Genomic DNA, 72,089 nt, shown 5'->3' with positions numbered 1-72,089 from the left:
AGTTTATGAAATTTTGATAAGTTTGATTTTTGGATACACAAAGCAAAGCTTTGCCATAATTCTAAAAAGAATTATAATTGATAAAAATCAATAATCAATAATCTTCATTGTATATTCAATAATGAATGTATATGTTGTATTTATAATACAACTACAAAATAATAAAAGATAACACAAAATAAAACTAAAGATATCATAAGATATCATCTAAAAGTTTCCTAATAAACTTATAATAATAAAAATAAAAAAAATACTCAAAATAATAAAAAATACTCAAAAATCCGAAAACACACAGTACACATCGTAATGTGTGAAAATCCCAAAATGGCGCTGGAGTGCTCAAGATGCAGTGCTGGGGTGCCTGGAGGCTTTTATTTCGTGCAGTTTTCTTGCAAAATTCATATCTCGAGTTCTAGCCGTCGGATCGGGCTGAAATTTGGGCTGTAGCTTTATAAATCTTAATCTACATTCTAAACGGTGGATATTGGATTTTGATCTTTTTAGAGTCCCCAATAAATTTCAGTCCTCCACCTCGAACTCCATGCATTCCAACTTGGCTCCCTTGCTCCCCAACTTGATTGTCATGGATCCCAATTCCTTTTAATCTCGATGGAAAATTATGAAAAAAATATTGAAATAATATGAATCTTCGATAGTCTTATAGATTCATATCAGTAAGCAAAGAACAGATTCAAATGGAATTCATTAACACAGGTGATCAAGTTGCAGATTTTCTAACTAAAGCGGTTGCCGTGGAGAAGTTCGAGAATTTCAAGAAGCAATTAAAAATTACAAATTAAGGGGAGTGTTGAAATAACTTGTATTTCTAAATCTAAAAGTCATGATAAATCAATAGTCATGTTCTAGATGATCAAAAATGAAATTAATTAAGATTAGTATTTCGAGTATGAACTTAATATGCATTGAGAATTGATATTATCTTTGTATAAATATAATCTGTAATAATTCAAATATAATAGAAATCTTAGAGCAATAGCTTTTTTTTTTTTAATATATCTTCCGTTGTGCCCTTCATGTTTTGAGGCACCAACTCCAAGCACTTGGTCACCATCTTTGCATACTCTTTCGATAATCCAGGCCGCTTCTCCGACCCACCAGCACACACATTCAGACAACATTGCACAGCGGAAGAATAATGTTTCTTCATTTTATCGACACTTTTTATTTCCTGAATCATCCCTTCAAGATATTCTCGTTTATGCACGGGAACCGCGCCATAAGCCAGCTCTAATGTTGTGATATCGACCAACCATATGTCGACTTTTAGCGTATAATTGTTGTTTCCCGAGATATAAACCTCCGGTGCCGCAGCCCACTCACAGATATGAGTCTTCTGTAGGTTTGACAAACTAGTGGAAGCAGCTTTGGTGTTATCCCCATGCTGCTTGAACACAGTGACTGCGAACGAAATCTTAATCGGCTCAAAACCTTTTTCGTTCACAAAAATCTGTGAGACGATTATGTGTTGGTGTACTAGCCCATTGTTGTGGATTGTCCGAAGACCCTCAAGGGTCTCTTTCAATGCCACAACTTCACAATATTTCTTCCGGCTATCCATGTCCATTGATAATCGATCGGATGGGACCCCATTCATGGAACGAGAAGGCGACATGGTACTTGTTTCCAGCAATGAATGGCTTCTTTAGAATTCTCGCAATGTTCTTGTGATCAGGGATTTTACCGTTTTTCTCAACTTGTTCAATGAGACTCGAGTATTTTTCTGGCTGTTGAGCCACATCGACAAATTTGATAAGAACATGTACTAAAGTTATGTTCTATATTTCCACGTCTCTCGGGAAAAAGAATCCTCGGTGTACCTCCTCGGGTCAGTCTCCTATTTGAGTTTTTATGGAAAATATATCACCAGTTGCTTCATCACGGACGACCATACATGAACGCTCCATTTCTCCATTTTTTACCTTTAGCTTTTCCATTTTGATTCTTCGAAAATCCCCTCCCAATCTGTTGGGTATTCGAAAATCCCCTCCCAATTTGTTGGATATTCTTCGAGATATCTGGATTTCATTGTTTTAACAAATGGTGCAGTCTGCGGGAACGAGTCATGGTCTGATCGAGCCAATGTGGGTGAAATCCTAGGAGACTTGAATGAAGGAGGGTGAGGGCTCCTGGTAAGATCAGTGATAAGCTCTCGAGGGTGATGCTCCTGGTATTTCATGTCAGGCGTGTGGTCCAACGCGTTGAAGAGGAGTGGCCTCGATTGGAGGACGGATAGATGGGAGGCCCAGACCATGTGAATGATCTTGTAACTTTGTTTGAGGGGAGAATTGTTGAGTATTCAACCAAAGTCCCACATTGAAAGATCAAGGAAAGATCATGTGTTAATATATGAAATGATATCTCCATTGGTATGAGGCCTTTTGGGTGGTTCCAAAAGCAAAACCATGAGGGCTTGTGCCCAAAGTGGACAATATTATACCAATGTGAGATATCCGGATTCCGTTTTCCTAACACAATCTTTTGAGAAATTACTCTGGCGCCGTTAATTCTCTAGATTCCAATCGATCTTCTGATATTTTTGCAACGAATGATGGTCCTTCAAATGATCTTTCCATCCCTTCAAAAGTATTCTGGTGTAAGAATTCAAGCTCCATATGGATCCGATCTTCTTCTTCTTCTTCTTCTTCTTCTTCTTCAATAATAATGTCCAAATTTGTATTTGCAATCGGTACTTCTTCATATACATTAATATTGTCCAAGTCTTGTGATTCCGCAGAGAATGATGGTTCTTCACATGATCTTGCCTTCCCTTCAGAAGTGTTCTCGAGAATTTGGTTCACCTCCATCCGCAAGCCTCCTTCAAAATTGAAATCGATCCATGAATCTTCTTCTTCAATCATGTCCGAATTTGTATCCATTGGTTCTCCAGATGCAATGTCGTTATTCAGATCCTCCAACTATTCTTCACAATCGGCCTCCATCGAAGACCTCCCTAGGTTCAGTTCTTCTTCTTCTTCTTCAGGTATACTCACCAGTAGTCTCGCCATCCCAATGAAGCTTTTGAATTAGGTTTTGTTTGCTTTGAGAGAGGAAATAGGGGGGTTTTGGGAGAGATCAAAAGAATTGCAAAATGTGTTTAGAATGTTTTTGGGAGAGAAATAAATAGGAAGAACAACAGCTAGGGATGACAATTTTTCCCGTGGGTTCGGGTTCCCGTGAGAAAAACCCGAAACGGGTCGGGTTCGGGGGAGAGTTTCGGGATCGGGTTCGGGTTCGAGGATTTTTTTAAAATTCCCGCAGTGGAGTGGGGCGGGTATGGTGATGTCATCCCCATCCCCGAACCCGCCCCGATGGCCCCGAAAATATAAAATAAATAAATAATAATAATAATAATAATAATTAAATTTATACATTAGGTTTACATCGTGAAAACCTATCCAATCCCACTCTCTGTCTTTCCCAAATCTCGATTCGCTTCATCCCTTTACTTCCACTCTCCCACCGCGCCACCCCCAAGTCCCCATTACAATTAGTCTGTTTTTGAGTTCCGATCGGTCCCGGCTTCTTATTTCTCGAAGGTACTGAGGCTGAGAGAAATCCATCCCGGCTTCCGATTTCTAGTTTATCCAAGATAGTACTCGATTACTGAAACCTAGTACTTTCGTTTGTTTATTTATGTGGTGGACTAATAGTTTTGATTTTTCACTTCTGTATGTCCATTTTTTCTGATTTCTTTTCAGTGTTGGGCATCCCTTTCGAGCCAGTGACAAGAACCCATTTTTGTGAGAGGTAAATCTTTTTATTTTGATTCTCGTTTTTTCTATTATGTTTACTTGAAAAAATGGATTCATAAACTGCTCCATTTACTGGAGTTTTTTTTCAGTTTTGAGTTTCGATTAATTCTAGGTTTTATTTATTATATGTATATGTACTAAATTTGGAGTAGAACTAGTAGAGGAATCACCAGATTTCATGTTCTGATGTTGAAGGAATTTTTAGTTTGTTTATTTTATTTTTATTGTGTTGGTATCATTGCCCGATTAGTATTTCAAATTCAAATTATAATATTGTTTGCTCGGATTATATATTTAGATGTGTGTGACTTGTTAATAGCTGGTATATTTAATTTTGGAAGATTACTCTAATATTTTTTTTAATATTAATGTATCATTTAGATGGAAATTAACGATAAAGGGTTTAAAATATTATGCAAAATGTTCCAACTGTGGGAAGTCAAGCACTTCCATCGACAACATCGCATTCGCAAAATGAGAGTGTTTCAATCGATGCCAACGAAACACCTCAAAATGAGACCTTAGATGCTGAATTTACAGGAGCAGATGGTGGCAATAAAAGAAAATATAGATCTCCAGCATGGGATCATTTCAGAGAAAGCTAATTGGAGGAAAATGGAAAGAAATTTGCAATGATTGTAAGAAGTCCTTAGGTGGTGAAACTAATTAAGAATGATACCAAGCATTTACTTGACGCATTAAAACATGTTTGCATAAAAAACAGAAGATCATAAAGCAATCAATATTGCAGCCAACAAAATCCAATGAGGGGACATCGATGCTTGGGACATATCATTTCAAACAATATCATGGGAGGGCAGTGATTGCGAATATGAATACACTGCATGAGTATCCTCTATAGATAGTTGATCATGTGGGGTTAGAGGTACTCTTATGCCTTACAACCATTATTTAAAGTTGTTTCCCGAAACACAATCAAGAACGAAATTATGAAGATATTTGAGTATCAAAGAGATCAAACAATGAAATTATTGGAGTTAAATGCTAGTCGTATTGCATTGACAACTGATATGTGGACTTCAAGTAATCAAAAAAGAGGATTCATGGCCATAACTTCACATTTCATCGATGTTTCGTGGAAATTGCAAAGTCTACTTGTGAGGTATTTTTTTAACTCTTTAATTTTGTACTTGTAATTACCATTATTATTATTATTATTATTATTATTATTATTGCCATGTCCACATACTGCCGAGGTCCTCGCAAATGCCCTTGTTGATTGCCTCCTGGATTGAAACTTAGATCGTAAGTTATCTTATTTGACTGTTGATAATTGCACAACTGATGATGCTATGATTGGGCTTATTTTGGACAAGCTTCCTCCAAGTTCACTTATTTTAGAAGAAAAATTATTTCATATGTAGTGTTGTGCCCATATTTTGAATTTGGTTGTGAGAGATGAACTGGAATTAATCAGTGATAGTATTGAAACAATTCGTTATGGTGTTGGATTTTGGACAGCAACTCCAAAAAGAAATGAAAAATTTGTTGAGACAACACGACAATCGAAGGTTCCAAACACACAAAAAATTGGAACTTGATTGCAAAACACGATGGAACTCTACTTATTTAATGCTTAAAATTGCATTGGAATATAAAGATATGTTTGCTCGTTTGAAGCAACGTGAAACTTTATATAAAAGAGTTCCCACAGAAGAATATTGGTCAAAAGTGAGAAATATTTCTTTTAAATTGGTGATGTTTTGTGATGCTACAGAGTTGTTTTCGAGGATCAAATATCCCACTATCAATATTTTCTTCTCAACTATTTGTGATATTAAATTGTCAATTAGTGACTGGCTTCTTTCAGATGATAATGTGGTGAAAACAATGGCAACAAACATGATATCAAAGTTTGATAAGTATTGGGATGTGATGAATTGTTTATTGGCAATTGGAAGCATTTTAGATCTGAGGTGTAAGATGAAGACAATTCAGTTCTATTATCCTCTTGTTTATGGCGATATATCTTCATTTGAGATTGAAAAACTAAAGAAAAGTTGTTCGAAATGGTTGAAGAGTATGAGAAGAAATCTAAAAAATCTCAGGCAGCAAAAGATTCGCAATATTCATCTTCAAGGCCTCCACTTCCTAAAAGTTGTAGCTATGCTGATAAATTCGAGATTTTCATGGATTCTAATACTAGTACCGAAAATGAGAATCAGACTTGGATTATTATTGAGAAGAGCCACTTTTGCCAAGAAATACAAGCGAATTTTATATCTTATGTTGGTGGAAGAGCAATGGGATCAAATATCCCATTTTGCATGATATTGACAAGGATGTGTTGGCATTCCTATGACGACCGTTGCTTCTGAATCAACATTCAGTAATAGTGGTAGAGTTTTAAGTGCTCACCACAGTAGGCTTCATCCTAAAACTGTAGAGGCTTTGATTTGTGCTCGAGATTGGTTATGGAGTGAAATTCAAGGTATTAAATAGTTTCTAAATGAAATTGTTTCTAATATATATTTTTTTCATTTGTAATATTTGTTATTTATTTTTTCTTAGATTCTCCAGCTTCAAATGATCAAAGAATCAAAGGTTCGACAATGATTCTGATATAGAGGTAAGTAATAAGTTGTTTTGTTATTGCATTTAGGTGTTTTAAATTTAAATATATTTTTTTCTCTATGTCTTTTTATTTTGTAGGAGCCATAGTCACGCACTAACAATAATACTGATTATAGCATGGAGTGATGTGATGCGAAATAATGGAGAAGAAAGTAATATGATGATGATGATAGTGATGACTGATGAGTTTGATCTTTTTTGTTTATTGAACCACATATGGATATTATGATGTGTATTGCTTAGGTGATATTGGTTTTTATGTTATATGTATGCCACTGGATTTTTACATTATATAAATTTATCATATATTTATGTATCATATATATACATTTAGTGTACATATATGTATATAATATATATATATACACTACAAAAAAACAAGCTATTTAGCCACGGCCAAAATCGTAGCTAAAACCGTGATTAAATTAATTTAGCCACGGTTTTAGCCACGGTTTTTGAAACCATGGTTAAATCCACCGTTGTTAAATTTAGCCACGGTTATCATGACAACGGATTTATGCAAAATTGTGATTATTTTAGCCACGGATTTTTAAAAAATCGTGGCTACTTTAGCCACTGTTTTGCATAAAACCGTGGTTATTTTAGCCACGATTATGAAAAAATTGTTGCTAAAATTGCCACGGTTTTATGCAAATCGGTAGATCCATATGTCCATCAACTACTATAAGAAAAACTCTTAAAGACAACATTTTTTTCAGTTATAGTAGGGGGCTTAAAACTGTTGTAGAAGACCATGTTGTTAAAAGTCAAGCTCAAAGACAACAGTGAAAAATTGTTGTCTTTGAGAGAAGACAACAGTTTTTGACTGTTGTATTTGAGCTTGAATTTTAACAACACGACTTTCGACAACAGTTTTAAACACCGTACTACAACTGAAAAAAAATACTGTCTTTTTCAAATAAAAAACAAAATAAAATAAAAATTCTAATATTATGAATCAATGAAAATATAAAATTTGAAAATAAAATTAATATACAATTTTCCAAAATTTCAAAATAATATTTACGACATTCTAGAAAATTTCATAAACGACCAACTAAATGACAAACATAAAAATCTGAAGTATACATGATAAATTAAATACAACAAATAATGGATAAACATAAAAATATGAAATTAACTAAAAGATTAATCTTCACCAATAAACTACATCAATTTCTATTTTGATGCCAACTTTTATGTCGTAGCATTGAGACCTTTATCAACAAGCAACACTGAAGTGTATGTACAGAAGCAGCAAGCCAGAAACACATATTTTTCGACAATGGAGGATGAGCATTATATATATGTATACAAATAAAAAAAAATTTATATTATTGTGTCATATTTAAGTTGCATGAGCAGAGGAGCATTTTATCAAAAGTAATTAACGTACTTCACTCGAACATTTTTTAATTTCTTTGTCCCTTGACTAAATTAGTGATGCACACACCAGGATAATTAAGGAATAGAATCCAAATGCTCATCAACTCTTAACTCTTGCCATCAAATACATAATAAGTTCCCCAAGTATTACCTTTTTAGGTAGGAGATTCTCGACCTCAAAATCCAGTGTCGGTATTTCCTTGAAACATGCTTTTAAAACAATTATTATTGCCTATAAGTTTAGCTTAGCAAATTTACACTACTAGAAAATCGCATTTTACTTCGGCAATTACTAAGTACGAAGTAATATGTAATAAACAACTTCGGTAATAACACAAATGCAGTAAAAACACACATTTTACTTTGGTATTTAAAAAAACACGGGCTTCACTTATTTTTTGAAAACATATTACTTCGGCATATATTATTTTGCCGAAGTAAAAAAGTGAAAAACTAAAATTAATTTTTAATGTAAGTGGTGAATTAATTCCTTCAGCTTTCTATCTTTATTCAATTATTGGAGTTAGACACAAATCATAAAAAACCCAAAGTACTCCACCGATCCCCTTCTTCCAAACTCCATCGATCACCTTCTTCATCCCTAGCGTCCCGCCGATTCACAACTTCAGCCTTCCACCACCACCACGAGCTGGTCGTCGTCTTCCGATCCAAAATCCATATCAATCCCTTTCTTCCAAGCTCCATCGATCCCCTTCTTCAGATGTTTGTTCGAGGGCAATTCCACTACTGAACCATATCTTGTGGGGCATAATATCTTGCTGGATCATTCTGCTGTTGTGAAACTCTACAAGGAAAAATATAAGGTAAAATTTTTGAATTTGTTATGTTTATTTTTTATCGATGAAACTATTTGGTTTGTTTTATTCACGAGTCCTCAAATGTTCCTGTTTATCAAATGACATGCTAGTGGAAATGTGTGTCTGTGGTTGCTTCTAAAAGATTCGGTAATTTATGAAGAAATGTTGCGTAAGATAAGCTTAAGTTTGTTTGAGTTTGTGAGATCTTGTTGTCTCAAGGCGGACATTTTCCAATGCAGGACACACAGAAAGTTATATTGGATTTAACATCTATAACCTGTGGATGGTTCCTTACACCGATTCAAAAGAGGATGTAATAGCAACTCAAAGATCTAATGATTTTTATATGGGTTGGTAAGATATAGGGATGGCCTGTCCTTGGACTTGACAAAATTAATTTTTTTTCATTCTATGCACCTCACATAGGATGTTGACATTTGAGTTGGAAGCGACGGAAGCTCTAGCGGGGCTGGCTCGCTCCGCCTCCTTTCCTGGCGAGTTTGAATGACGGGGCTGTCAGCAACAGATCGATACCGAAATAGTGCTCGTTTCCTCCGAAGCCTCTCAGGTTAAATATTCCATCTGAAAAGGAAAAATATATATTATTATTTCGTTTTTTTGTGTTTTGAGATTGAGATGTAGTCATCTTCATGAAAGTCGGAACAACTTTGAAGTACTTGAGTAATTTCGTACTTTATGGTCATCTTCTAGTCAGAACATTTTAGCTAAATTAATAATCTGTAGTTTTGTGTTCAGTAACATCAATATTCTTGAAGCAGTAGTCTTGCCAACAAATATAAAGATTGTTGGGGTTTGAATTTATCAATTACTAGCTAGTTCATTAATTTGAGCCATGTATTTATTTTTATTTATCAGCATCAGGCGTTCGGTGGCCAAAAGTTTCCAGGAAAAACTCCTACCATGGTTGTTACAGGCCTTACAAACACTTTGAATGAGGTAAGTGGACTTATGTATATATATTAAAAAATATGTATGTGTTAAAATTCTTCAAAAACTCTCCATGAAATTGAGCCACTCAGTGCTGCCAAACACGTACTAAATTAGTCTTATTTTGGGAAGCAACAAGACCATATTCTTAGGGGTTATATAACTCAAATTCATACTTGACTTCGAGTTATAAGTGACCAAAGTTATGTCCAAGTTTTGACCAAGTTTGGTTCATACATTTGAATGAGTTAAGTGGACTTATGTGTATATATTAAAAAAATATGTATGTGTTAAAATTCGATCGATTCATTACATGTTTTGTTATGCATAGTTTGTTTCCTTGTGCTTGTACTTTCTTTGTTCCAATTTGTTATGCTTATTTCCTCATGCTCCGAATTTGAAAAGGTACATGCTGTTAGAATTCAAGACGTTAGAAGTGAGAAAAATTCCTAAAATCTTATAACTTTTGTTCCGGCCCTTAGAAAGGGTATAAAACCATAATATGACATCACCCTTTAGATGATTATAGCATATTGGAGAATGATATGTTATTAAGGTCTTAAATTCAAGACCATTAGAGTTATTAAGGTCTCATCTTTACCATTAGGACAAAATATCTTAACAGTTTGGAGGAGAGTTTGTCTTAATTTATTAGGGATTACAATAGAATATTTTAGATTTCGTGTTAATTTCGTACAACAAGAAATGAAAGGTTACTTTAGTGCCATTCAAGCCTATATCAAATACGTGAAAACATTTATATATGTATTATTTATCAAAGACAATAATGAATCTAATTTTTTTGTGCAGTGGATAACACATTTGGTTGATTATTCATCTTATTGTCTAATGTAAATTATTCTAAAGATTAGTAGCGTGCACTATTTTTTTATGTAAATATATTACTTTATCATCATTAATTATATTATTCATTCATGCTCATCTCGTTTATGAACCAAATGGTACCTTAACATATATATCGTCAAAGAACACTATGTAAATATATTAATTTATCATCATTAATTATATTATTCATTCATGACTTTTTTAAATAAGACCTAGCAGCGAAGAAATACAACTACTTGAAAGATAAAAATGAGTTTTTGAAAGCACATGTAATTCGGGGATGTAAGATGAATAGCTATCTTTTCATTGGAATTTCAGTCCCGCCCCACAATTCTTTTGCATTTGCACATGGCTAAAAGAAAGCCTTCCGAAGCAGGGCATGTACACGACAAGCCAGAGTCTAAGCGTACTGAAATATCTTTTTTTGTTTTCTTGTTCTTGTTATTCGTTTTTTCTTCTTGCAAGAAAATACATCTATAAAGATATATTATGAAAATTCTTATTTGATTATGCAACTCTGGTTTTTTTTTTACTTTGACCATTTTTGTTTTGTCTTTAGGTTCTTGCTTATGTTTCACAAGTGCACAACCTTGTACTTCCTGAAGTTTTGGTTGATCATGATACCTTGACACTTGATCAGGTATATATATATATATATATATATATATATATATATATATATATATATATATATATATATATATGTTTACACACGCGTGCGCTTGTGTGTGTGCGCGTATTTACGCACACACATGCATGCATATATGGGAGGTGTATGAATGCGCTGGTGGAGATACTAGGAATCCTTTTTTTTCTTCATCTTGCTGATGAATACTTTTTTATCTCATATTTTTGTCAACTTGGTTTTTTTTAAGCTCAAGGAACAGTGATGATTTTGTTCTCCAAGAAATATGAATGTATTTTAATAATATGACTAATTTATAGGATAATGAACATCAAGTGGAGTTTTACGCTTACAGAGGTTTGCTCATCCTATTTTTTGTTTCAGGTAGATGTTTCTGCTGATGTGTTTGAAGCTAAAGTTCAGGGTTTGAGCTTGGATTGTGATTGATTGTATTTATTGTTTCATTCATTTTATTCGGGTAGAGATTAAGAAGAAATGATTGGATTTTGTTGACCCAATTTGATATTTTCTGTTTGATTAAAGAAGAAACAGATTTTGGGATCTGGAAACGAAAGCAGTACAAAAACAGGATCGATGCAACCGTGGATTCGACGAGGATATTTGCGAGTTTGTGTGTTTGATCGAGAACAGTGGGAGGCTTATATACACAGCTTCTGTAAAGTCTGCTTCACCGTTGAAGGGAGATGAGGGTGCTTATAAGGAGTATATTGATGGAACTTGTTGGACCCCTGCTCATTTCATTGTCCCTTACACAAGTGAATATGTTGAGGTAATTGACTCATTTATTTACTGGTAATAATCAATGTAATATCTCGATTAAAAATAATATTTTGTATAAGGAGTATATGGATTTGAGAATGTCGCTACTTAGTTTTTGCTTTGTTGAGTGTGCTATGCCTTTCTCAAATCTCATGCCTGATCGTTCATTTTTGCTTTGTTTTTTAATATGTGGCATGCCTTTGTTTGTGTATGGTTTTTTAGTCTCAACATGCCTAGTTCTACCTCGGCGGATATTGTTTGTATATAATGTTTCTAAATATACTTATGTAAGCAGTTGATTCTCTAAATACTTTTCTTCATTTGGTATGAATTCGGTGGATTGTTTTCTTGAATGGAAAAAGTTTGTACTTTTGTGTTTTTGTAATTGGGATTTTAGTATTTGAAGATTTTTTGAGTCTTTTCTGTTTGAAACTCTGTCTTGTTTTGTTTCTTTGTTTATTGCAAGATAGGGTGAGATCGTCTCTTTATTGCAAGTGTGATTCTTCTCCTATTGCATGAGGATAAGCTAAATGATTCTAATTGTTTATGTTTTGAACTTCTTAAAGTAAAAAGAACTTTATGAACCTTGGGACCTGGTATTATTTTTATTTATTTGCCTTTTTCTGTTTATATGTACTGAATTGAATCAATCATCTACGTGTGTTTTTTTTGTTATTTTTTGAAAGAGCCCTTTCGAGCATCAAACCTACTATATAGTTCACCCTTTTGTGTTTATTTCTTGATTTTCGGTTTATGCAAGCATGTAGATGAGGGCTTTTGCTGGTGGAATTGGATCGTCCTTTTTCTCTCTTTTTTCTTGATCTCCAATATTCTACAAGCATGTGGACTAGTTTCAATTCAAGGGCTTTGTTTTACTCCTTTTTTTTCTTGCTTACTAAAACTATTTAAATGGTGTCTATATGCTTGATTCTTTTTTACTTTTCGTAAGTGTGTGTATGAAATAGGTTTTTGAATCTTCTCTTAGCAATTGATATGTGTCAGCATGCATACCAAATAGGTTGCTGAATATTCTTTGTTTTGGATTTCATTTTGCAACTAGCTGCCTTGTGGTTTACCGTGCAACTAGCTGCCTTGTTGGTTTACCGTGACATTCCTCTCTTTGTTGGAATTTCAGTTTGCAGGATGCGTCAAGAATAAGTGTTACAGTCAAGAACAATTTGATGAAGTTAGAAGTGAATGGAGTGAATTTGTCTACTCGCATGTAGGTGCTTAAATATGTCATTCACGTTTGGATAATACTTTATTTTGAGGAAATACGTGTGGATGTGTACGCGTTTAGTTTTGAGGAGATATGTGTGGATATGGGCATATAATTCGCGTTATTTTGGTGGATAAACTTGTTGATTTATGTATTTTTGTCGTTTTGGGATGAATTTATTAATATTATTAGTGTATTTGTAAGTTTCAAAAATATATTTATGGCATTATTATAAAAACTGTGTTTTATTGAGTGCAGCAATTTTAGTATCAACGAAGTAAATCGAAGAATTTACTTCATCATTTTACTACGTTTATTAACGCAATTAACGAGGTAAAAAAATTCTATTACTTTGGCAATTTCACTAATAGACGAAGTAGAAAAATGCAAATTACTACGCTAATATAGGAAATTAACGAAGTAAAAGATATTATTTTGCTTTGTCTATTAATGAAAATACCGAAGTAACAACTATTCTATGACTTCAGTAATTTCATTAATAGACGAAGTAGAAAACTATATTTCACTTCGTCTACGAACCGAAGTCAAAGCATAGTTGTTACTTTATCAACTTCATTAATTGACGAAGTAATAGAATATGTTTTACTACGCAACTTATGAAATTAGTGAAGTAAAATGTATTTTTTTACTTTGGCATCGGTCCGATTATGAACCGGTTCTGCCTCAATGCATCGACCAAAGACTTCGGTAATTTAAGGGATACGACTTCGGTGATTACGCGAAGTAAAATAGTACCTATTATTTCACGTGACACTACTTCGGTATTTATAATCCTACGACTTCGGTTATTAACCGAAGTCTTAAGCGATTTTTCTACTAGTAATTACCTCAAATTGTGTTTGAAGAGATTGAACAAAGTTGATTATTACGTCGAGAAATCCACCATGTCTGAACTCCGCAATAAGGTCATCTGTAACATAAAAAAATATGTATATCTCATCAGTGTCATGTCCAAGAATGAGGAATTAAAATGATGAAAGACTGGAATTGACATAAACAAAACAACAAAAACTTGATGAGCAGAAAGTGTGCCCACGTCATGAAGCAATCAGCCAGCAGCCTACACACACATTAGATCCCCAACAATATGTAACTTACGTATACGTGTATATATATATATATATGTACATATATGGTTATATATTAATATATATGTTTACAATATTATATATGGATATATTATATACATAGTTATTTTGAAGTGTGAGCGTGGATAATATATATATATATATATACAATTTTGCTATCCTGCCCACTCACCGTGCCCACCTAATGTGCCCACCATTAGGTGACACTCAACTATTGGATGTGATGAATTGTGCGTCCAATAGTTGAGTGCCACCTCATGGTGGGCACATTATGTGGGCACGGTGGGTGGACAAAATAGCAAAACTCTATATATATATATATATGTATATATGGTAATAATATATAATAGTTGATATATTATTATCTTAACACACAAACTTGGTCACTAAGAAAATACATAATTGTATATGTATGATTTTAAAAAAATCACTCTCAAAGATGATGTGCAAGAATTCGACTACTATCAATAATCATCGAGATTTTGATATGGTAGCGGTGTTATAACATTTATACCCAAAAAAACATTAGTTCGTAAAATGAAAATGAGAGCGACAACAATTTGATTTTTGAGGATATAATTAGCTTAAAAGTTAATCACTTTGAGTTCTTGACTTCTTGACCTTATTTTTCTTATTTTATTAATTAAAATATTCTACTTTTAATTTATAAATTATGTTTTAGCATATACCAAAATTTCCAAAATTTTATATCAATGGTGCTAAGAAAAATTTCAGTATCGTTATCATAACCTACAAAAATTTCAACTTACCTGAATATATATAATTTCATTATGTTAACAATATACTGACATTTTTTATACTTTCACCTTTGTTATGAACCAAATTTCAGTACTGAATATTATTTTTCAAAAAAAAAAGTAAATAAATATCAATTTTCAGGTATAACTAGTGATCAGACTGTTTTCTCTTTAAAAGTGCCTTTTTTTTTCTCCACTTACAAACATCCTAAAAAAAGTGTTGAGATATAAAAATTCCAACCAGAATTTTAATACTTGAAAAGTAATGATAGTAAATTTAAAATTCTGTAAACAAAAAATCAACTATATATGACATGTACTGTGAAGAAAGTTTCTTAGTTTATTATTTATTTGGGTTATATATCAAGAAATTCGAAATGTTAAAATATAGCTTCTCTTTCATCTATGCAACGCATCCGGCATCCCTTGATCACCTTAACAATGACGGAATAAAAAAATTATCAATCTACTCGGGATAGAATTTTAAGTCTTCCAATGCTTTAATTTTTTGAATTGAACTACTCGGACTAATATCAAATTAATCCAAAATTATTCAAAACTAATACATAAAAAATTTCAAAAAAACTTTGTGGGTGGCACATTATTTAGTTCCGCCCTTGCAACTTAATTAATTTATTTAAAAAGAAGAAAGGAACTTTGCCAAAAATATTGATCACCGATATATTGTTTTAACACAAATATAATTCTAATCATAATTATATATAATTGTAGTTTATATAAATATTGCAAAAATATTGCGATCAGTGCAGGTTCAACTAGCTAGCTAGTTTAACTTCATATTAAAAAATGTTTTAAGTTACTCCCAAATTTACACGTCATATATGTATACATGCAGAATCGAATTAATCCACAACATGTTCAAATTAAATGGTGTACATATACGGCCTGTTAGATCTGTTAAAAAGAAATGTATACAATTAAGTAATTCGATCGATCGATCCATTTACAACGTACTCCAATAATATTTTTCAATTCCTTAATTTGAATATTATATATATTAATTACACAGGACTAGCTAACTGCTGCCGAATCATGGAGATGAAAGCAGGCGGGGACCAACGAGCTGATGGCGTGAGACAATCTTGATGCGAGATGATGGTTGTGGTGGTGGTGGTGGTGGCGGCGGCTGCATCTTCCGGCAAGAGGGGCGGCTTTGATGAAGGGATGATCAAGAAGCATGTGGGCAGTACATCTTGATGTTGGATCCTTAACAAAACACTTTTTAAGAAAATCCATGGCCTCTTTGGAAATGAGCTTCCTCGGCATCTCCGGAATCTGATCGCTACAACCGATTTTCATCATCACATCAGCGGCATTCATACATGATTTATCAAACTTCCAAGGGGAATTATTCCCTGTCAACATGGACAAAACGGTGCATCCCAAAGACCAAACATCCGATTGAGGTACGTATGTTTGATTGGATATCGACTCAGGCGCTGCATAAAGAACAGTACCCCTGAAACCCCCATCATCATGATCATCTTCGTCTTCGCCGCCTCGGCCACGCATGTTAAGAGCACTTCCAAGATCTGCGAGCTTCGCAGTATTGTGGGGCTTAATGTCGCAGTGCACGTACCCCATTGCGTGCATATGAGAAAGAGCCACGAGAATTGATCTCGTGTGCTTCTTCACAAGAGGCTCCGGCAAGCCTTTGTTGATATCGGCCAAACAACCTCCAGAAGCGTACTCGAGAAAGATATTGTACAACTCCTGGCCATCTTCTTGGGACGTCTCGTCCCCGTAACATCGGATGATGAACGGACAATTGTTGAAACGATCCAACAACTTCTTTTCTTTCACTAGTGATTTGGATTCCGATGATTTTGATGATTTTACAGCAACCACCAGGCAGCTGCTATCTTCTTGTTGGATTAAGCCTTTGCTCACAAAGGCGAAACCACCTCTTCCCAATTCTTCTCCTCTAATCCAATGCATTTCTTCGTGTGTTTCTTGCGTACGTTCTTTTCAAAATTTGGTTTAAGATGAAAAGCTAGAATGGATCGGAAGGTGTTTATATAGAGGGAATTCCCGAGCGCTTACAATTTGTATTCTGTGAGGAGTGTGGTTTTCTAATTAGGATGGGATTTTCATTGATTGCCTAAAATCTATTAGGAGACCAATTTAAAATTTACAAGTTCAATGTAATTTGCTTTTAAAATCAAATTTACGAGTTTAAAATGTGATCACATTTGTAGTTTGCAAATTTAAATTAAATATTTTTAAAATTTATATATATATATATATATATATAAAATGTTGACAAAATTTTAATATTTGTAAAGGGGATAATATATGTCTTCATCCTTAAATTATATGGCCCCTTTGTTTTGTTTTTGTTTTTGTTTTTGTTTTTTTTGTCAAAGGCTTTCTTTTAGTTTTTTTTTTCCTTGCTCCTATTATTTTCCCAAACATTAATTCCAAATCCAATTTTAAATTCAAATCCAATTCTAATTCAAATTTTTAAAAGAATCAAACACACTGTTAGAAATATAACTGACATCAATATTTTTTCAGTGTATTTTGCAAATTATAGCTTCTAAACTTTTTCTACAAATATTTTTATAATATATTATCGACATAATCCTTTCTACAAGATGATAATATTTATCACTAATTCATTATTTTTAAATATTTATAACAATTACAATGAGTAAACATAAAAAAAACCATATAAATTACAAGTCCAAAATGAAAATTTACCCTAGAAGAATTTCCTTGTTTTTTCGGATGTTATCTGAAGTAGTAGTTAGACAATTTCCGATAGATGCACGTGAAGTAAAATTGTACTGTTTTACTTCGCATTAAAACCAAAGTAATAGGAAGATAATTATTGAAGTCTTTGCCCAGCCCATGAAACCCAAAGGATGTTTGGCTAAGCTTATTAAAAACAGCTTATAAGCTATATGAGCTTATAAGCTGTCAGGTCTTTTTTTTAAAATAATTTGTTAAAATGTTTGGATGAACTTATTTTAAAAAACTTAAAGATGTTGATGTGTTTGATATCATAAGATCTTTTTATTGTTGAAATTATCAAAAAGGGTAACATACTATAAAAATAATTTAAATAGTAACATACATTTAAAAATAATTTTAAATTTATTATAAATATTAAACATATATTAAAAAAATAAACTATTTTTAATTTTAACTTAGAAAAAAATTTGATTGTATAAAAATGGACAGAGGGCGTTGTGAGAATTTAATAAAATATATAAGGATAATATGGTGAAGTAAAATATCAAAATAAGATCTTTTTGAAAAAAAGTACCCTCCCTCTTACTTTTTTAAAAACAGCTTATAAGCTGTCAAACAGCTTATTTTGACAACTTTTAAACAATTTGACAAAAAAATTGCCAAACTAACTTAAAGAGCTTATAAGCTCTGAAACAGCTTATAAACCGTTTTCAAGAGCTTATAAGCTCTCCCAAACACAAATCGATTTGAAATTGTACCACTGTCGAAGTAAAAACACGTGTATTACTTCATCAATTTCATAAAATTGAAAAGTAATTGATCCTCGATTACTTCACGAATTATACAATTATCGAAGTAAATAAATACACAACTTCATAATTTTTGAATTGTGGTGAAGTAAAATGTGTCACTTTACCTCCTCAATTTTTTTAAATATTAAAGTAATTTATTATATAAGATTAAGACAAAGCTTCAATTTGACGAAATAATTGATGCAGACGACTTCACTAGTTTTGAAATATGGCGAAGTAAATGTGTTTTTCTACTTTGCCACAAGTTAAATTTTCCGAAAAGTTTTTGTATATTACTTCACAATTATATTTATAGTAGGGAATGAGAGCGACAACAATTTGATTTTTGAGGATATAATTAGCTTAAAAGTAAATCACTTTGAGTTCTTGACTTCTTGACCTTATTTTTCTTATTTTATTAATTAAAATATTATACTTTTAATTTATAAATTATGTTTTAGTATATACCAAAATTTTCAAAATTTTATATCAATGGTGCTAAGAAAAATTTCAGTATCGTTATCATAACCTACAAAAATTTCAACTTACTTGAATATATATAATTTCATTATGTTAACAGTATAATGAAAATTTTGATACTTTCACCTTTGTTATGAACAATATCCTTTTGATTTAATATATATATATATATATATATATATATATATATATATATAGTTCTTTTATGGTGCCCAACAACTATGTCCAACTTCGTGCCCACCATATACAATAGGTGAGTTGACCAGCACAATTGGTGAGTTGACTTATACATGGTGGGCACAGAGTTGGGCATAGTTGTTGGGCACCATAAAAGAACTATATATATATATATATATATATATATATATATTAGATATTTACTATTCTTATTATATTTATTGTGAAATAAAAACTATACATATGCACTACACGTACAGAAATAAAAAACTATACATATGCACTACACGTACAGAACCCTAACATTTAGATTGTGTCGATTTGATTGGATCATTTTAATTTTTATTACCAAAAATTTTACAAATTATAATGAAAGTAACTTGTGAAATGGCATCATAAATATATATTCGTACGAATTAAATCGGTCAATATTTAAAAAAAAATTAAAATCTATATATTTTTTTCGTGGATTAAAATTTGACTAAGAGTCTAAGACGATATTGTAGAAATTTGTGCTTACAATAGAATTGATTTCATTTACACCAAACGGAACCGAACTAGGGGGTTTTATTTCGGAATTTTTCCAAAGACAATCTTGACTTGAAATAAGAATTCGCAAAAAAATTAGCGACATTGACAACTTCACAATCGAAAACGATATAAGAATATTTTGTGGTAAAAAACCATTTTCGTTCTCTATCTTTACGTGAAAAGAATGGATCGGAAGGTGTTTATATAGAATTCCCGAGCGCTTACAATTTGTATTTTGTGAGGAGTGTGGTTTTCTAATTAGGATGGGATTTTCATTGATTGCCTCAAATTTATTAGGAGACCAATTTAAAATTTACAAGTTCAATGTTTGCTTTTAAAATCAAATTTACGAGTTTAAAATGTGATCACATTTGTAGCTTTTGCAAATTTAAATTAAATATTTTAAAAATTTTAATATATATATATATATATACATAAAATGTTGACAAAATTTTAATATTTGTAAAGGGGATAATATATCTCTTCATCCTTGTTTTTTTTTTTTTTGTCGAAGGCGTTCTTTTAGTTTTTTTCCTTGCTCCTATTATTTTTCCAAACATTAATTTCAAATTCAATTTTAAATTCAAATCCAATTCTAATTTCAATTTTTAAAAGAACCAAACACACTGTTAGGAATATAGCTAACATCAATATTTTTTCAGTGTATTTTGAAAATTATAACTTTTAAACTTTTTCTACTAATATTTTTATAATATATTATCGACATAATCCTTTCTACAAGATGATAATATTGATCACTAATTCATTATTTTTAAATATTTATAACAATTACAATGAGTAAAAATAGAAAAAAAAAACATATAAATTACAAGTCCAAAATGAAAATTTACCCTAGAAGAATTTCCTTGTTTTATTTCGGATGTTATCTGAAGTAGTAGTTAGATAATTTCCGATAGATGCACGTGAAGTAAAATTGTACTGTTTTACGTCGCATTAAAACCAAAGTAATAGGAAGATAATTACTGAAGTATTTGCCTAGTCCATGAAACCCAAACCGATTTGAAATTGGACCATTGTCGAAGTAAAAACACGTGTATGACTTCATCAATTTCATTAAATTGAAAAGTAATTGATCATCGATTACTTCACAAATTATACAATTATCGAAGTAAATAAATACACAACTTTATAATTTTTGAATTGTGGTGAAGTAAAATGTGTCACTTTACCTCCTCAATTTTTTTGAATATTAAAGTAATTTATTATATAAGATTACGGCGAAGTTACAATTTGACGAAATAATTGATGCAGACGACTTCACTAGTTTTGAAATATGGCGAAGTAAATATGTTTTTCTACTTCTCCACAAGTTAAATTTTCCGAAAGTTTTTGTATATTACTTCACAATTATATTTATAGTAGAAAAAATAAGTTTTTTGGTCCAATAACATGTCCATATTTTGGTTTTGGTCCATTAACTTTTTAGATATGGGTTTTGGTACACTAACTTTGCATTTTCAGTGTTTTTTGGTCCAACTGCATGCGTGTCAATTAATTCTGATAGGTCCATGGCTGATGAAGTGGACCAGTAAAAAACTGACACATATGCAATTGGACCAAAAACACTGAAAATGCAAAGTTAGTGTACCAAAACCCACATCAAAAAAGTTAATGGACCAAAATCGAAAAGAAGTAAAGTTATTGGACCAAAAAACTTATTTTCCCTTTATAGTATACAAGTAATAGTATAATGACTCGCACAGAGATCATCTACTAATCAGAAGCTTAAGCATACATTTAACTTAATTAAAAATAATCATAAAAATAACAACGAAAAATCTAAAAGATATACCATTCCAAGATAAATAAAGGGGGAATGATCAATAAATTCCCAATAGAAACACAAAATTTGCTGTCAGTCCCTGCTTCAGACTTTTTGTGTTCCAACTGCTTGAGAAAACACTGTAATTTTTTTGAACCCTCTAATTGAGGTAAATTACGAAATTACCCTCAAATATTTTAGAAATCCATTAACCAACAATATATATATTTAATAGCAATCTCTCTCCTTCAATCTCCTGTCTCCCCAACCTCCTTCTATTCCACCATTAATGGCTAAACCATCAACAATATATACATTTGCGTCGAAGTTTGGCGCAAAAAAATAAAGCAAAAGGAGTTTAAAGTGAAGAAGGGTCGGATTTAAAAAAATCTCTGTGTAGAACCGACATCGAAATAATGACTTCAAGGTAAGTTTTTTTACTGGAAAAATTAAGAAACTTTTTAGATGTAATTTGATCTTGACGATTGTTTCTTTTTTTAGACTCTCCAATTCAGTGATTCTTTGAGGTTTTTGTTTATTGTGTGGTGGTTATGTTGAAGTTTCGTACATCGTTTGAATTATACAGAGTTGATGATTAATAATTAGGTTTTACTTATCTCAGTGGGTCTGCGGTTCATCTCAATCAATTATAGATTTATTATCTGAAATTCGTTATTGTTCTTGATTATAACAATTTTATTGCTAATTTTTATAGTTTAGTAATGGATTAATATAAATATTATATGGATAGTCTTTATAGTATTCGAATTTGCTACTTAAAAGTGTGGATTTGTGATTTTTTTGTTGCAGAATGGGTTATTAATAAAGCTATGATCTTCATTTTTTTTTTATCTTATTGCATTGAATGTTATGTTTTTATTGATTATATCGAAACTAAAATCTCGAAGTGGTTTTTACAACCTTGCATTTTTTTGGTTGTTATAAATACAAGAAGCATATGTTTGTGACCTTGATCTGTAGTGGGCGTATTTTGATGGATATATTTGTGAGTATCGACAAAAAACATGCAAAAATTTCTTCAAGATTCATGATTATACACTACAGAACACCACATCATAAGATGTTCGTGCTTCTAACGATAATGTTGAAAGGAATTTAATTCCTTGATATTTCGGCCCTTAATAAATTGAATATTATAAGATTTAGCTTTCTAGACAAGATCAAATATTTGGTAAATATCTTGTGTATATCTCGAATATGTTAAGATATATATTTGCCAAGCTTAAATCGGGTCTTGATAAGGTGATTATTATATATAATATTATTCGATATTATCAAGATTTGATTTGCAAGATTTGATAGAGTTTTATTCCTACTAAAACATGTTTACTTATTTATGTAGGACTCTATCTAAGGAAACCTTCAAGACTTGGATGCTAATCTATAAAAGGGGGTTTTCACGCACAAGATTATGAGAGCTTCAGACGTACACACAGTTGCGTAACCATTGAAGAATTCTCTTGAAGAATTGAAGATTTTTGAAGCAGGGTTTTGCAACCTTTGTTGTTGCTTGTCCCCGTATTGCCGTTCATGTTGAAGACATTAGAGACAACACTGTGGGAACTGAGTTGTTGAAGATCTTTTCTATCTCTTCAATTTTAGGCTACGGGAGTTGCATCTATTATCTTTACTCTGATTTGTTTAGGATGCAAGTTTGATTTCTCAACTTGTTGAGAAATTTAGGATTTACTGACTTTTCGTAAAATCACTAGGATTATCTTTGTAAGACTGATCTTACGTTTACTAGTGATATTTAGCCCTAAGGCACCCGCACGAGTTTTTGTACTCGTGCAAGATTAATTACTTGTGTTTTATTTACGCTTTAAATTTCCGCTGCACTGTGTTATCTTTGGTGTTACAACACGAAGTACAACACTGCCTATTTTACATAACGAACCACATACACAGTTTCTTTCACGTGGCATCAGAGCCACCACTACTAAGTGAGTTCCTGATTTGTGTTACAGGTTAGTTATGGATACTCCGTACACAAGTGCAATTCGTCCACCTATTTTGGATGGGACAAATTACGACCCTTGGAAATTGAAGATGAGCATGTACATTCAACCCATTGAGTCCAGGGCTTGGCAACGTGTTCTTGATAGTTGGACACCACCGATGAGAGATGATGATATACCCGGACCAAAGCCAAGAGCACAATGGATAGCCGATAAAAATACTGCGGCTATTTATAATACAAAAGCTCTTAATGCTATGTTTACTTCTGTTGATATGAATATGTTTAATCTAATTGATACTTGTACTTGTGCAAGGGGATGCTTGGGAGAAACTTCAAACCCATTGTGAAGGCTCGGCAAGTGTCAAGAAGACAAGGATGCGTCTCCTAACTTCAAAATTTGAGAAATTGAGAATGGAGGAATCAGAGACTATCATGGAATATAATGGAAGATTGAATAGCCTTGCAAACGAAGCATCTGTTCTTGGTGATCCTATATCGAACGAGAGACTTGTGTCCAAAGTGCTTCGTTCTGTCCCTAAAAGATTTCACACCAAAGTTTGTGCTATAGATGAATCCAAAGATACATCTATAATGGGGTTGGATGAGTTTATAAGTTCTCTTCGCACATATGAGATGGAGATGGAAGCCGAAGATGACACTAAGGGTAAGTCTATTGCCTTTCAAGTTTCTAATGATGTTTACAATGATTTTTCTGAAGTTCAAAAGGAAGTAAAGGAATCCGATCTTGAAGAAAATTTGATTGCCTTGATCTCAAAGAAATTCACTGATTATCTCAAGGTAATGAAAGAAAAGAAGGATGTGAAAAGTGCACAACCTTCGAAATTTCCTAAATTGCTTATCTCAGAGAAACCTCAAAAGCCAGCTAATACTCGAGGACCTCGTCAAAGGTATATAGGTAAGAGTCAGTCCTGTAAAAATTTTGATAATGTTCAATGCAGGGAATGTAAGGGATATGGACACTATGCATATGAGTGTGCCAATCGCCTTCGTAAAGGTATGAATGTTTCTTTGAGTGATGATGATTCTGAAGAAGAACAAGAAAAGGTTGAACAGACAGATCTCATATATTTTACTGCTTTGCTGAAAAGTAAGAAAAATTTTCAGATTAATCCACTCGGTGTTGGCTCCGGTGTTGCAACACCTGGATGCAACACAGTTCAAAAATCTGTTTGCTCTGTCGCTTCTAACCTTGATAATTCCAGTGATCATGAAGAACAGGTAGCTGACGCTTACACTCTGGAAGGTATACATAAACTCTATGAGGAGTTGTATTGTGATTGGATCAAGAGAAATCAGTTGAACACAACTCTCACCAAAAAGAATACTGAATTAAAAGCTGTTGTGGCTAGGCTGGAAGTCATCATGAGCAAGAAAAATCTGGAATTAGCTTTGTTGAATTCAGAACTTGAAAAAACAAAAAACAACTCTTGCTGGATTTAATTCAAGTTCAAACAAACTTGATACTCTATTGTCTATGAGTAAGAATGATAAGTTTGGACTTGGTTTTAAAGAAAGTATTTTTGAAACTGGTGAATCTTCCAAAATACCAGTATTTGTGAAGGAAAGTAGCGATTCCTTGAACCATCCTTCAACTGTTTCTAAAGGTAAGAAACTCATTGTTGAAAAGAATGTTTCTGTCCCAAAGCCAAAACAATGGAAGCGTCCTTTTGTATGTCATTATTGTCTCAAACCTGGTCACATCAGGCTTTTCTGTCGTAAGCTTAAGAATGACTATATTTTGTGGGAATCTAATCAAGTGTTGCCCTCCGTGTTGCACAACACCAAGCGCAACACTGGCAGAAAAGGATCCACTGTGAAGAAAGTTTGGGTACAGTAGCATTTTTTTTTTCCTATCACCTACACACTCAGCATTAATACATAATCCTAAATCCCTAAAATAACACACACACACACACATACTCATGCCTAAATCATTTACACACACAGAGGCCGATTTTCATCTCCTTTCCCCTCCAACATTCAACATCGGCTCCTCCATTTCTCTTCCACCTCGGCGCCGCAGCTTCCCTCTTTTTCCCATCTCCGACGTAGCTTCATAGCGGCGAGTAGAGCAAGTTGTTTCCCCTTCGTTCGAGCTCGATTCCAGCTCGGTTCCCAGCCCTTCGATCGGCGCAGCGAGCTCTTGATTCTTCGATTTCTAGCTTAGGCAAGAATGTGGCTTCTTTCTCACTTTGTAGATCATATGTAGTGTGTTTTATTGTGTTTATGAATTTTGTTTTCTTTCTTTTCGATTTTTTTTTCAGAAATCTCGGTGCCCTGTTCTTTGTTCGAAAATTTCATTATGCTATTTTGCCCTGTTTATGTTTAAGGAACGATCATATTATGATTTTTGTTGAGGATTGGAATGAGTTTGAAATGGTACTAGGCAGTTCACGTTGGAAGAAGACATGCTTGATATGTCTGATATTAATTCTCTTACTACTTGTGAACCCTGTCTAAAAGAAAAGATGACCAAAATTCCCTTTAAGGGCCATGTGGAGCGAGCCAATGACTGTTGAATTTGATCCATACAGATGTGTTTAGTCCACATAGCTTCACCACTAAGCATGAACATAAATGTATTATAATAATTTTTAATATATATAATTTATAATGGTAAGTTATCAAATAATTATTTTTTATTTATAATATATAATCAATATTTGATTACATTATTTATAATAAATTAATATAATATATTTCCTAGTTCTATAATTGTGAGAATAAGCATGTATAAAAAAGAGTGAATAATAATATATAAGGAAACCAAAAAAAAAAAGAAAGAAGAGAAAATAAAATAAATAAACAAGAAGTAGAACAAAAGTTTTTTGTTTTCTAAAAAACCGAAAATGATGAGTAAATAAAAAAATGTAGAGTTCCAAGGAGTTGAAAAATAAAACAAGAACAATAAATAATTAGAAATAACACATGTCATTTGATAGGAGAGGATTAAACTCCCAAGAATTATGGTCTAATTAGTCATGATTTTCTAGAGATAAATATCATTAATTATCTCCAACTAATTTCTGTTGGTTAGATTATAGCCATTTGGATTTATCCTATCCCAAATACATATATTTTATTTTTTAATTTTAGTTGAATTTTTCTTGTTTTAAATATATACTTTTATTAATTAAATATTAAACATGTAAACTATTTTTTGAATAAATTAAATACGGTAAAATATGAGGTTGTTCTTGAATATTTTTTTCAATATAATTTTTTTAATCTATATGAAAATCATAAACTTATATATTTTAGACGGAAATAATAAAATAATATTAAATATGAAAATTGGATAGATTAAGGAAGTAATATTTGTCGAGTTAAATAATAATTTAAAACCACCAAAAAAAATAATTTCAGAAATAAATGGAAAATAAAACAATATCTATCGTCACCCCGAAGACTGCGGTGAAAGTATTGATGACGTAGGCTCTTGGATTGTACCAACATTTTTTTTTCAAGATTAAATAACAACCTTTAATTTATATCAAAGCAATTTACAAAAATTAACAAAATAATCGTTTACAGTATCGGGTTATCATATACATCGGTTATCCACTAATTTTGTTATTTTTAAGAGTACTGAAATATAGGGGTGGTTCGATACGGTATACCGCGATATTCAACGAATATCACATATCGTACCGAAAATTTTGATATCGATACCGTACCGAAAATTTTGGTATACCGAAATTTCGATATGACATAAATCTATATCATTCTTATCGAAAAATTTTGATATACCGAAATTCGGTACGATATCGGTATGATACCGTGTATACCGATATTTTTTTTTAAAAATAGTTTAAAAAATATTTAAAAAGTCGGTATACCGATATTGTGTATACCGACATTTTTAATATTTTTTTCGATATACCGAAGTACCAAAATTTTGCAAATCCTATATCGATACCGAAATTTTGGATATATACAGTTTTTTTCGGTACGATATATGCGGTATTACGACATTTCGATATTTTTCCCCCAACCCTACTCAAATATCCAGGGTTTAGCATGACCAAGTTTAGGAGATAACATGTTTTCGTTCTGATTCATTCAACACTAAATTTAGATTCTAGTCGTAGTCTATAAAAACTAGTGTTTAGGAGATAGTGTGTTTCTCTTCTAATTCATTCAGCACTAAATTCAGATACTAGTCGCAGTCTATAAAAACTAGTGTGAAACGATCATATCAAATCGACCGCAACTCCATGTCTTTCGAAATGAATTATATCTTTTGACATGCTAATTTGCTAGTACATTCAAATCGAAATGATCATATCAAATCGACCGCAACTTCATATCTTTCGAAATGAATTATATCTTTATAAATGGATTCAACCAGATTTATATCTTACTATTTCTCTTAGCTATAGTACATTCCTTGACCTCACGCATCTAGGGTCTTGATCCGGTGGGCATTTCTAATTATAGCTAGCTTGCCCCATGATAATATATAAACATTAAGCTATAGCATTGTGAAAACAAATTAGATAAATACGGCCACATTCAACTCACCTCCAATAATAAATATATAACTATATATATATATATATATATAATGCAGCAGATATATGAAAACAATGCAACATATTTTTTAAGCAAATATATGTAGGTGACAGAAAGATGTAAACGCACGTAAGTTACTCTCTGTGATAGATTGTTGTATTTATCAACTTTATTTCAATACTTTTCAAACTTGTCCACTGTCTTTTCCACGTGCGAGATTACTTTGATAATATATTTTATTCGTTGATAAATAATATTTAATTTATTTTATATTATTTTTTGAACACTTTTTGTCTTATGTATATGAATAAAGAGACGAAAAACTTACTATTTTAGATTTTGATAAAAAACAAATTGTTGAATATTTTCCGTGACGAAGTATAATTTTTTAGCTTCATATCATCAAATCAAAGCTTATAATATTTATGTGTTTCCACAGTAGATCTCTGGTATAGCTTTCTATATATCTTTCACTTCTTTTCCTTTCCGAAGAAAGCTATCCTTCCTTCCTTCCTTCCTTCCTTCCTTTCTTTCTTTCTTTTCTTTTCTTTTCTTCTCTTCTCTTCTCTTCTCTTATTATTGTTATTATTATTATTATTTTTTGTAATTAGTACAAAACCTTTCTCGTTATGTTAGTATACCTTTTGAGCTAACTTTTTATTTTCTAAAGTGCATATTACCTTTAAAATGAACTTGAACTTTTTTTCAATTTTTTTTTGAGTAAAGTAATTTCAAGGGATGAGATGTAGATTACGGAAGGTGAGAACCCTCCAAACTGCATTAAACATAACACTAATTACTCACCTGTCATATTGCACATTTCCCAATATGTTTGCTGATCATATAGTGCATTGTTGCACATTTCATTAATATATATGTATATATACTATTTATATATATAATACTATATAATACATAAATTTTTGGGCATCACAACATTCATTCTCAAGTCTCAACTCTAGTTTCCATGGTCGTCCTTCAAAAATCCCTCTCAATGGAGATCGTGATCAATCCACGAAACCAAGAAAATAAATTACATGGAATTATATCGTCCGGGCATGACTATTTTGAAGGCGTGGTCACGAGTTTGAGGTCAAAACTAGTCGAATTTACGAAAACGACCAAGAAAATCGGAGAAGATGATCCAAGAAGAATAGTACACTCGATGAAAGTTGGATTGGCTCTTACATTAGTATCTTTCTTATACTACTTCAGGCCTCTATATGATGGATTCGGACAGGCGGGAATGTGGGCTATTTTAACCGTTGTTGTCGTGTTCGAATTCACTGTCGGTAAGTCAAAAAAATTTCATGTAAACTTCAAATTTACTATATCAAAAAAATTTCATGTAAACTTCAAATTTACTATATAATTATAAGGAAAAATTGCATATATCACCCTTGTAAAATCTCGTGTTAGCTAATAACCCCCTGTGAAATTTTTTTAAGCTAATAACCCCTGTGATTTTAGATTTGTAGCATACACATCTTTTTCAGCTAAAAAATGACGAAAATACCCCTACATAAAATAAATGATAAATTAAATAGTTCATAAAATTCAAGAACATTTTCGTCAGCCAGAAGGGATGTGTATGCTACAAATCTAGAATCACATGGGGTTATTAGCTTAAAAAATTTTCACAAGGGGTTATTAGCTAACACGGGATTTCACAAGGGTGATATATGCAATTTACCCTAATTATAAAGTGACTTTATTTAAAAGTTTTTGAAATGAATAATTAGAATCCAAAAATCAAATTTGATTTGGAATGTAGTACATACACACACAAGTGGTTAATTTGACTTATACGCATTATTTTTGGTTTGTTTTCAAACTTACTTTCGTTAAATACATACTGCAAATTTGCATGATAGATTTGATTGTAATGATATATATTATATGATTTCAGTAATGAAAAATTAAGTTAAAGAAAATTGTGTACTAATTAATATGCATAGCTTTTTATATTCTTTGGTAATATTTATGTTAACTTTGTTCAGGTGGAACTTTATCAAAAAGCTTAAACAGAAGTTGTGCAACACTGTTAGCTGGTGCATTAGGGATTGGAGCCGAGTACTTAGCCAATCTCTGCGGAGACAGTACAGGACAACCTCTAATTCTGGCATTTTTGGTATTCGTCCTAGGTATTCTTTTTAAATAATACTTATATAACCCCTTTTTGGACAAGTAATTACTGTATATTTTTTATTTTTGTCGTATTATTGACGAAGTATATGTCATAAAATACAGCAACAACGGCTACGTTTACACGATTTCACCCGAGCGTGAAGAGGAAATGTGATTATGGAGTTCTTATATTTATCTTGACATTCACACTGGTGGCTGTGTCGGGTTTCCGGGTCAGCCAGATCCTGCAATTGGCCCATCAAAGGTTGGCAACCATTTTCATTGGCGGGGCAACCTGCATGATGATATCCATATTCGTTTGCCCGGTTTGGGCGGGTCAAGATTTGCATCACCTGATTGTTACAAATCTTGAAAAGCTTGCTTTATACTTAGAGGGTAGGTAAGCCCCATTTTTGTGTTCGATGGATCCGATTATGATAGTGTTTAAAAGAGTTTTTAGGAAGCATTTCTCAGATTTTCCTTAACAAAATTTAAGTTCTTGGGTCGGGTCTCTACAATCTTGCCATTAATGAATTCAATTTCACAGGTTTTGGGGGTGAAGTTTTTGATTCTCCCGTGGATAATAAAGACAAGTCATGTCTCCAAGGCTGTGAAAGTGTACTTGATTCGAAGACCACCGAGGAATCTTTGGTAAGCTAATATTTTTATCACTTGCGACCTTATATGTTAAATGACGGATAGCAATATCCGATGTCACATTAATATTCCACGTATAAGAAGATATCTAAATTTTTTTAGAAAATAACCAACTTATTTGACTAAATTCGAACGCTGACTATATATTGGACCAAAAACCAAAAACATATGACCAATTTTTTTATATTATACTCCATGATAAATACAAAGTTCGTCGGCAATATCAACGATTAAATATTTTACTCATCAGAATGTTCAGTCTTAATTAATTATATGGCTTTTGTGATTTAATTATAAGGCGAATTTTGCATGGTGGGAACCTGGGCATGGAGGTTTTAGATTCAATCATCCATGGAAACAATATTTGAAGATTGGAGCCTTTGCTTGTGAGTGTGCCCGCCATATCAAAGCGCTCCATGGATACGCCATTAATTCCAAACGGAAGGTATTTTACATATAGAGAGAGTTTTGATGTCGCGAACACTCATCGTGCACACCTATATCTCAATTCTAATAAATATTGAGCATTAAAAAAGGTTGATGGATTGAGTATTGATTTATTTATGCAGGCTGCATCAGAAATTTTCAAGAAACTCCAAAAGTCATGCACAACTATGAGCTCAGAATCTGCCAAAGCCCTGCAAGACTTGGCCTCCGCAATCAAAATTCTTAAATGTCCATCCTCCTCATCTATCCAAACCCATGTCAAGAATTCAAAATTCGCGGCGGATGAATTCAAATCTATCCTCAAAAACATCCCACCACCCCAACAAAATCTCCAAGAAATAATGCAGCTACTCGTCGTTGCATCCGTGCTCATCGACATCATTAAATGCGTCGAAAGAATTTCTGAATCTGTACACGAACTTTCCAAGCGAGCCGGTTTCCAGGAACAAACACCTCAGGGTAATGAGTCATGCTAAACATATACATGATCGTGTCATGGTGGTTGGTGAATAGAAAGTGAGGAATTAAAAAGGGGATTGTACATTATTTAAATTTTTGGATATATAAGAGCTAGGAAAAAACTTTGTGACAACGTTACTGAATGAGACCATCTGTATGGTTCTTTTGGGGTCATAAATTGGGTCGATGATGCGTTAGTGTTGATAAACGTAGCAGGAAAAAACCTAAATCAAGAAGAAAAAAAAAAGTACAACGATCATAATATTTTCTCTAAGATACTTTAATTGATGCACCCCCAATTTGTATACCAATGACATTTAGTCAGTCCAACATGATAACAAATAAAAGTAAAAAAACTCATCAAAACTATAACTCGGTTCACATCATCATCATCATCATAAATAATGTAAAAAGTTGCAAAATACAAGCCTGTGTAAACGAACAGGTAAGAGACATCGACTTACTGAAATTATTGCAACAATCAGATCACCTGCAGAGGAATATCTGTAATTCGTGAGCACTGGGTGAATGTACAATCAAAAATCAAAGAACTACACATTTGTCCACGAATATGCAGAATTAAAACCAGGAAATAAAGTGAAAGAACATCAAAGCAATTTTGGCGATGTACCTGGACCAGAATCTGCTGCAAAATTGTGGGTGAAACTACAGCTTTATGCAGCAGCCTGTGGTAATTAGAAAACAAGTCTGTTAACAGCATAAAATGTTTGTAAAGGATGCAAGGCATGTTACAGCTAAATATTCTATTCAACCCATCAAGTCATGTTACGGATAAATATTCTGTTGAACCCCATCAACTGACGAAATACAATGTTGTTTAACGACTTGATGCAATCACAATTAAATTCTCAAGTACGTCTGAAATCATCTTCATAAAAAGATAAAAGAAAAATCACTTTTGTATTTCGTTGTCTTGAAGATAAATACGTTTCACTTTTGTATTCAAGTGTTGGCATTTGACTTAACATTCGAAATCATATTTTCCCACCGCAAAGATGCTCAGATTACTGTTTCGTTTCCAATTTGTTAAAATCTTAATACTAAGCATTTGCCACCAGCAAAGGGAAGTATTTCTTGTTGTAACTACTTGACAGTCTTACACTGTTGATGGCAAGATGCCGAGATTTATTGGAAGATGGTATAAATATAACTAGGTAAACAAGGTGAGGATTATCATTTACATTCATTCAACTACATAGAATATCAGACATACAGCGCATTTTTATCACCATTTTAGCCTTTAGATCATAGGAACGTCATCCGACAGCCCTTTTCTTCCCAATTTAACACTTTCCTTCCCCATGAAAACTAAAGGCAGTTACAGAAAGCATGATGCTGCTTTACCTTGTCGCCCAATATGGTGAAAACTGATCTGACTGACTCGAAAACTTTTTCAATTGGCTTCGCAGCGTCAATCTTTATAAAAGAAACATAAGTTAAAACATCCAAATCTTCGTCATTGATGATAATAGAGAGCATACTCAAAGGAGAGAGCAGGGGCAGCAGTCCCTCACTGACAAAAAAAATTAATGTAGCTTTATAAAAATGCAGGTTTCACTCTTCCATCCAAACCCCCTCGGCCCCTCCCCCCAACCCTCGCCCAAATTACATTCCTTGACACTCCCCTATGCTAGAGAGCAGGGTGTAAAAGAATACTGCCTCCTTCATTTTCTCTACTGAAATGAAATACTCTATACATGGAGGCATGGAGGCTATATTCTATATGCCCCTGTGGTAGAGGGTGAGGTGGAAGAGAACATCACCTTTCTAACTTTTCCTTTTGCGTTATAGTACTCAATGACAGGGAGACTAGATTCCAAGAAAACCTTGAACCTCTTCCTTATTGTCTCAATGTTATCGTCTACTCTACCCTTCAAGCAAGAAAAGAACAAAACAGTTTTACTAGATAATCAATGAAAATTGAAGAGAAGTGTAAACAATTTTACAAGAAAATCAATGAAAGATATGCCCAACCTGGTTCCTGTTCAACAGACGCGTCTCCATTTCCCCTTCCGAGCAATCAAAGAAAAGTACAAATTCTGGCTCAATTCCTGTCTGGAAAACAAACCCGAGAGAGTCCAATGGAAGTGTGAGGAAATATAAGTTACATGATCAATGTTATGCTTCAGAGCCCTCAATGCAAATAGCCTACTCAAAATTGCCTTGAAGGATTTGAGGAGGTATAGATGAAGACTTACAACAGACTCAAATGCTGCACGATTCTCCTCATTGCGAGGGAAACCATCAATAAGAAACTTGTCATTTCCATTTTCCTGTATTGCTTTTTGGAGTAGCTTAATTGTGACCTCTGAAGGTACGATCTTTCCCTCCTTGATCATGTTATCAATCATATTCCTATATATCATGAGACAAATAATCAGAAAGCAACAGTAAAAGGCATCCGACTGCACAACATTATTTAAAGCAAAATATAGGGATCATAGCTTATCCAGACTGAGCATCTAAAAAGTTGAAGCATTAACTTGTGAAGCAACTATCACTATCTTTTAAATGAAGCAACTGTCACTATCTCCAACAAAATTATTACTCAATCAACTAGCCATGCTATTCAGCGATTCCATAAACCTTTTTACAGTGGATAAGATCAACTTAGTGGTTCACATTTCATAATATAACACAACAATATTGTGGCAAATATAAACAACTTTTGAAAGTCATATCAAACTAGGAAAAAGGGCTTTGCTCAAGTAATAAAGTTGATTCAAAACCTTATATCTTGAGACAAAAAATTCAGCGAACTTATTTATATTGAAGACATTCAGTGCTGATTCTTGGGTGTTATGGCAACAATGTAGTCGTACCCATTTTCGGAACCAGATTTTATCTCTGCTCGGAGAAGATCACCTGCACTAAGATGGGTATATCCAAAATGTTCAACAATATTTGCACATTGAGTGCCCTTCCCACTGCCAGGGCCACCTACTCAATTTATAAAACAGAAAGCAATCAATGTATCAGAATTGTATCAAGATTTGGAACTAAAAACGGTAGGTCACTAATTACACTGAAGAAGATGCAGATTATTCGAGAAATACAATCTTCACCATGCAAATTTGTTTCGTATATTCTTTTTCTTGCTTTGTTTTGAGCTTTCATTTGTCACAATTATCAAAGAGAAGCAGAACATATGATTTTCCAACTGGTTATTTTCAATAGACAAAAACAAACATGTAGGCATACATAAGTACATAATCAAAATAAAAAACTCACCCAGGACAAAAACAACTGTCACACTCTTGTTTTGTCCACTTCCATTTGCACCCTGTAGCAAATTTTATTTATACATTAGCAGTCTGTCCACAGGGCATCTCTGTTGTGTTCTCCAGAAAATTAAAGAACACAAGTGTATTACAATCAATAAAACCCAGAGTAAAATCTCTGTTACAAGCTTTTCTCCCTAGCTAAGTGCTAGTCACTCTTCACGTGTATAAACTCTAACTAACTCCTCCCCATACAATTCATTTCTGTTATATAACCCCACCCCCATCACGTGTATTTCTCTTGGATTTCCTCACGTACACGTTAACGATCTTGGGCTTCCACTCTCCATCTCTGCTTGGACTTTCTGGGCCTGAAATCTCTGGGCCTATTGTATTTGGGTTCATAACATTTCTGGCCTCCTCAAAATTTGCCTTGTCCTCAAGGCAAAAATCCGGAAATTGTGCAGCAATATCCAAGAAGCTTTCCCAAGTTGCATCGTCTTCCGATCGCCCTTTCCATTTTACCAGAAGTTGCTTAGTAGTCTCCCCATTGATCACTTTAATTCGGCTTGCGAGAACATAATCTGGTTCGAACATCATCATCATGTCAGTGTCCAGTTCCTGCGGTAATCTGACTTCTCCAAAATTCTTGCCCACAGCTCTTTTCAAACACGAAACATGGAAGACCGGGTGAACCTTAGATCCCTCCGGCAACTGTAAACGGTATGCTACCTGTCCCACCTTCTTGATAATCTTAAATGGCCCATAAAACTTGGCTGCCAACTTCTGAAAAACCCGTGTGCAAACTGATGTTTGTCGATGCGGTCGTAACTTCAAATACACCATATCTCCCACCTGAAAATGGACCTCCCTTCGATGCTGATTCGCATACTTGGACATTTGTTGTTGAGCTCGCACAAGATTAAATTTGAGTTGCGCAAGAGCTCATCTCGGTCCCATAAGGCTTGTGACACTGCAGCCACTACTGTCTCCCCTGGAAGAAATCGAATAACAGTTGGTGGTTTGCGCCCGTAGACCACTTCAAAAGGGCACACTCCGGCAGACCTCTGGTAGGAAGTATTATACCAGAATTCTGCCCAATGCACACACTGTGACCAATTTCTGGGTTGCTCTGAACAAAAACAACGTAAATATGTCTCAATGCATTTGTTCAATGCCTCACTCTGACCATCAGTTTCAGGGTGGTACGCTGTACTCATCTTCAGTTTGGTGCCCTGTAGACGAAAGAGTTCAGACCAAAAGAAGCTCATAAACACAGGATCTCTGTCACTGACTATTGTTTTGGGAAATCCATGCAGCTTCACCACATTCTTAATGAAGAGATCAGCTACTGTGCTTGCTGTATAGGGGCGTTTCAACAAGATAAAATGTCCATACTTAGACAACCTGTCAACCACGACCAAAATTACATCAAACCCCTTTGATTTGGGTAGCCCAGTGATAAAATCCATAGCCAAGTCTTCCCAAATTACTTCTGGAATGGACAGTGGTTGCAACAATCCTGCAGGGGAAGTAGCCTCATATTTATGCTTTTGACAAACTTCACATTCTGCCACAAATTTAGTAATATCTTGCTTCATACCCTTCCAAAAAAAATTATTTGCAACTCACTTATAAGTCCGGAGTGCCCCAGAATGACCCCCTACCGGAGTGGCATGGAATTCTGTCAATAGTTTAGTGACCCACAATGAGCCCCGTGGAATAACTAACCTGCCCCGATGCAACAGGCAGTCATTGACTATGGAATAATGTGCACTATTCATTTCTCCCAGTTTCACCTTATTAAAAATGGCATTTAACTCTGAATCCTCTCGAACCGCCTTCTTAACATCTTCAATTTCAATCCACTCAGCTTTTGTCAGTGCGGCTAACTCTCCAAATTCTTCTCTTCGTGACAACGCATCTGCAGCCCCATTTTCAGCCCCTGCTTTATGTTTAATTTCGAACTCATATCCGAGTAATTTGGCCAACCAATATTGCTGGTCCGGAGTGGTGATCCGTTGTTGTAGCAAACTCCGTAATGGCCTATGGTCCGTTAGTACTACAAACTTGCGGCCCAGTAAGTAATGACGCCAATGTTGAACAGCCATTACCAGTGCCATCAATTCCCTCTCATAGGTGGATTTACTTAAAGCTCGATCTGCCAAAGCTTTGCTAAAGTAAGCTAATGGCCTGCCTTCTTGAGTTAATATAGCCCCCAAACCCACCCCTGAGGCATCACATTCCACAACAAACTGTTGGCAAAAGTCCGGCATGCGCAAGACTGGAGCAGTGCTTAGAGCTTGTTTCAGTATTTCAAACGCCTCCTCTGCCTTGTCAGTCCAACAAAAATTGTTCTTTTTCAGTAGATCCGTCAGTGGCCGGGCTATCTTCCCATAATCCCGAATAAATTTGCGGTAATACCCTGTCAAGCCAAGGAACCCTCTCAAAGTCTTGATATTTAGAGGTTTTGGCCATTGACGAACACTCATAATTTTTTCCGGGTCCACATGGACCCCGTGGCCAGTGATGATGTGCCCCAAATACCCCACCTGATCGAGTCCAAAAGCACACTTTTTCTGATTCAATACTAGTGCATTTGCCTTCAAAACTCCCAATACTTTCTCCACATGGATCAGATGCTCGTTCAAGTCTTGGCTATATATCAAAATATCATCAAAAAATACAAGAACAAATTTCCGCAAATAGGGGCGAAATACCTCGTTCATCGTTGCTTGAAAAGTGGCCGGGGCATTTTTTAGCCCAAAGGGCATTACCAAGAATTCGTAGTGGCCCTCGTGCGTCCTAAACGCTGTTTTAGGCACATCCCTAGCCTGAACCCGAATCTGATGATACCCTGATTTAAGGTCTAATTTTGAAAAATACCTCGCTCCATGTAGTTCATCAAACAACTCCTCTATTACTGGAATCGGGTATTTATCTGCTACTGTGATCTCATTCAATGCTCTGTAGTCAACACAAAACCGCCAACTCCCATCCTTTTTCTTGACTAATATAACTGGGCTCGAATACGGACTGTTGCTGGGCTGTATAACTCCTGATGTCAACATTTCGCCGACCATGCGCTCAATCTGATCTTTCTGCCTGTGAGCGTATCGATAGGGTCGAACCGACACTGGTCCACAACCCTCTTTAATTACTATCGCATGATCTTGGCTGCGAGGAGGTGGTAACTCTTGAGGTGCACAGAACACGCCCGCATAAGTATCCAAAAGGCGATGTAGATCTTTATTAAGGACTGGTGCAACTGTTGGAGACTGCCCTTCCTCATCCCCCTTCCATTTTACTAAAACAGCCCCACAAAATTCTAATTCTGTTGTCTTGACAATAGATTTAAGAGATACCACCGAGCGACCAAGTGAAGGATCCCCATGCAATAGAATCGAACGCCCCTCCCAATTAAACTTCATTTGCATTTTCTCCGAATTCAACATAACATTGCCCAGGGTGCGTAACCAATCACTCCTAATATCAAGTCGATACCTCCCAAATCAAACAGATAGCCCTCAATCTGCATTGTACATTGACCCAAATCGATGTTCAAGTTCTTGCAAACTCCTTGACAGGAGATACGACCTCCATCGCCAAGGCACAGTGCAAAACGCACCATTTCATCAACCTCCAGTCCCAATTCCCCAATCAACCCTTTTGCAACAAAATTATGGCTTGCGCCACTGTCCACCATTGCAACCACCTCACGTCCTGCCAATCTCGCCTTCATTTTTAATGTCTGCGGTTGGTTTATGCCATTAACGGAATACAATGGTAAGTCTAAAGTATTGTATTCCAAGTTCGACGTACCTGGCCAAACCTCCCCTTCCCCCGGCTGCTGTACACACGCTTCCTCCCAATGTCCTGGTGCACCCCCATCATCTTCACTTTCCTCCTCGGCCAATATAGTGACTCGTAGACTTTTGTTTGCACAGCTATGCATCGGATGGTAAGGTTCGCCACACTTAAAACAAAGTCTTTTCTCTCGTCGGTGAAGAAACTCCTGGTGGGATACTATTCGGCCGTCGCGAGCTTTAAGTGGCTGAATCCTAGCCACGTTGTTGCTCCGATCAACCCCCCCACTCCCACCGTAGAGAGCCCGCGCCCCTCCATTCGCCGGTGTGTGGCCAAAAGGTTTACACGTGGCTAAATCGCCTGGATGTGGTGCTTTGGCAATCGCCGATGATAGATTATGGGGCTTACTGCGATCCTTGTCTTGGAATTGGGCCTGAGAAGCCCAACCCACTCCAGTAATAGTTTTACGCTCAGGGCCCAATCCAAACCCACTCGCATGTTTACCCCGATCTAACACCGCCCCATACAATTCCATCTCCAATCCTCTCGCCAACATCATGGCGCGATCCACCGTCCGAGGATTATGGACGATCATTCGCCGCCGTATCTCCTCCCTCAATCCGCTCATGAAGTAACCCAGACATTGTTCTTCTTGTACATCTCCCACCTGCGCCACCAGCATCTCGAATTTCTCGATGTAGGCTCCCACCGATAATTCCCCCTGTTGCAACGACGCCATCATCTCATATGGGTTCGCATCAACTCCCCCATACCGTTTGATGAGCTCCTCCGCCAACCTATCCCATGTCAGATTTGGGATTCAAGCTTTCATCCAGCGGTACCAATGCACCGTGGATCCTTGCATACCGATGTAAGCCAACTTGAGCTTACAATCCCGGGGCGTATCATGAACCTCGAAGTATTGCTCCATCTTCCCCAGCCAGCCCATGGGATCCTCTCCTTCAAACATCGGTAATTCAATCTTTTTAAGCGCAGCCTTCATCTCATCAACAATACCCTCCTTGCTACTTCCACCAACTCCGGCGGCACTCTCCCCTTTCTCCTGCATATCCTCAATTCGTATGTTGTTGAAACGTTCCCCACCCTGTGATTTGATCATCTGCTCTATCAGCGCTTTCAAGTCCCCAAAACCTTCAAGTGTTCGATCGATTTTTTCCAATCTACCCTGTACCTGCAGCATATTCTCTTGCAACCCACTCACCGACTTTTCCATAGCTTCAAATTTTGCTTCAGCTCGTGTGCTGGCCATCGTGAATCGTCGCTCCTCGGAATCCGGCAGGTCGGACCAATGTTGTGTTCTCCAGAAAATTAAAGAACACAAGTGTATTACAATCAATAAAACCCAGAGTAAAATCTCTGTTACAAGCTTTTCTCCCTAGCTAAGTGCTAGTCACTCTTCACGTGTATAAACTCTAACTAACTCCTCCCCATACAATTCATTTCTGTTATATAACCCCACCCCCATCACGTGTATTTCTCTTGGATTTCTTCACGTACACGTTAACGATCTTAGGCTTCCACTCTCCATCTCTGCTTGGACTTTCTGGGCCTGAAATCTCTGGGCCTATTGTATTTGGGTTCATAACAATCTCACTGCCCTATTTTATTCAATCTGGAGAGAAACAAGATATACAGCAAAAAAACATGGCAATGATGCTATTTACTATTTTTTGGGATCTTTTCGTGATTGCAGATCTTAGAAGAGGTCCTCAGGGAGGGGGAGGAAATGGTGAAAAATCACTCAAAGGAAGGACACTTTTCTTGAGTACATAAAAACATCTTATTTCCATTTTCTAAGAGTAAAATGAAGTTATTTAGGGCAGCTGGGTCATAACAATACAATTTATAGATTTCAGGCTCCCATAACCATTTGGCACTGGAAATGCTCATTTGCATGGAAGTTATTTCCCATTATTATAGATTTCAAGCTCCCATGACCATTTGGCACTGGAAATGGTCATTTGCATGGAAGTTACTTGCCATTATTCTGTTTGGTTCATCCATGGAAAAAAATAGAACAAAGACCTAAATCCCGTTTTTGCAGATACATGCAGACAACATAGTAGTTTTATTTATAATTCATCAATCTACATATGTAAATGAACTTTAAAGTGAAACAAAGATGAGATTATGCTATAACAATATATTTGTGCATGCATATGTATGTGCTTGAGCATGCGCACTGAGAGAAAGGATGGGAAATTTTATCTTAACTTTCACTTCAGGCAAAATGAAAAGGAGTCAGGATAGCCCTTCTCAGTAAAAACTTCACGAACTATCACTCAATCAATATACATATTAAGAGAAAAACTAAAAAGAATTGCATCTACAATTTTGTTATGATGGAAAAACAGCTACATTCCGAAAAATATTTAAAGAAAACTATTGTTGCAAAACTCTAACACGATTACCTTATTTGCAGCATCAACAACAGTCTCCATGGTTGTCTTTAAAGAAATTGCAACAAATTGTCTGCATCACCAGACATACGTCAGTGCAGTTAAAATTTTCATAACTCGTGTAAGCCATTATACTACAAGCATCCAGAAATTGATAAGAATCACATGGTAAACATACCATAAGTCCTAATATTAAGAAGATTAATAAGATCAAATTCAGACAAGTGGCATTCAATCACCAGATTCAGTGAAAATTGTAACCATGAAAAAAATCAGTTTTTGGCTAGAAATTTGGAGATAATTTTTAACAATTAATGGCATTGGTAAAAACAAATAAAGATTCATATGGATTACCGTACCACATGTTAAAATGATGCAGCATTTTGTGTGCGTACAGTAAATTCTCGTAATAAATCCATAGTACCAGCGCATTAATAAACAATGGATCAAACAATCTATTTCACTGGAAAGTCAATCAATTCCTTATATTCACATTGCATTAGATGTTTTTTTTTTACTCTTGTATATTACCAGATTGTAAAGTGCATTATTTTGATGTACGGTGATGGGGTTGGACTATCATGATGTCAGAATGCCAGCTCTAGTAACAAATAATACACAACCTATCAAGTTGTTATCATGAATCCTTCAATATTCAATTTAATTATCCATTTTAGCAACTCAAGCTTCACCAAACATAACTAATTTTTGTCTTCTCATAAAAATATATAAATTGGTGTTATTCTCTATGAAAAACCAATGTACATTATAACCTTTGAGGCATTTTTTTACTCATTTGTCCATATTATCATTTTATCGAGCACTTAACATGCTAATTCAGAGCCAACATTTCGTACATTAACATCGAAGGTAAGCAATGTAATCTATTGTATTTTGGCTAAAGCAATTACAGTTTATTTAGTTTCCGAGAAAAATGCTTCCCGGAACATAGATAAGTATCAGTTCCATTTGTAAATAATTCATACGGTTTTATCTGTTCCCACATGTAAAAGCAGCAGTAAAATTCAGACACCACAACAAACCTCACAACCTCCATAAAAAAATTAGCTTTATGTCAACACAAAATTATACGGTTTGTCCGGTATCTTACTAATTAACAGATGCGATCGCCTCATATTTTCAAATCATACATTGTTAATCCACAAGGTTTCACATCAATATTAGCAATCATCACTTAAAATTCAAGCAGGATATTCCATTAACCAACCATTTAGCAACGTGAATCCAAAGAAAGACCCAGCAATGCCTATAGCTCCTTACCGTGTAGTGTTCGAAGTAATGCTCACGGCCGAATGAATGGATCGGAAGAAAGGGCAACCACGATCTGGATCTTGCTCAGCTTCCTTCTAATTTTATTGTTGCAGTGTTCGTTTTCTGTTGGGGAATCAACGGTTTGGGTCGGGCTTTTCTTCCTTAGCAGTGGACACGGGGTCGTGGGCTGGGTCAAGTTGTAAACTACCCAACCCAAATTAAAGATGTTTTCATCCGAATCAGATTGATTACAATTGGATCTCGAACTTTAAACATCATCTTATTTTTGAAATCTTTGTGTCAAATGAAATACATATCATCGGCAACCCAAATTACACAAGGTCGATCGACCGTAATTTCCTCTATAATAATAATAATAAATAAATAAATAAAACCACACCCAAATTTTAATAATGGTTGTATTTTCAAATTTGTCAAGTTCAGTTGCATAATCTAGATCAATTTTATGTACACTGTAGAGGACACTATTTGGAGCAAAATATAAGGTATATAGTAGAGGTTTACACAACTTTATTACGTTCAACATTTGCCTCAAATTCTGCAAATAATTAGAGTTATAAATGATTATTTTATTTATATACGTTGATTTATCATCTATATATCATATATCGTCTATCATCACATCTCACGAACTAATCGGTGTCTAATAAATAATTCTATGTATCCCTATTCTATACGTAAATTTTTGTTTATTTTTCGATGTAAAAAAATTATAGATGATATAAAAAATTAAGAATGTTAGAGATGATTAATTTTGTATAATACTTGTATATAATTAAATTAATTGGAATGATTATTTAAATAGGATATTTTTGTTATCAATAAACATCATGGTTACAAACTTTCTGCCTACTATATTATCTATACTATATATTAAGGAAGATCATCTGAATTGGTCTCTTGGTATGCTCAACCTCAAATTGTAAAAGAAACTCCATAAAAATGTCAAATTACGAAAATTGGATATCATATTAAAATCAACACCTTAAAAAAATAAATATTATATTATATACACACAACACATTATATTTATTTATCACATTACACACGCAAAGCGTGTGCATTATCGCTAGTATATTAAGAAGAGAACACCACTTCATGCAACTAATGCTTTGTTTGGCCAAGTACTTATAGATATTTTCATAAAAGTGTTTTCTGTAAAAGTTTTATAAAATATTTTTAAAGTTATTTTTACAATAAATATGTGTGTCTTGAAAATTATTGTATAAAAGTAGGAATGACAATGGGTCAGGTATGGATAATATCACGTATCCATCCTCATACCCATTTATTAAATCCATCCTCATACCCATACCCATACACATACCCGTCGGGTATTCAATTTCATCTCCATCTTCATACTCGTCGGAGTATCGGATATCCATATCCTACTCATCCTCCATTTATCTATCTACCCCATACAAATACATTTGTTCAAATTTGAATTATTTTGATAAAAATATGCTTATTTATCAGATTTTATATCAAATTTATAAGAGAAAAATAAGAAAAAAAAGAAAGATAAAAGAAATCAATAACCTAAGAATTATAAGAATTAAATAACAAAATATTGTAAATAATTTATCTCAACGTTATTATCCTACATAATAGCGTTAGATTTATATTAATAATTTTCATTGTTAAATCCAACTAAGATAATTCAACAAAAAAAATTAAATCAACATTTCTTTAATATAAATTAATATGTAAATAAATATAAATTTATATTTATATTATATCTAACCGGTATCGGGTCGGGTATGGATAGGATATCACTACATCCGCCTCCATACTCATATACGAGATCCTCATACCTATTTACCCATTTATTTAATCGGGTCCAAAAAACACCTCCATACCCTCCTTCATTCGGGTCGGGTATCGGATTCTCCATCGGGTTCGGAGAAAATTGTCATCCCGATATAAAACGTTTTACAGTTAAAAAGAAATATATTTTTATTTTCATCATTATCTTTAATTCTAAAAACAAGTATTAATTATTCTTTAAAAATTATAATTGTCAAAGAAATTTTACAAAAATTATGTCAAACACATGCTTTAACTTTTTTTTTTACTTAAAAAAACTAAAAATGTTTGGAAAAAACTGTTGAGATGTTCCACATCGGTTGGATAGAGTTTTTGGGAGTTTATTGTATATACAAAGACAATCCCTCCTTTTGAGCTAGCTTTTGGGGTTGAGTTAGGTCAAAGTTCACAATTCTTTAACATGGTATCCGATTCAGGTTCTACCATTATGTGTTGGACCTTCATAGTTGGGCTGCCTATAGTTAGACCTCTCGTTAATATTTCACGCTCCAGTCGTTTCTTATATAGAGTTCTGTTTCTTATATTGACAAAGACAATATCATTCCTCTTAAGTTGACTTTTGGGTTGACTTAAGTCCAAGTCCACCTTAACAAATACTTATCCAAGCGGAAATTAATAATGCTAGAAATAACGTTAATATTTTTCAAAATTTTAAATTTTATTGCATCGATTAAAATTCTTTACGTTTAGAGAAATATTTTTGTACGAAAACACAGAATTTATCATCAGCTGGTAATAAATGAATGATATCCCAACTGTATGATATTAATTAAATTAAATATTAAATACTATATGGTGGCATAAGATATTCAGACTCGAAGCGCCATAAATCCCACTTCCGTACGTGGTAGCTGAATACCAATCGTACGTTTAAATTCAAAAGTCAGCTTATCGAATTGTACTTAATTTGACCATTTCATAAAATCCAAAATACATATAGATTATAGATATGCACACGCATAATAAGATAATCGATACGGAGATAATTATTAAATTAAAATTTAGAATCACCCAAAAAATATTTCAAGAAACAAATCATATTGAAAAAATATACGCGCGTCTCCCCTTCCATTTCATTAACAATTGTCACCGGAGAATATTGTGGCGTCGATGAGGAAGAAACGGTCGGATGGAGATGAGAGGGAAAAATCAGAAAAAAAATAAGTTTGGTTAAATATTTTTTGGAAAAAAATTTAATATACTTGAAGATATCCTTTTTTTTTTAAATAGTTGACCAGATTTAGATTTAAAAAAAATAACCCAAACGAGACGAGAGAGGGATGTGATAACTCTAAAGCGGTGAAATTAATGATGGTGGGTTTTGGATAAAATTAAATGAATGTGCTTCATAATTATCTGTTGGACCATTCATTAATGTGAATGAAAATGTGAATTGAATTAATGGTGCTCGGCCATCCCTCAATAGATTTGTCCAAGTGCATGTCCCTCAATAAAAGTCCAAGTGCCTATGCATTTTGTATTTTCAACATGGAAGTATGCTGCCCGAGATGGTGTGCTGCCCAAGTGCATGTGTATTTAATAGCAAATGTGCATGATTGAGAAGACAACACACAAGCAATTCAATTCCTTCTCACGTGAAAAGCTTTCTGCTTCATCATTCTTGTGGAAAAGTGCATGCAATACTGGTTTGTTCATCACTGCTCGAGCTATTATTCTACTGCTCAGATATTTGGAAGTTTGCTTTGTTCCTTACTGTTCAAGTTGGGCTTCTACGTGATACCGTTTATTTACGTATTCAGTTCGTCGGTGTAGTACCTTCGTGTCAGGTGACTACAGGGTTATACCGTTGTATCCTGGGAAACAGACGTCCGTCGTGATCCTCCAAGCACATCCGGGAGGGGACGAATCTGTTTTAAGGAAAATGTAATTTTACAGGCCTCGGTTATGTTATTCTTGATTTGAAGGAAAGTTCACGTAATAGTTTTTGTACTACAAACTTAAAACAGATTATTTACCTTCGTGGTTTGGTTACGTGATTCAAGTTTGATATGGATACTTCTTCGACTCTCTCCAATGTTTTGAAGGTCACTCCTCCTGTTGCCACTGCTCCTGCTCCTGCTCCTGCTGCTACAGTCACTCTCAGCCATGCCGACAGGCCTGAAAAATTCGAAGGCTTGAATTTCAAAAGGTGGTAACAAAAGATGTTGTTTTACTTGACCACCTTGAATCTAGCCAAGTTCCTCAAAGAGGAAACTCCCACATGTGTTGAGGGAGATGTGAACAGTACTCGTGCTGTTGATGCCTGGCACCATTCTGATTTCTTGTGTAGAAATTATATCATGAATGGTTTGGCTGATTCGCTCTACAACGTGTATAGTGAGAAAAGACGTCCCGAGAGTTATGGGAGTCTTTGGATCGGAAATATAAAACCGAAGATGCCGGGGCTAAAAAGTTTATTGTTGGTAAATTCTTGGACTACAAGATGATTGACTCTAAATCAGTGATCAGTCAAGTTCAAGAACTACAAGTGCTCTTGCACGAGATACACGCGGAGGGCATGGTGCTTAGTGAAACTTTCCAAGTGGCAGCTATTATTGAGAAGTTGCCTCCGGCTTGGAATGATTTCAAGAATTATCTGAAGCACAAACGAAAGGAGATGAATGTTGAAGAGCTCATTGTTCGACTTCGTATTGAGGAAGACAACAAGAGTTCTGAAAAACGATTGTATTCTCCAAGTGTTGCTAAAGCTAATATTGTTGAGCAGAAGAAAAATTCAAAGGCAAAGAAATTTGCTACTGGAGGCTAAAAAGTTGGGTCCAAAGAAAGACACGTTCAAAAAGAATTTTCTTGGTAAGTGCTATAATTGTGGCGGTCCGGGCCACAAGTCTTCTGAATGCAAGAAACCGAAAAGAAATCGTGAGGCAAATCTCATGGAGGACATATCTAAAGAGGTTTAAAACATTGACCTCTGTGCTGTCATTTCTGAAGTAAATATGGTTGGATCAAATCCAAGGGAATGGTGGATCGACACTGGTGCCACCCGTCATATTTGTTATGACAAGGACATATTTACTACTCTTGATGAATCAGAGAATGGTGAAAAATTGTTTATGGGCAATTCTGCTACCTCTGATATCAAAGGACAAGGGAAAGTGATCTTGAAAATAACATCCGGGAAAGAGCTGACTCTTAACAATGTATTATATGTGCCAGAAATTCGAAAGAATTTGGTGTCTGGTTCGCTTTTGAATAAGCATGGGTTTCGTATTGTTTTTGAGTCAGATAAGATTGTTTTGTCCAAATGTGGAATGTTTGTTGGAAAGGGTTATGTTTGTAATGGCTTGTTTAAGCTCAATGTAATGGCTATTAAGCCGAAAATAAATAAAGTGAATGCTCCTATTTATTTGCTCGAGTCTTCCAATTTGTGGCATGGTAGACTAGGACATGTTAATATGATACAATTCGTAGATTAATTAGCTTGAAAAACATACCCACATTTTATATTGATAAAAACCACAAATGTGAAATTTGTGTTAAGGCAAAACTAACAAGATCATCTTTCAAATCCATTGAAAGAAATAATGAACCCCTTGATTTAATTCACACTGATATATGTGATTTAAAAGGAGTGCAAACACGTGGTAGAAATAAATATTTCATTACTTTTATTGATGATAGCACAAAATATTGTTATGTGTATCTTCTTAAAAGTAAAGATGAAGCTATTGGAAAATTTGTCCACTATAAAAGTGAAGTTGAAAACCAACTTGATAAGAAAATTAAGGTGCTAAGAAGTGATCGTGGAGGTAAGTATGAATCACCTTTTGCTGAGTTTTGTGCTCAACATGGTATCAGACATGAAAGAATTGCACCTTATTCTCCTCGGCAAAATGGTGTTGCAGAGAGAAAAAATTGCACTTTGAAAGAAATGATGAATGTATTGTTATTGAGTTCTGGTTTATCACATAACATGTGGGAGAAGTTGTACTAACAGCTAATTATCTTTTAAATAAGGTACCCCGAAAGAAGCAAGATAAAAGTCCATATGAGTTATGGAAAGGAAGAACACCTTTAGATCAATATTTGCGAGTGTGGGGGTGTCTTGCTAAAGTAGTTGTACCTACTCCGAAAAAGGTCAAGATTGGACCTAAAACTGTTGATTGTATTTTCATTTGATATGCACACAATAGTAGCGCTTATCGATTTATTGTATATGAATCTCAAATCCTTACATTCATAAGAATACAATAATGGAATCAAGAAATGCTTCATTTTTTGAAAATGTGTTCCCTTGCAAATCTAAGGAAGAACCAGGTTCATCCAAAAGATCTCACGAGACAATGAAACAAGAGATTAACCATGAGGCTGAACCTAGACGTAGCAAGATAGTTAGAATTGAGAAATCCTTTGTTCCGGATTTCATCACTTTCATGATGGAAAGTGAACCTCAAAGCTTCAATGAAGCTGTGAATTCATCTGAAGGATCTCAATGAAAAGATACTATAAATTCTGAAATAGAATCTATTTTGCAAAATCATACATGGGAACTAGTAGAACTTCCTTCAGGAAGTAAACCTCTAGGTTCTAAATGGATTTTCAAAAGGAAGATGAAATCAAATGGAACAATAGATAAGTATAAAGCCAGATTGGTAATCAAGGGTTACCGTCAATGTGAAGGGCTTGATTACTTTGACACTTATTCTCCAGTAATGAGAATAACTTCAATCCGGGTGATACTTGCAATTGCCGCTTTGCGGAATCTTGAAGTACACCAAATGGATGTAAAGACTGCTTTTCTAAATGGAGATTTAGAAGAAGAAATTTACATGGAACAACATGAGGGATTTTCTGCACGTGGGCAAGAAAATAAGGTTTTTAAATTGGTAAAGTTTTTGTATGGCTTAAAGCAAGCACCAAAACAATGGCATGAAAAATTTGATAAAGTCATGCTAGGAAGTGGATTTAAAATCAATGAGTATGACAAACGTGTATACGTTAAGAACACTGAAAAAGGATATGTCATTTTATGTCTTTACGTAGATGACATGCTTATCATCGGGAGTAATGATAAGATGATTCAATCCACTAAGAAATTGTTGAAATCAAAATTCGACATGAAATATTTGGGATTAGCCGAAGTCATCCTTGGAATTAAAATACATAGAACATCAAAAGGGATAGTTTTAAGTCAGTCACATTACGTGCACAAAATACTTGAAAAATTCAGTAAGGATGACACTGCATTGGCTAAAACCCCGATAGATACAAGTCAACATCTATCGAAAAATCGGGGTGAGAGTATCTCTCAATTAGAATAATCTCGAGTCATTGGAAGTCTGATGTACTTAATGAGTTGTACACGACTAGACATAGCCTATGCTATAAGAAAATTGAGCATATTCGCGAGTAATCCAGGAGCTGACCACTGGAAATCAATTATCAGATTGCTAAGGTATTTAAGATACACTCGTGACCATGGGCTACACTATACCAGATATCCTGCTGTTATTGAAGGATACAGTGATGCAAACTGGATATCTGACATGAAAGACTCAAAATCTACAAGTGGATTTGTGTTCACTTTAGGAGGTGCAGCAATTGCATGGAAATCTTCTAAACAAACTATAATAGCCAGATCCACGATGGAATCTGAGTTTATAGCACTTGATAAGTGTGCTGAAGAGGCTGAATGGTTGCGTCTATTCTTAGAAGATGTTCCAGGATGTGTAAAACCTGTACCGGCTATTTGCATTCATTGTGATAGCCAATCTGCAGTCGGAAGAGCACAAAGCAATATGTATAATGGTAAGTCTAGACATATACGTCGTAGACACAATACCATTAGACAACTACTCTCAACTGGAGTTATCTCTATTGATTATGTAAAATCAAAGGATAATATAGCGGATCTGTTAACCAAAGGGTTAAACAGAGAGTTAGTTGCAAAATCGTCAAAAGGAATGAGACTGAAGCCTAAATAATAAATTGGTGCGAAGGAAAACCCAACCTAAGCTGACTGGAGATCCCAAGAACTAGGTTCAATGGGAAAACCTAATTGCACTGGTTTGGTAGATCACTGTGGGGGTAATCCCTAGTCTATTCCTATTATAAAACAGTGAGTATTGAGGATAAATATATGACTTTTAATGATTCTGATGGAATTAAACATAAAATCACCTATGTGAGAGAGAAGTGGGGCCGCTTTAAAGGAATTGCAAGGCACAATTCTAGACCCTCTAACAGAACCAGGCAAGTGTTCATGGCCAAAACGAACACGATCATGAGAATTGAATTGCATCAAGGAGAGTCCTGTGTGAAGTATATCTTAATTTACTAAAACGGCTGTGCAGTTCAAAGACATCGTGTCTACTGTCAACCAGTGAATTACTATACTTTCACAAGGGAAGGTTCAAAGGATAACACCTACGATTTTAGCCACTTCTTTTGGTTTTCGTTTTTTGGGAGCTAGGATGGAATCAATCTTTATTTATGAAGAAGGAATTTACTACTATTTTTGAAATTATTTTATAGAAGTATTAAATATTATCATATTGTTTGTAGTATCAAATCATTCCAAAATTTATCCCGTGCAGATAAAAATGAAGTGATTGTGAGTTTTCACGTCATAAAAAATAGCTAATTTTAACTTGCATCATTACATGGTTTGATTGATATTATCTCGCGCAACTAGCTAGGCTCTTAATTAGGAGGGTTAATTTGCTCGGTTATAACATACAATTACTTTTGTTAAAACATAAAACCACGTACATTTATTTTTTTTTTGTGACGTGGGAACCCGCAGACCGCAGCCGCTACCTTCGGTGTGCACTGGGTAAACCCTCGGACTAACGCAATAGCCTGCAAAACTACGTTAGTCAGGTAAACCACACTAGGCAAGCCATGTGTGACAGACTAATCCAAAAAGGTGTTGGTAGGGGGAATCGAACTCCTGACCTCTGACTAAGAGTTCACCTACTCCACCAACTTGGACACCCCCTTAGGAACAATCACGTACATTATTGTTTTATAAATTTGAACTTCTTGTCGTAAGTTCAAAATTACTTACTTTAGCATATTTCGCACAAAATCAACATCACTTAGCTTCCCACATTGATTATTTCATCACCTACTCCACCAACTTGGACAGCTCCTTCCGAAATCTCTGTCTATGGAGATGATCAACGACACTCAAAATCAAGAAATCAAACATGGAATCGTATCGCGCACACGTGACAATCTTAAAGGCGTGGCCACGACTTTAAGGTCGAGATTAGTCGAGTTTGCGAAAACGACCAAAGAAATCGAAGAAGATGATCCAAGAAGAATGGTGCACTCAATGAAATTTGGATTGGCTCTTACACTAGTGTAACACCCCGTTTTTATCTTAAATGAGTTTATTTGAGTTAATCGGAGATTTCAGAGTTCTAGAGCCGACTTGATTTTGATCAGGGTTCTTTTTGCAAAAATTGGATTTTTCAGGGACTAAAACGCAAATTGTGGATTTTATATATTATCTACACTTAGATTTTTAATTGGGAAGACTCACCTTCCTCCCCAAATCGTGAAGCACCATTGAAGCTTGGGGAAACACCTTTCAAGCTTTTCCAATCTCGGTTTCCGGTCGATCCGTCCGTTAGAAATTATTTCTGAAGGCAGATTAGTGATCACTGCAGTGAGAGCTCCGTTATATCGTAAGTTTTTCTACGATCGGATGCATTCTAGTTTTTGGATGTTGTTAGAATCGTTCTAGATTCGAGTATGTTGTTCTAGACAGAGTTCTGATCGTTTATTATCTGTCGGTTTTGAATAAGAGCGATGTTCAGAATTGTTATGATTTTTGGAAGCCATTTTCGAAAATGTGGATTTTGAGATTGATGGGTTTGCTTTGTTATTGTTGTTTTGGGCATTGATATGAGGTTATATCAGTATTGAACTGCTGTATGCATTTCCGGTTTGTTCAGTTTATAGCCGTTATGCCGTCGGTTTGAGTTTTGGGTTTTCGAATCGTTTTTGTATTGATTGAAGTCTTGGCTTGTGAGTGATCGTGGTTGTTGATCAACTCTTGTATTCGTACAGATTCGTTGGAGTGTGTCGAGCCCTGTGTTAGCAGCATTGTTCGTCGAGGGTTGGACGAAGAACGGTAAAGAGATTTCCTTGAACCGTTGTTTGTTGTTTAGGTTGTCTAGTTGTTGATACAATCTTTTGTTGTAGTTTGTCCGAAGTTGGATCTACGGCATTGAAAGGTAAAAGCAGTCTTTGTAGCGGGATAGCATACTCGGGACAGTTGGTTCTCGAGTTTCCCTTGAAATCACATATTGCATTGATACTGGTTCTAGTTTATGGAACCTGTATTTTATTGATTATTTGAATGAATTATATGGCTAAGTTCCTTTTGTTTTCATATGCATTCATATTGAGCCAGCACTATTGTTTCGATGGGCAGAACAGCCTTTTGTTAGACGTTTGAGAGCTATATTCGAGTGGCCTAGGACGTAGTCGTTGCGCCTAGTGCTAGCATACTCATTATAGTTGCTCAAAGTCTAGAGGAGTGGGATACGTGGCACCACCTCGATTGGGAGAGTCGGTGAGTCGTCACGTGATCTCATCCTCGGGATCCCAAAAGCACAGCAGCAATCCTTTGTTATCAGATTTGATATCCCGGTTTAAAGACATACATTTCATTACGTTGTTATTGATTTTGTTGTTGTCTTGGAAGCATGTTTATTGTTGTATTACTTGATATGTTGCTTTTACTGGGATTATCATTCTCACCGGTTATCCGACTGTTGCTTTGTTTTGTATGTGTACTTGGCAACAGGAAGGGCAGGATCAAGTCAGCATAGACCTGGTTAGCGTCCAGAGCAAGAGATAGAAGTGAGACTCGTTTAGAAGTCGAATCAGCATGTCAACCTAGTTATGTTTTGCGATCATGTTTAGTCATTCGAACTTCTCGTATATGTTTTGTAAGCAAGAAACGATGTAGGTACTATCGAATTGAATGTTTCTCTTCCCTAAACCTTTCTTGTATTGTTATTGGAATGTCAAATACTCTTAATGCAAGTGTTTAGGTTTTGATTGAGTTTATTACAGTGCCTTAACTTCTCTGGGCGAGGAGACGGCGCGGGCGCGCGGTTGTTGGCGCGGGCGCGCGACCTCTTTGCGAGGTATGAGCGCGGGCGCGCTTCCTTAGGTGCGGGCGCGTGTGTTTTTCGGGGCGTAGGCGCAGGCGCGCTGATGTCAGCGCGGGCGCGCGAGCCTCCTTTTAAAAAAAAAAAAAATATTTTGGGTTCTTGTTTACTTATCGCTTGTTGTCTGATATTAGTTGATTAGAAACGAGGTCTCACATTAAGTGGTATCAGAGAGTTAAGATTCTTGGTCGAACTAGAGTGAGCGGGTAGATCGAGTCTGCGTGTATTGGCTCCTCGCATGTGTTTGAATTATTTTAACAATGTACTTAATTTCATGCGAGCATGCTTTATTATTGAGAATTATTGAATTACATGGTTATGTGATTTAATTTATAAAGCATGATCTACTTGAGATATAACTGTTTCTGTTATCGACTGGTATCCGGTATTCCAAGCGGTTGTAAGGGCACTGATTGTAGCGATTGAGATATCTCGTGTCCTAACCTTTGATTATCAGATGGGTCCTCGTCGAGTGATAAACAGAAACACACCGCCAGTTATCCCGGCGACTGAGCAGGCTAGCACTGAAGTTGATCAGTTGGATGCTTCAGCAACGCCTATGGAAACCTTGCTGAAGAGGTTTCAGTCGTTCAATCCGCCGTTATTGATGGGTTCAGAAAATCCAGTTGACTGCGAGAGTTGGTTGGATGATATTGATCAGCTATTCGATTCCATTGATTACACAGATGACCGCAGAATCAGGTTAGTCGTTCATCAGCTACGTGGGGTTGCTAAGAGCTGGTGGATCATGACAAAGAAAGCAATGGAGAGTAGAGGTACGGAAGTTACTTGGACCCTTTTTAAATCTGAATTTTATAAGCGGTTTTTCCCTATCTCGTACCGTAAAGATAAGGGAGCTGAGTTTGCCAACCTGAGGCAAGGGAATCTGAACATTGAAGAGTACGTAGCTAAGTTCGATAGTCTGTTGCGCTTTGCACCGCTAATTGCCGGAGATGAAGAAGCTAAGGCAGATCAGTTCATAATGGTTTGAACCCCGACGTCTTCACATTGGTAAACACCTACAGGCCTAACAACTTTGCGGATGCTATGAATTATGCAAAGGGAGCGGAAGCAGGCTTGTGGAGGCAAAGAGGTAACCAGGTAGCACCTCAGCAATAGAGGCAGTATCAGAACCCACCATCTCAGTATCAGAATCATCCACCGCAGCATCAGAACCAGCAACAAAGGTATGAAGGTGGAAACAGTGGGGGAAGTAGAAAAGATCAGTACAAAGCAAGAGGTAAACAGTTCAAAAGGCAGGGGAACAGTTGTCTAGTTCCAGTGGTTCGAAGCAATTCGGTTCAGGACAGAGTTCTGGATCTTCAGCCATGTACTGCAGCAAGTGTGGGGGAAGACACTCACCGGATCAGTGTGTGGGAGTCTTCGGTAATTGTAACACCTGTCAGCAACCGGGACACTTCTCTAAGGTGTGCCCACAACGTAACAGAGATAGAGCTCAGAGTGGGAGTTCGTCTAGACCTGCAGCTCAACCCGAGAGGCAGTCTTCTGCAGTGCACTCTTTCCAGCCTCAGCAGCAGAACAGACAGGGAGGTAACTCTTGTGCGAACCAGCCTCCGAGACAGCAGGCACGAGTCTTTTCTTTGACAGAGGATCAGGCTCAGGCAGCACCTGACGATGTTATAGCAGGTAACTGTTCGATTTTCGGTTATTCTGCTCTTGTTTTGATAGATACAGGTGCTTCCCATTCCTTTATCTCTAAGAAATTTGTGTTATTGCATGCTTTGCCGACTGAATTGTTGCCTACAGTAGTAGCTGTTACTTCACCTTTGGGTGGAGGAATTGTTTCTGTCAGACTAGTCAGGAACTGTGAACTTTGTTTCGAGGGGAATTTGTTAGAATTCGACTGTATTGTGCTTGGGTTGTCAGATTTTGATTGTATTGTCGGTATAGATGCTTTGACCAAGTACAGGGCAACAGTTGATTGTTTTCTGAAAGTTGTCAGGTTCAGACCTGAAATGGCAGACGAGTGGAAATTTTTTGGTAAGGGTTCTCGATCTAGAATTCCTTTGATTTCAGTATTATCTATGACTCGTTTTTTACAGAGGGGTGCAGAAGGATTTTTGGTTTATGCGGTTGATGTACTGAAATCTAGCCCATCTTTGGTTGACTTACCAGTGGTTAGAGATTTTGCTGATGTGTTTCCGGAAGATGTTCCTGGATTGCCACCCATTCGAGAGGTTGAATTCAGCATTGACTTAGTGCCAGGTACTCAACCTATTTTAAAAGCTCCTTATCGTATGAAACTTGTTGAATTGAGAGAGTTGAAGGAGCAGCTTGAGGATTTAATTGCCAAGGGATACATCAGACCTAGTGTGTCGCCTTGGGGTGCTCCTGTGCTTTTTGTTCGGAAGAAGGATGGTTCTATGCGGCTCTGTATCGACTATCGCCAAGTGAATCAGGCTACAGTTAAGAACAGGTATCCTTTACCCCGAATAGATGACCTTTTTGATCAACTGCAGGGTTCTTCTGTCTACTCTAAGATTGATCTGAGGTCAGGTTATCACCAGTTGAGAGTGCGAGAGGAAGACGTTCCTAAGACCGCATTCAGAACGAGGTATGGTCATTTTGAGTTTATAGTCATGCCGTTCGGTTTGACTAATGCTCCAGCGGTTTTTATGGGTTTGATGAACCGTATCTTTCAGCGTTATTTAGATGAGTTTGTCATTATATTTATCGATGATATTCTTATCTACTCGAAGAACCGTACTGACCATGCAGAGCACTTGAGGACCGTACTGCAGATTTTGCGAGTTGAGCAGTTGTTTGCCAAGCTGTCTAAGTGTGAATTCTGGTTAGATCGAGTTGTCTTTCTCGGTCATATCATTTCTGGAGATGAGATTTCTGTCGATCCCAGCAAGATTGAAGCGGTTATGAATTGGCCTAGACCTACTTCAGTGCCGGAGATCCGAAGCTTCATGGGTTTAGCTGGTTATTACCGTCGTTTCATCGAGGGTTTCTCGTCTATTGCCAAGCCTATTACCCAACTGACTCAGAAGAATGCGCCTTTTGTTTGGACTCCAGATTGTGAGGCTAGCTTTGTTGATCTGAAGAGGAGACTGACCAGTGCTCCAATTCTTTCTATTCCGAAGGGTACTGGAGGTTTCACAGTCTATTGTGATGCTTCTAACCGAGGCTTGGGTTGTGTTCTGATGCAGCATAAGCAGGTGATAGAGTATGCATCGAGGCAGCTGAAACCGCACGAGACTCGTTATCCGGTTCATGATCTTGAACTAGCTGCGATCGTCTTTGCTTTGAAGATCTGGCGTCACTATCTTTATGGTGAGTCTTTCGAGATCTTTTCTGACCATAAGAGCCTTAAGTACTTGTTTTCACAGGCAGAGCTGAATATGAGACAGAGAAGATGGTTAGATCTGTTGAAGGATTTCGATTGTGAAATCAAGTATTATCCGGGAAAGTCGAATGCAGTTGCAGATGCCTTGAGCCGAAAGCTATGTTCTTTATCTCTTACTACTATTGGTGTTTCTCAGTTGATCGATGATTGTTGCACTTCTGGTTTAGAGTTTGAAACAGATAGGGAGAATATCAGAGTGTTTTCTATTCAAGCCGAACCGGAGTTGTTTGTTGCAATTAGAGAAGCACAGAAGTCTGAGCCGAGCATTCAGGTTTCAGTAGAGAAAGTCAGATCTGGGCATCAGTCTGAATTCCAGGTTAGAGATGATGTACTGTATGTGAATAACTGTATTGTTGTGCCTGATATTTCGGAGTTGAGGCAGCGTATTCTTCGAGAGGCTCATTGCAGTCGGTTTAGTATTCATCCTGGAGGTCGTAAGATGTACAACGATCTGAAGATTCAGTTTTGGTGGAAGGGAATGAAGAGCGACGTAGCGAGGTTTGTATCTCGGTGTTTGAATTGTCAGCAGGTGAAAGCAGAACGGAAGCGACCAGGAGGTCTGTTGCACAGTCTATCTGTTCCTGAATGGAAGTGGGATCACATTTCCATGGATTTCGTCACGAAGCTACCACGATCCGTTCGAGGATGCGATGTCATTTGGGTAGTGATCGACCGATTGACGAAGTCTGCGTGTTTTATTCCGTACAGGATGACGTATCGTCATGATCAGATGGCTGAGTTGTATGTTAGCAATGTTGTGAGACTGCATGGTGTGCTGAAGTCGATCGTTTCAGACAGAGATCCTAGATTCACTTCTCACTTCTGGCACAGTCTTCAGGGGGCACTTGGTACTCGATTGCATCTGAGTACAGCTTATCATCCTCAGACCGATGGACAGTCAGAGCGGACTATCCAGACGTTAGAGGATATGCTGCGAGCGGTAGTGCTAGACTTTGGCACTAGTTTGCAGGATTCTTTGCCTCTTGTCGAGTTTTCTTACAACAACAGCTTCCAAGAGAGTATCGGTATGGCGCCTTTTGAGGCTTTGTATGGTAAGAAGTGCCGATCTCCGTTGTTTTGGGATGAATTGTCCGAGTCACCAGATTTGGGACCGGAGATGCTTAGAGATATGGCAGAGCAGGTTAAGATCATTTAGACCAGAATGAAGTCAGCTCAAGATAGACAGGCGAAGTATGCGAATGTCAGGCGTAGACCTCTGAGTTTTGATCAGGGAGACCGAGTCTTTCTGAAGATTTCACCTTTCAGAGGCACTGTTAGATTTGGGAAGAGAGGAAAGTTATCTCCGAGATTCATCGGTCCGTACGAGATTCTCGAGAAGATAGGCGATCTTGCCTACAGACTTGCACTTCCTCCGTCTTTATCGGGTATTCACGACGTTTTTCACGTCTCTATGCTGCGAAGGTATCAACCAGATGTTTCTCATATCCTTCAGCCTGATGAAGCCGAGTTAGACGAGACCCTGAGCTATTTTGAACGACCGATTCAGATCCTTGATTGGAAAGAAAAGCAACTCAGAACCAAGTTGATTCCGTTGGTAAAAGTGCAGTGGAGCCGTCACGGCGTCGAGGAAGCGACTTGGGAGACAGAATCTGACATGAGACAGCGATTTCCGGAGTTATTCGGATGACGTGAGTTCTTCTTACTGTCTTTAGTTCTTTATTCTATCTTATGAGTTATGGTTCTTGTTGATTTCGAGGGCGAAATCTCTACTTAGTGGGGGAGAATTGTAACGCCCCGTTTTTATCTTAAATGAGTTTATTTGAGTTAATCGGAGATTTCAGAGTTCTAGAGCCGACTTGATTTTGATCAGGGTTCTTTTTGCAAAAATTAGATTTTTCAGGGACTAAAACGCAAATTGTGGATTTTATATATTATCTACACTTAGATTTTTAATTGGGAAGACTCACCTTCCTCCCCAAACCGTGAAGCACCATTGAAGCTTGGGGAAACGCCTTTCAAGCTTTTCCAATCTCGGTTTTCGGTCGATCCGTCCGTTAGAAATTATTTCTGAAGGCAGATTAGTGATCACTGCAGTGAGAGCTCCGTTATATCGTAAGTTTTTCTACGATCGGATACATTCTAGTTTTTGGATGTTGTTAGAATCGTTCTAGATTCGAGTATGTTGTTCTAGACAGAGTTCTGATCGTTTATTATCTGTCGGTTTTGAATTAGAGCGACGTTCGGAATTGTTATGATTTTTTGAAGCCATTTTCGAAAATGTGGATTTTGAGATTGATGGGTTTGCTTTGTTATTGTTGTTTTGGGCATTGATATGAGGTTATATCAGTATTGAACTGCTGTCTGCATTTTCGGTTTGTTCAGTTTATAGACGTTATGCCGTCGGTTTGAGTTTTGGGTTTTCGAATCGTTTTTGTATTGATTGAAGCCTTGGCTTGTGAGTGATCGTGGTTGTTGATCAACTCTTGTATTCGTACAGATTCGTTGGAGTGTGTCGATGTAACACCAGAACTTCTGAAATTTGAATTTCATGCCAAAAATTATTTTCAGTATTTATATTTTTAATTTCTTGAAGTTAATTGTTTAAGTTTTAGTTAAAAATAGAATTTGCTTGATTTATTTGGATTAAATGCCTTGAATTGTTTGGCCTAGTAAGTTTCTGTCCCGGCAGGCGACGATGGTGGGTTTCGGTGGCATATTTTTTTTTTCTAGACTTTCACTTTTAAGATTTTAAGTTAGAGGAAAAATGGGGGTTTTGGCCGGAAATGTAAATTTTAAACTTATAAGTTTTAGAGGTGCAAAAGTTTTGAGGTGAAAAGCTAATTTAGTGCAAGTAGCACTTTTAGTTGTCTTTTAGCACTTTTTAGTACAAGATTCTCTCTCACACACACACACACCAAAACCCTACACTCTCATTATTTTTCCCACTTAAAATTTCACTCCCATTATTTTTCCCCCTAGATATAAATAATTTACACTACAATTTAAAACCCTAGCCCCCAACATAACCCTTGTAGCCGCCCCTCCCCTCCCATGGAGATTTTCCCACGGCTCCCCCTCTCCTCCACCTCCTAGACGCCGCCGCCACCTTCCACCGCCGCCCATCCACCGGAGAAGCTTCCAAGGAGCTTAGCTTGGAGTTTGACCTAGAGTTCTTCCCTCCATCTCCCCTTATTTTCGAAATTTTTGGGTAAAAGGTTGAAAGGCAAGTATAAGCTTTCCCTTGGGCTTTCATTCAAGCTAAGCTATGATGTTCCTTCTCCTAAGTTTCTATCAAATTTTCGAATTTTATGTATTATTAGACATGTGGAGCATGAGTTCATCTCTGAAATTTTGGATATGCATGTGTAAATTTTCGGTTTATGGCATTAGCAGGAGTTTATAGTTGTTGGAGGTTGAGATATGACTAGAGGCTTGAGATATGTTGATTGTATTTGCATAATTCGAAAATCCAGAAGTTATGTGCCCTAAATTTTGAGTTGTTGCATGTATAAGGGCTGGAATTTTGTATGATGTTGAAGCATTTATTGGATGTGCATTGGTCTTGATTGATTAGTCATTACATTGAGACTTTTCATGCTTAAAAGTTGATGTTTTTGAAATGTGAAGTGAAAATGTGGTTGAGTGTTGTCCAAGTGCTTGGAAAAGTCCTAAGTGATGATATTTGAGGTGTATTGATGTTTGGTATGGAGAAAAGTTAAGGAAAGAGGGTGAGAGGGGTTGAATTCTTGAGTTAGAAGTAAGTTGAATGTTATGAGTGTGCAGGGCAGCACTGTTCACGGGGCAGGGCAGGGTCGTGGCTGAGGTCTGGGCAGGGTTAGGCTATTCCATGGTAAATTTCATGACGTTGTGGTTGTGTCGGTATAAAATGGGCGCATTTTGGATAAGTATTGAATAAGTTATGGGTCTTTTAAGTTTGTGGTGTAAGTGCAGAATTTTTAGAGGCTAAGGGGCTGTCCGGGAATGCTTATGGTTTGGGATGCTTGGGAGGTCCTTGGAGGTTACAACCTGGTCCTAGAGGTATTTTGAAGTGTTTATTAAGTGTCGGTTCAAGCGGGACGGGTTTTGGTTAAAACATGATAGAGTTAAGGGTTTTACGGTTTGTTTGCTCGAATTGAGTCAAGTTTGAGGAAAGTGTTGAGTGAATTGTTTCTTTTGACTTAGGGGCAACCACTCATCCACCTTACACCCACATTTTTGAGATGATTCTCATGTATTAAAGGTTGCCTATTCGTGTGCATATGACATGTTCTTGAGTTTCATAAAGTGAAAGGAAGTTTTCTTGTTTTGCATGCTATAAAGAGGTGTGAGTCGAGTCTTAATGAATGAAAAGGAAAAGAAAGTAAATGTTTTTGAATGAAGTGATTTGTTTGTGACAAAGAGGGGTGTTGCTAGGCCAGGGGATGCCTCGATCTACTCACCAAGAGGTTATAGAGGTTTAGGTAGGGAGCAAGAGACATCTTGTTTATCCTTGCCACAGAGGGCAATGTGGGATCGGGAGTAATCTCGGTCTCCTTGCCACAGAGGGGCAATGTGGGATCGGGAGTGATCTCGGTCTCCTTGCCACAGAGGGGTTAAGTTCGTCGGGAGAAATCTCGTCGTCTTGCCGGCATAGTGCACTACAACCATGATCATGATCGAAACAGAGGGTCACAAATCAAGGATCTGATTTCTAGAGGAAAAAGTAAAAGAAAAGAAAAGTTAAAGTTTCAAAGTTTCAGTTGACTCGTCTTACGTTTATGTCAGTCAATCAGTTATGCATGAGGTTAAGTTTAATGTTATGAAAGTTGAAAGTCTATCATAGCGTGAGTTCATCATTGCATGCTATATTACTCTTGTATTTTCATGCATATTTACAGTTAAAGTTCAAAGTATACTATGTACCATAGTTTGAAGTATTGCATCACGTATTTTAAACCCTTGTTATTACACTGTTTATACTTGTTGAGTCTTTAGACTCACTATGCTTGAATGTTTGCAGGTGAGGAGACTGTTGTTGAGATGGAGGGGCATGATCTACTGGGATGAGGCCATCGGTGGTGCAAGGCCCAGTGACCGTTGCTTCTTTATGTTTACGTTTTCCGCACATTTCTCTGTTATGTAATAATGAAGAGTTATTTGAGTATTTTTAGTATTTATAGCCAGGATGTGCATCCCCTGTGCTACAGTTTACGATTTGAAGTACGTTTTCCGCTTATGCATGTTTATGATTATCGTCGGAGATTTTAAATACCTTAGTTTACTTTATGCTGTAACCGGGAGGTGGTTACTAGGATTGCATGTTTATGATTAGCGCACTTGAGTTTTTATGTCAGTATTCCTTTCCTTATTTGAATTGCTGACTGAGTCTTGTTGGCTTGTTTGTTTTACGAATAGGTCATGGCAAAATTTTTTAAAAAAAAAAATCCGTAATTTTCCTTTATTTTAATTATAGTCTAGTAGTGAGGGTCGTTTCAGTTGGTATCAGAGCACGGTCTTGGTTTGGGCTGAGCCTACTGCCGGTTGCTGAAACTCAGGGGATCTCGCCTCAAAGTCTGTAAGATTTAAGTTTAATGTCTCTATCTGTTTAAGTTTTGATGTATTAGTTTCTTGAGTTATTGAGAAGTTTAAATTTGAAGTAAAAATATTTTCTAAGGCATGAAATTTGAATGTTGGATTTTCTCAATGCGTTTAGATGGCTCGTCGTCGTGATCCGCGTGCAGTTACGCCTCCACGGCCGCCTCCTCCACGGCCGCCGACTTCACCGCCGCCGCAGGTGGATGTAGGAGGACAGGTGCTAGCGGGATTGGCCCGCATTCTCGAGCGTCATGTGGATGCTCCTAGAGCTGGAGTGGGGACTGTTTATGAGCAGTTCCGGAAGATGAATCCGAAGGACTTCGCTGGCACCACTGATCCGTTGATAGCGGAGGGTTGGATCCGTTCTCTGGAGGTGATCTTTCGCTATATGCAGCTGGGAGATCCAGATAGAGTGAGGTGTGCTGTGTTTCTCCTCCAGGATGATGCCGCCCTCTGGTGGGAGGGAATGGAGAAGATTGTGGACCCAACTACTCTACCTTGGACTGAGTTCAAGAAGCTGTTCTTTGAGAAGTATTTTACTGCTGATGTGAGAGGCCGTTTGAAGACGGAGTTTATGAGCTTGAGACAGGGAGACTTGTCGGTGGCACAGTTTGTGGTGAAGTTCGAGAGGGGCTGCCATTTCGTGCCTTTGATTGGAGATGACGAGAAGGAGAAGCTGGAGCACTTTCTTGTGGGGCTTCGACCCGCCATCCGTAGGGATGTACTTATGGCGGAGCCAGCTGATTATGCTTCAGCGCTGAGGCGTGCCTTGAGGTCCGAGCAGACACTGAGAGATATTAGCGCGGAGGCGCATGGCAAGAGGCTCTTTCCTCATCAGGGCCACTCTCAGCAGCAGCAGCACGGCAAGAAGCCGTATCATGGACCACCGAGACAGCAGGGACAGCAGACACCACAGGGGCGTCAGGCCCAGAAACAGGCTCCTCCCAAGGCTGGGGAGAAGCCCATTTGCCAGGTTTGCCACCGCCCGCACTTTGGGAGATGTTTGAAGGATGCTGGAGTTTGCTTCAAGTGCAAGAAGCCAGGCCATATCTCTACCCATTGTCTAGAGCTGAGGAGGCCCGTGCAGGGCAGAGTGTTCGTGATGGAGGCCGAGCAGGCTGACCCAGACACTACTCTTCTCACAGGTAATATCTTAACTTTTGGGTTAGAGCAGTTAAAGATTTGTTGATGCATGCGACTCTAAATCTTTGCTTGTTTGAGGTTTTACTCTAGTAACTTGTTGCATGCCTTAGGACCTTTGACTGTTTAGCATGAATAGTATCTGGTTTGGGAATTGTTGAATTAGAATGAGCCTAAGTAGAACTCGTGGTTTTAACTTCAACCTTTTGTCGTTGTAACTACTGCTATGCAGGTAGGATTGTTGTGGCAGGCGTAGCCACGAGGGCCTTATTAGACTCAGGGGCTACCCATTCCTTTATATCGGAGTCTTTTGCCCTTGAGAGGGGCATTCAGAGCGAGGAATTGGAGGTTGGATTCTCAGTTACTATCCCCTCAGGGGAAGAGCTATCCACCAGGAGCTTGGTGAGAGACCTTGTATTGCTTTTGCAGGGTCAGTCAGTGGTAGCAGACCTCATAGTGCTACCTTTGCCAGAGTTTGACCTGATTCTTGGGATGGATTGGATGACGAAGAATGCGGTGATGATAGACTTCCAGCAGAGATCAGTGCTAGTCAGGCCTGAGGGCGAGGAACCGTTTTGGTTCGAGGCTGCTAAGAGCTTGAGGAAGACTCGAGTCATTTCTACCATGCAAGCTCAGAGGCTTGTGCTTAGTGGGTGCGAGTCATTTCTAGCCAGTTTATCTTTGACAGAGCTGCCAGAGCGACCAGTTATTTCTGATGTGGCAGTCGTCAGGGAGTTTGAGGATGTGTTCCCTAGCGATGTTGTGGGAATTCCGCCCGATAGAGAAGTGGAGTTCTCTATAGATTTGATTCCCGGTACTGTGCCTATCTCCAAGGCACCGTACAGATTGGCTCTTATCGAAATGAAGGAGTTAAAAGAGCAGATTCAAGAGTTGCTTGACAAGGGATTCATACGCCCTAGTTTCTCCCCATGGGGCGCACCAGTTCTCTTCGTTAAGAAGAAGGACGGTAGTCTAAGATTGTGCATAGACTACCGAGGTTTGAACGGAGTGACTGTGAAGAACAAGTACCCATTACCTAGGATCGAGGACCTCTTCGATCAATTGCAAGGTGCATTCGTCTTTTCGAAGATTGATCTTCGTTCAGGTTATCACCAGTTGAAGGTGAAGGAGTCAGATGTGGCGAAGACAGCTTTTAGGACTCGTTACGGTCATTACGAGTTCCTTGTGATGCCGTTTGGGATGACGAACGCGCCCGCGGTTTTCATGGATCTTATGAACCGCGTGTTTCAGCCTTACTTGGACCGCTTTGTCATTGTTTTCATCGATGAAATCCTCATTTATTCGAAGGATAGAGTGGAGCATGAACAGCATTTGAGGATCGTTCTTGAGGTGCTTCGAGAGCACAAGTTGTTGGCCAAGTTTGATAAGTGTGAATTCTGGTTGGAGAAAGTTGCTTTCTTGGGTCATATTATTTCTAAGAGCGGTGTGGAAGTAGACCCTTCAAAGGTTCAAGCAGTGAAGGAGTGGTCTATACCGAGGAGCGCGTCTGAGATTCGCAGTTTTCTTGGATTAGCCGGTTATTACCGAAAATTTATCAAGGGTTTTTCCTCCATTGCTGTGCCTATGACAGCGTTGACTAAGAAGAACGCCAAGTTTGTTTGGAGTGCCGAGTGTCAAAGGAGCTTTGATACTTTGAAGGAAGCTCTTACGACAGCGCCAGTGTTGACCATGCCATCCGGGCAAGGTGATTTTGTGGTGTATACTGATGCTTCCAAGTTGGGATTAGGAGCAGTTCTGATGCAGCGAGACAGAGTTATTGCCTATGCTTCTAGGCAATTGAAGGAGCACGAGAAGAACTACCCTACTCATGACTTAGAGTTGGCAGCGGTAGTGTTTGCTCTTAAGATTTGGAGACACTATCTTTACGGAGAGAAGAGTCAGATCTTCACAGACCACAAAAGCCTCAAGTACTTCTTCACCCAGAAGGAGTTGAATATGAGGCAGCGTAGGTGGTTAGAGTTGGTGAAGGACTATGACTGCAATATTAGCTACCACCCTGGTAAAGCTAATGTGGTTGCAGATGCTTTGAGCAGGAAGACTGCAGTGATTACCTCCTTGTCAGTGTCTAGACCGTTGCAGGTTGAGATTCAGAGGTATGGTCTTGAGTTTTATGCGAGTGGTAGAGCTCCCCGTTTGTCTTCCCTAAGTGTGCAGACTACACTTTTTGACCGTATCCGTGCAGCGCAGTCAGTTGATGAGCAGATCAGGAAGTGGAGACAGAGGGACGAAGAGAAAGGCATCGGTTTGTATGCTGTGGTAGATGGGATTGTGAGGTACAGAGGTAGATTTTGGGTTCCCGCAGGTGATTCTCTGCGAGTTACTATCATGGCAGAGGCACATACGTCGCCGTACTCAATCCACCCTGGTAGTACGAAGATGTATCGGGATCTTCAGCAGCTTTATTGGTGGCCAGGCATGAAAAGTGACATTGCCCGATTCGTGTCAGAATGCTTGACATGCCAGCAGGTCAAGGCGGAGCATCAGAGACCGGCCGGATTGCTTAAGCCTCTCCCTATTCCTGAGTGGAAATGGGAGAATATCACCATGGACTTTGTTGTGGGATTGCCGAAGACAGTGAGAGGTTCAAATGCTATTTGGGTTATTGTAGACCGTCTCACTAAGTCGGCTCACTTTTTACCGGTGAAGATGACTTTCACGATGACTCAGTTCGCGGAGTTGTATATCCGGGAGATAGTCAGACTACATGGTATTCCAGTCTCCATAGTGTCTGATAGAGATCCACGGTTTACTTCGTCTTTTTGGAAGAGTCTTCATTCCGCTATGGGTACGAAGCTACTTTTTAGCACCGCCTTCCACCCGCAGACTGATGGCCAGTCAGAGAGGGTGATTCAGATTTTGGAGGATCTTTTGAGGGCATGTGCTATTGATTTTCAAGGTAGTTGGGAGTCGAGACTACCACTAGTGGAATTCGCGTATAATAACAGTTTTCAGTCCACTATTGGCATGGCTCCCTACGAGGCACTTTATGGGAGGAAGTGTAGATCTCCAGTGTTGTGGGATGAGATAGGTGAGAGATCAGACTTTGGTCCAGAGATTGTTCAGTTGACCACCGAGGTAGTGGCTAAGATCCGTGATAGGATGAGGACTGCCCAGAGTAGGCAGAAGAGTTATGCTGATCACCGGAGGAGAGACTTGGAGTTCTCGGTGGGTGATCATGTATTTATCCGTGTAGCTCCGCTGAAAGGAGTTTTGAGGTTTGGGAAGAAAGGAAAGTTGGAACCGAGGTTTATAGGACCCTTCGAGATTTTGGATAGGGTAGGGGCACTGGCTTATAGAGTGGCCCTGCCGCCTAACCTTGATAAGATCCATAGTGTCTTCCATGTGTCGATGTTGAGGAAGTACATCTCGAACCCATCCCATGTACTCAGTTCGGAACCGCTTCAGCTATCTCCTCACCTGTCCTATGAGGAGACGCCCATCCGGATTTTGGATAGACAGGAGAGAAGACTCCGTAACAAGTCAATTCCAATGATCAAGGTGAGATGGCAGAACCATTCGGATGAAGAGGCCACTTGGGAAGCAGAAGCAGATTTCAGAGATCGCTATCCGGAGCTTTTTGGTAAGTTTTAATTTCGAGGACGAAATTCCTTATAGGGAGGGAGGAATTGTAGCACCAGAACTTCTAAAATTTGAATTTCATGCCAAAAATTATTTTCAGTATTTATATTTTTAATTTCTTGAAGTTAATTGTTTAAGTTTTAGTTAAAAATAGAATTTGCTTGATTTATTTGGATTAAATGCCTTGAATTGTTTGGCCTAGTAAGTTTCTGTCCCGGCAGGCGACGATGGTGGGTTTCGGTGGCATATTTTTTTTTTCTAGACTTTCACTTTTAAGATTTTAAGTTAGAGGAAAAATGGGGGTTTTGGCCGAAAATGTAAATTTTAAACTTATAAGTTTTAGAGGTGCAAAAGTTTTGAGGTGAAAAGCTAATTTAGTGCAAGTAGCACTTTTAGTTGTCTTTTAGCAGTTTTTAGTACAAGATTCTCTCTCTCACACACACACACCAAAACCCTACACTCTCATTATTTTTCCCACTTAAAATTTCACTCCCATTATTTTCCCCCCTAGATATAAATCATTTACACTACAATTTAAAACCCTAGCCCCCAACATAACCCTTGTAGCCGCCCCTCCCCTCCCATGGAGATTTTCCCACGGCTCCCCCTCTCCTCCACCTCCTAGACGCCGCCGCCACCTTCCACCGCCGCCCATCCACCGGAGAAGCTTCCAAGGAGCTTAGCTTGGAGTTTGACCTAGAGTTCTTCCCTCCATCTCCCCTTATTTTCGAAATTTTTGGGTAAAAGGTTGAAAGGCAAGTATAAGCTTTCCCTTGGGCTTTCATTCAAGCTAAGCTATGATGTTCCTTCTCCTAAGTTTCTATCAAATTTTCGAATTTTATGTATTATTAGACATGTGGATCATGAGTTCATCTCTGAAATTTTGGATATGCATGTGTAAATTTTCGGTTTATGGCATTAGCAGGAGTTTATAGTTGTTGGAGGTTGAGATATGACTAGAGGCTTGAGATATGTTGATTGTATTTGCATAATTCGAAAATCCAGAAGTTATGTGCCCTAAATTTCGAGTTGTTGCATGTATAAGGGCTGGAATTTTGTATGATGTTGAAGCATTTATTGGATGTGCATTGGTCTTGATTGATTAGTCATTACATTGAGACTTTTCATGCTTAAAAGTTGATGTTTTTGAAATGTGAAGTGAAAGTGTGGTTGAGTGTTGTCCAAGTGCTTGGGAAAAGTCCTAAGTGATGATATTTGAGGTGTATTGATGTTTGGTATGGAGAAAAGTTAAGGAAAGAGGGTGAGAGGGGTTGAATTCTTGAGTTAGAAGTAAGTTGAATGTTATGAGTGTGCAGGGCAGCACTGTTCACGGGGCAGGGCAGGGTCGTGGCTGAGGTCTGGGCAGGGTTAGGCTATTCCATGGTAAAGTTCATGACGTTTTGGTTGTGTCGGTATAAAATGGGCGCATTTCGGATAAGTATTGAATAAGTTATGGGTCTTTTAAGTTTGTGGTGTAAGTGCAGAATTTTTAGAGGCTAAGGTGCTGTCCGGGAATGCTTATGGTTTGGGATGCTTGGGAGGTCCTTGGAGGTTACAACCTGGTCCTAGAGGTATTTTGAAGTGTTTATTAAGTGTCGGTTCAAGCGGGACGGGTTTTGGTTAAGACATGATAGAGTTAAGGGTTTTACGGTTTGTTTGCTCGAATTGAGTCAAGTTTGAGGAAAGTGTTGAGTGAATTGTTTCTTTTGACTTAGGGGCAACCACTCATCCACCTTACACCCACATTTTTTAGATGAGTCTCATGTCTTAAAGGTTGCCTATTCGTGTGCATATGACATGTTCTTGAGTTTCATAAAGTAAAAGGAAGTTTTCTTGTTTTGCATGCTATAAAGAGGTGTGAGTCGAGTCTTAATGAATGAAAAGGAAAATAAAGTAAATGTTTTTGAATGAAGTGATTTGTTTGTGACAAAGAGGGGTGTTGCTAGGCCGGGGGATGCCTCGGTCTACTCACCAAGAGGTTATAGAGGTTTAGGTAGGGAGCAAGATACATCTTGTTTATCCTTGCCACAGAGGGCAATGTGGGATCGGGAGTAATCTCGGTCTCCTTGCCACAGAGGGGCAATGTGGGATCGGGAGTGATCTCGGTCTCCTTGCCACAGAGGGGTTAAGTTCGTCGGGAGAAATCTCGTCGTCTTGCCGGCATAGTGCACTGCAGCCATGATCATGATCGAAACAGAGGGTCACAAATCAAGGATCTGATTTCTAGAGGAAAAAGTAAAAGAAAAGAAAAGTTAAAGTTTCAAAGTTTCAGTTGACTCGTCTTACGTTTATGTCAGTCAATCAGTTATGCATGAGGTTAAGTTTAATGTTATGAAAGTTGAAAGTCTATCATAGCGTGAGTTCATCATTGCATGCTATATTACTCTTGTATTTTCATGCATATTTACAGTTAAAGTTCAAAGTATACTATGTACCATAGTTTGAAGTATCGCATCACGTATTTTAAACCCTTGTTATTACACTGTTTATACTTGTTGAGTCTTTAGACTCACTATGCTTGAATGTTTGCAGGTGAGGAGACTGTTGTTGAGATGGAGGGGCATGATCTACTGGGATGAGGCCATCGGTGGTGCAAGGCCCAGTGACCGTTGCTTCTTTATGTTTACGTTTTCCGCACATTTCTCTGTTATGTAATAATGAAGAATTATTTGAGTATTTTTAGTATTTATATCCAGGATGTGCATCCCCTGTGCTACAGTTTACGATTTGAAGTACGTTTTCCGCTTATGCATGTTTATGATTATCGTCGGAGATTTTAAATACTTTAGTTTACTTTATGCTGTAACCGGGAGGTGGTTACTAGGATTGCATGTTTATGATTAGCGCACTTGAGTTTTTATGTCAGTATTCCTTTCCTTATTTGAATTGCTGACTGAGTCTTGTTGGCTTGTTTGTTTTACAAATAGGTCATGGCAAAATTTTAAAAAAAAAAATCCGTAATTTTCCTTTATTTTAATTATAGTCTAGTAGTGAGGGTCGTTTCAGTCGAGCCCTGTGTTAGCAGCATTGTTCGTCGAGGGTTGGACGAAGAACGGTAAAGAGATTTCCTTGAACCGTTGTTTGTTGTTTAGGTTGTCTAGTTGTTGATACAATCTTTTGTTGTAGTTTGTCCGGAGTTGGATCTACGGCATTGAAAGGTAAAAGCAGTCTTTGTAGCAGGATAGCATACTCGGGACAGTTGGTTCTCGAGTTTCCCTTGAAATCACATATTGCATTGATACTGGTTCTAGTTTATGGAACCTGTATTTTGTTGATTATTTGAATGAATTATATGGCTAAGTTCTTTTTGTTTTCATATGCATTCATATTGAGCCAGCACTATTGTTTCGATGGGCAGAACAGCCTTTTGTTAGACGTTTGGGAGCTATATTCGAGTGGCCTAGGACGTAGTCGTTGCGCCTAGTGCTAGCATACTCATTATAGTTGCTCAAAGTCTAGAGGAGTGGGATACGTGGCACCACCTCAATTGGGAGAGTCGGTGAGTCGTCACGTGATCTCATCCTCGGGATCCCAAAAGCACAGCAGCAATCCTTTGTTATCAGATTTGATATCCCGGTTTAAAGACATACATTTCATTACGTTGTTATTAATTTTTTTGTTGTCTTGGAAGCATGTTTATTGTTGTATTACTTGATATGTTGATTTTACTGGGATTATCATTCTCACCGGTTATCCGACTGTTGCTTTGTTTTGTATGTGTACTTGGCAACAGGAAGGGCAGGATCAAGTCAGCATAGACCTGGTTAGCGTCCAGAGCAAGAGATAGAAGTGAGACTCGTTTAGAAGTCGAATCAGCATGTCAACCTAGTTATGTTTTGCGATCATGTTTAGTCATTCGAACTTCTCGTATATGTTTTGTAAGCAAGAAACGATGTAGGTACTATCGAATTGAATGTTTCTCTTCCCTAAACCTTTCTTGTATTGTTATTGGAATGTCAAATACTCTTAATGCAAGTGTTTAGGTTTTGATTGAGTTTATTACAGTGCCTTAACTTCTCTGGGCGAGGAGACGGCGCGGGCGCGCGGTTGTTGGCGCGGGCGCGCGGCCTCTTTGCGAGGTATGAGCGCGGGCGCGCTTCCTTAGGTGCGGGCGCGCTAGGTTTTGCGGGGCGTAGGCGCGGGCGCGCTGATGTCAGCGCTGGCGCGCGAGCCTCCTTTTAAAAAAAATATATATATATTTTGGGTTCTTGTTTACTTATCGCTTGTTGTCTAATATTAGTTGATTAGAAACGAGGTCTCACATTAAGTGGTATCAGAGAGTTAAGATTCTTGGTCGAACTAGAGTGAGCGGGTAGATCGAGTCTGCGTGTATTGGCTCCTCGCATGTGTTTGAATTATTTTAACTATGTACTTAATTTCATGCGAGCATGCTTTATTATTGAGAATTATTGAATTACATGTTTATGTGATTTAATTTATAAAGCATGATCTACTTGAGATATAACTGTTTCTGTTATCGACTGGTATCCGATATTCCATGCGGTTGTAAGGGCACTGATTGTAGCGATTGAGATATCTCGTGTCCTAACCTTTGATTATCAGATGGGTCCTCGTCGAGTGATAAACAGAAACACACCGCCAGTTATCCCGGCGACTGAGCAGGCTAGCACTGAAGTTGATCAGTTGGATGCTTCAGCAACGCCTATGGAAACCTTGCTGAAGAGGTTTCAGTCGTTCAATCCGCCGTTATTGATGGGTTCAGAAAATCCAGTTGACTGCGAGAGTTGGTTGGATGATATTGATCAGCTATTCGATTCCATTGATTACACAGATGACCGCAGAATCAGGTTAGTCGTTCATCAGCTACGTGGGGTTGCTAAGAGCTGGTGGATCATGACAAAGAAAGCAATGGAGAGTAGAGGTACGGAAGTTACTTGGACCCTTTTTAAATCTGAATTTTATAAGCGGTTTTTCCCTATCTCGTACCGTAAAGATAAGGGAGCTGAGTTTGCCAACCTGAGGCAAGGGAATCTGAACATTGAAGAGTACGTAGCTAAGTTCGATAGTCTGTTGCGCTTTGCACCGCTAATTGCCGGAGATGAAGAAGCTAAGGCAGATCAGTTCATAATGGTTTGAACCCCGACGTCTTCACCTTGGTAAACACCTACAGGCCTAACAACTTTGCGGATGCTATGAAT

At 37.0% G+C, this 72,089-nt stretch overlaps 4 protein-coding genes and 1 long non-coding RNA gene across 9 annotated transcripts; 2 read left to right on the top strand and 3 right to left on the bottom strand.

Moving 5' to 3' along the window:
• Positions 1-985: 985 nt before the first annotated feature.
• On the bottom strand, positions 986-1,585 carry LOC140888131 (serine/threonine-protein kinase BLUS1-like). The gene has a single exon (XM_073295816.1). The coding sequence runs from the start codon at positions 1,583-1,585 to the stop codon at positions 986-988; it is 600 nt and encodes a 199-aa protein (XP_073151917.1).
• Positions 1,586-3,423: 1,838 nt separating this feature from the next.
• On the top strand, positions 3,424-6,691 carry LOC140890464 (uncharacterized). 5 transcript variants are annotated; one of them, XR_012152199.1, is made up of 4 exons: positions 3,424-3,768; positions 4,155-6,225; positions 6,306-6,363; positions 6,447-6,691. It is a non-coding gene; the product is annotated as an uncharacterized lncRNA (long non-coding RNA). The 5 variants fall into 5 exon arrangements; XR_012152200.1 differs by having other exon boundaries at positions 3,424-4,896; positions 5,605-6,225; XR_012152198.1 differs by having other exon boundaries at positions 3,424-5,039; positions 5,605-6,225.
• Positions 6,692-15,889: 9,198 nt separating this feature from the next.
• LOC140888130 (mitogen-activated protein kinase kinase kinase 20-like) lies at positions 15,890-16,816 on the bottom strand. The gene has a single exon (XM_073295815.1). The coding sequence runs from the start codon at positions 16,814-16,816 to the stop codon at positions 15,890-15,892; it is 927 nt and encodes a 308-aa protein (XP_073151916.1).
• A 12,032-nt stretch (positions 16,817-28,848) lies between these two features.
• LOC140888129 (aluminum-activated malate transporter 8-like) lies at positions 28,849-31,561 on the top strand. The gene is made up of 6 exons (XM_073295814.1): positions 28,849-29,146; positions 29,855-29,998; positions 30,105-30,377; positions 30,529-30,632; positions 30,937-31,083; positions 31,208-31,561. The coding sequence occupies exons 1-6, from the start codon at positions 28,849-28,851 to the stop codon at positions 31,559-31,561; spliced, it is 1,320 nt and encodes a 439-aa protein (XP_073151915.1).
• Positions 31,562-31,818: 257 nt separating this feature from the next.
• Positions 31,819-42,437, bottom strand: LOC140891316 (UMP-CMP kinase 3-like). Its single transcript, XM_073299755.1, has 10 exons — positions 42,295-42,437; positions 41,026-41,086; positions 34,797-34,848; positions 34,388-34,505; positions 33,764-33,920; positions 33,540-33,620; positions 33,329-33,436; positions 32,910-32,981; positions 32,176-32,230; positions 31,819-32,034 (listed from the first exon to the last, which is right to left on the bottom strand). Exons 2-9 carry the CDS (start codon positions 41,053-41,055, stop codon positions 32,219-32,221), a joined length of 630 nt encoding a protein of 209 aa, XP_073155856.1. The 5' UTR covers positions 41,056-41,086; positions 42,295-42,437; the 3' UTR covers positions 31,819-32,034; positions 32,176-32,218.
• Positions 42,438-72,089: the final 29,652 nt, after the last annotated feature.

The sequence above is a fragment of the Henckelia pumila genome, chromosome 3 (assembly GCF_033568475.1).
Source record: "Henckelia pumila isolate YLH828 chromosome 3, ASM3356847v2, whole genome shotgun sequence".
In the NCBI taxonomy this organism is placed as follows: Eukaryota; Viridiplantae; Streptophyta; class Magnoliopsida; order Lamiales; family Gesneriaceae; genus Henckelia; species Henckelia pumila.
Note: the sequence above shows the minus strand (reverse complement) of the source record. Positions and strands in the feature narration are given on the sequence as shown.

What these genes read in the sequence shown, in the direction of transcription:
- LOC140888131 (XM_073295816.1), bottom strand. Translation starts at nt 1,585, where the DNA reads ATGGACATGGATAGCCGGAAGAAATATTGTGAAGTTGTGGCATTGAAA.
- LOC140888130 (XM_073295815.1), bottom strand. Translation starts at nt 16,816, where the DNA reads ATGCATTGGATTAGAGGAGAAGAATTGGGAAGAGGTGGTTTCGCCTTT.
- LOC140888129 (XM_073295814.1), top strand. Translation starts at nt 28,849, where the DNA reads ATGGAGATCGTGATCAATCCACGAAACCAAGAAAATAAATTACATGGA. An exon ending in CGTGTTCGAATTCACTGTCG is followed by an intron (nt 29,147 to 29,854) that starts GTAAGTCAAAAA and finishes AACTTTGTTCAG; the next exon opens with GTGGAACTTTATCAAAAAGC. An exon ending in GCTTGCTTTATACTTAGAGG is followed by an intron (nt 30,378 to 30,528) that starts GTAGGTAAGCCC and finishes TCAATTTCACAG; the next exon opens with GTTTTGGGGGTGAAGTTTTT.
- LOC140891316 (XM_073299755.1), bottom strand. Translation starts at nt 41,055, where the DNA reads ATGGAGACTGTTGTTGATGCTGCAAATAAG. An exon ending in TTGTTGATGCTGCAAATAAG is followed by an intron (nt 34,849 to 41,025) that starts GTAATCGTGTTA and finishes AATTTGCTACAG; the next exon opens with GGTGCAAATGGAAGTGGACA. An exon ending in AAATCTGGTTCCGAAAATGG is followed by an intron (nt 33,921 to 34,387) that starts GTACGACTACAT and finishes CATGATATATAG; the next exon opens with GAATATGATTGATAACATGA.